The 72,089-nt window shown below is 37.2% G+C and overlaps 1 protein-coding gene across 1 annotated transcript; it reads left to right on the top strand.

Moving 5' to 3' along the window:
* Positions 1-25,713: 25,713 nt before the first annotated feature.
* Positions 25,714-53,058, top strand: Tnfrsf11b (TNF receptor superfamily member 11b). Its single transcript, XM_020187838.2, has 5 exons — positions 25,714-26,047; positions 43,051-43,420; positions 48,018-48,209; positions 49,905-50,129; positions 51,858-53,058. The coding sequence occupies exons 1-5, from the start codon at positions 26,018-26,020 to the stop codon at positions 52,244-52,246; spliced, it is 1,206 nt and encodes a 401-aa protein (XP_020043427.1). The 5' UTR covers positions 25,714-26,017; the 3' UTR covers positions 52,247-53,058.
* Positions 53,059-72,089: the final 19,031 nt, after the last annotated feature.

Below are 72,089 nucleotides of genomic sequence, written 5' to 3'. Positions count from 1 at the left end.
TAATAATCATTTAATAACAAGCATTGTTAGAAAATATATATAGGAAAAATACCACTGTTAATATAGCATGCGTTGGATAAGCATTCAACTAGTTATGTGACTCCTCAAGTGATAAATAAGACTAAGAGTGATCTTAAGAAAATACAAGAAAAAGGGCCTAAATATTGGAAAGTTTTGAGTTTGATATTTGAAATCTTTTCAAATTTGAGTTTAATTGCAGAAATCTCTAATTTGAGAAAATCCAGAAATTCTCTAACATTTGAGGAATTTTGATGTGATTACCATATTTTAACTTCTTTGGATAAAAATAATGTTTTGTGATCTCCCTTGAGATGCCTGAAATACAAAAGCAGAAGTTACAATTGTATTCAAGAATGCATTAGAATGAGAGAAGCAATGAACTCAATTCTATCTTTGGCTCTATGGTATCTACTTATACAAACGTGGAATGAGTCAACTCCTTCCAACTCTGTTTTGTAATTTGTAAACTCCAGGTGTGGACTACATTTTTATAATTTGCCTAGCTAGAGACTGAAATGTTTTTGGCACTAGAAGAATTTGTAGGACCATAGAGGGCTGCATACTATTCACATGAATTCTTACACAATTTCCTGTAGGTACTTAGGTAACTAATAGTGCAGGACTCTGAGATTGGCATAAGATTTGGTAGCATTAACAATTTGAAGGCTATGTTAAGAAAGGAATTTGTTTATGTTATCTATGAATATAATAATTGATTTCAAGCTATAGTCTAAGGAATGGTACTTTCTTCTTTATATATATATTGAGTTTGCATTTATTTAAAGCAAGAGACTACTCAATTACAGTAGTACTGTGGCATATTAAAATACAACTGTCAACCCAACCAAGTGAGTATACTCCCTAGGATAGGCTGGTACATAGATTTGGAATCTGGAGGTGTTTTTTATGTATTATTTATAAAATGCAAAGTACATGAGTGTAACTAAAATCAGTGTTGCTTTTTCTACATCAGAATTGCATTTCAATAACAATAAGTGAAGTGGGAAAATAAAACAAGATAAGGAATTATCATTAAATAAGTATTTAGTTAGATCCTTTATGGTAATCAATATATTTTAAAGAAGCAGAAGGCTTAGAAACAATTGTAAAGGCACTTACAATCATTGAAAGAAACTGAATTTATATTCTTGAAACAACAAAGGATAATTGATGAAAGATAAGTTCTCTTACAATGACAGAGTCTATTTAAAAAGAAAAATCAGTGTATGGATTGTAAGTTACTTGATCTTCCCTATTAGCTCATCGTCTGACAAAGACAGAAGTCCATGGAAGCTTGGTAAGCTCAAGGTTACAATAAGAAATTTATTATTTACAGAATTGAGTACTTTCTTCCCTTTCTATTCTTAAACATCAGTACTTGATTTCCTGGTCATCCTTCCTCCACCTGGGGATTGCAATGTTCCCTTTTCTCTCTCTTGGCATTCAGTCCTTTCTTCCTTACACATCGCACAATGTCAAAGGATCTTATTACTCTTTTAGGAAATCACTTATATCATCCATAATCAGAGGGAAAGTGTGTATAATAGTTAAGAAAAGAAAGGTATCTGTCATTCTATAGGCTTAACAGGGGTGTTTGAAAGAATACATTTGACTTGCTTCAAATCACTGAATTCATTATACTTGTAACAGTTACATAGGTCTTTTATTTGTAAAGAATATTTTTAATGAAATAAACAAATTTATAAAAATTATCCATGAAATGACATATCAGAGTTTATAACCTGAAGGAATTTTAAAATGGTGAGTAAGCCTGTACCTTACTAAAAGATCAAGATAAAATCTTGCTTAAGAATGAAAAATAAAAGTCATCTGATTACAAATACTTTTTTAATTGTACTTTGACTCCATTTTAATGTTTAAAATCTATCCTGATGTAGTGTTGAGATATTAATAAAAAGTAAATTGCTTTCATCCTGACCTTCTGTTTTATTGTTTCTGCTCAGCTTTTATTACAGAACCATTATTGCTATGGAAATGTTAACTTCCTGTTTGTATTTCTGGAACCCTGAAGGACATGGATGTTGACCAGTTTAGGCTTTATTAGGTAGCTATGGAAAGAAATTTTTCTGCAGTACTTTTGTTTTATGTAGCTTCAGTTCACTGGATGAAAATCTACCCATTAAAAAGTAAGCTTTGTGGTCATTTCCACAGAAATGCCTCTCTTTCCTCTCAGCAGCAAACTATAAATCTTAAATTCATTTAGATTAATTTTGAAGACCTGCAGTTACTGAACCTAAACAAGTGTGAACTTGAATCTAATAATTCTCTTTAGAATACCAAATAATAGGGATGGATAAAGCCAGATAATTTTAGATGCATTTCATTACAGCTGCCCCTCTGGGAGAAAAGATTACAGTATAGAGTTAGGTCCTTGGCTTTTCAGGTCTGTAATTTTGCTTTTATAAGTTTACCTACACCTTATAAACCAAATGTTGCTTTATTAGTTTCTAAGGTAGATGCTAAGAACAGTAAGAATGAACAATTCTAGTAACCAAAGCCTTCATGCCCAATAGCTCTCCACTCAAAGCTACAAGGTAATTATAAAACTGAATTAGTGTTAGAAAGCCACTTGGTAAGACTGCAATAAAGAGAACTGAATGTCCTTAAAGGAATCCTCATTTAAATTAAAGAAACTTAATTTCTGACTACTACTACTCTAGTAGAGTAGAATATTTTGGTCTACTCTTTTGGATGATAATAAGATAATTGTTAGAAGAAATCTGTACTCCCAATTTTTCTACTTATACAGTGTTTGCATTTGTCTTATTAAATTTTCCCTTTATTTACCAACTAGATCATGATACAATTCATGAAAAAAAATAGAAAATCTTGCTCCATGGAGCTTTTCCTTTAGTAGTGAAAACTGACAAATATTGTATATAACATTTTATGTGGTTAAAAATAAAAACAATACTAAGAATAAAAATATAGAGGGATAATGAAGCAGGGAGCAGTGAAGGAATTATTATTTTAGATAGCATGGCCCAGAAAGGCCTCTCTGAAAGTTGACATTGGAGCAAATCCTCAGTTAAATAAAAGGCAGGCCAAGGATGTATCTGAGAGAAGAGGGCTCTAAACAGAATGAATAGCAGTGTGAAGGTCCTGAAATGGCATTGCTGGGTAATTTGAGGTATGGAAATAAAAGGGCCAGAGTGAGTTTGGTGAAAGTGGTATAATATGAAATGGAGATCGTCCAAGATCATACTAGGGTATGTGGAGTCATTTGTAAATCAAATAGGAAACAACTAGAAGGTTTGGAACAGAGGTATGGCATGACCTATCTCTAGATTTAAAGGATTTCTCCAGCTACTACATAACAAACCATAGGAGGAGGTAGTAGACAGTTTTTCAAATGACACCCAGTGATTCCTGCCTCCTGGCATTAGTGCTCTTGTGTAATCCCTTTTACTTGTGTAGGATGCACAGGACCCGTGACTTGCTTTTAGTTAACAATATGCAGAAAAGGTGATGGGATATTGTTTCTGTGATTAGATTATATAAGATTGCAAGTTTTGTCTTGCTGGCATACTCATTCTGTTGTCTCCTTGACTTACTTTGATGAAGCAAGAAGCCATGCTGGAGAAGTCAAAATGGCAAATAATTAAGGGTGGTCTTTGGTCAACAGTCAACAAAGAATGAATCCCTTAGCCCAACCACTCTTGAGGAAATGAATCTTGTCCACAATAATTACATGGGCCTGGAAATAAGTCTTTTTTTCAGTCATACCCTGAGATGACATCTTAGCCCTGGATCTACCTCAATTGCAGTGTTATGGGAGACTTTGAAGCCAAGGACCACAAAAAGCTGTGCCAAGACTCCTGACCCATAAAGATAAGAGACAATAATTGTGCATTGTTTTAAGCTGCTAATATTGTGATAATTTACTATGCATCAACACATAATTAATACAGGCAAGAAGGGCAGAGCTAGGAGAACAATTAGGAAACTCAAGCTGCAACCCAGGTGAGAGGCATCAGTGACCTGTAGTCAGGATTGGTAATGACTATGCTGTAAAATAGACATTATAAATACAGAGCTCATAGATTTACTAATATATTGGAGGTAGACTATTAGAGAAAGGGTAGAGTCAAGGATGGTGCCAAAATTTTTAGCCAGAGTATCTGAAGTTACTATTTACTGACCCAGGGAAGGCAAGGAACGAATTAGGGATTTTGTTTTGCCTCTTTTTTAAAAAAATGTTATGCTAGGCACTGGTGACTTGTAATTCTAGCTACTCAGGTAGCAGAGAAAAGGAAGACCATGGATTAAAGCCAGCTGGGGCAAAATAGTTCATGACATCCTATCTCAAAAAAAACCCTTCACTAAAAAGAGCTGGTGGAGTGGCTCAAGGTTGTAGGCCTTGAGTTCAAACCTGAGTACCACACAGAAAAAATTTTTTATGAAGTAAGGGTAGAGGTTTGAAATATGTACTCTTTTTTTGATGTGCCAAATATTCAATGCCAATTAGGTATCATGCCGAGAGTTCAGGAGGAAAGTCCAGGTTGAATATAAAAATTTGGAAACCACATGACTTATTCTCATATCCTCCCTAGGAGACAATAAGAGCTGGCAAACTCATCCCCAGAGGGCAAAGGAAAACAAAATGCAGAAGTGGCTTTTTACTTAAATCCCTCAAGGTCAAGGATGAAGTAAAGTCACCAAGTTATAGAGAAGCCCTCAAATTCCATTGCTGGGGGTTTCTGGTTCCTTCTAGAGACCTGAACTGACAGAAATGAAGATAACAAATAAATGAATGCAGTATCAAAAATATTGTTATGACATAATTTATTCTATTCAAGGAAAACATGAGCAGCAATGGATACATTCAAGGTTTCAAATCATAGCCAGTATTATGTTATAAGAAGGGGTTAGATAGGAGGGAGACACGTGAATGGTGTTAACAGTGAACAAATTCATTGTTTGACTAATACCTGGACAAATGGGGATGAGCTGGGAGTGAGTCTAGGAGGCAGTAAGATAGGAATTAAATCTAAGGTGACAGACTGGAAGTGTGAGTTCAGATGATAGTACAAACAAAGTTACCAAAAGCTCTTGATATAGTTTCCTTTTAAGAATTTTTATTGTAACATAGGGGTGACACTCCAGTTTTATTTTACTGAAACTAGTACCAATAGCTTCCTTGGGAAGTGTTACTTTTCTCTGATTGAAGTCACCAGGAGATGAGATGAGGACAAATGCATAGGAAGTCATTTCAGAAAAACTTATTGTATGTGTTGTCTGTTTTGTGATTCGATATTGCGCACTCATTAACATGTTGACAAAGTGTCTAAAGTTTCCATGTCACCTAAAAGGAATGCTGTGTGGTCCTTCTGAAAACCTAGCTCTCCAATGCAGAAATGTTTTATGGGTACATTATTAACTCATTTAATTCTTTTTTTTTTTAATGGCAGTAAAGGGATTTGAGCTCAGGGCTTTGTACTTGCTAAGACAAGAATTCTACCAATCATTTAATTCTTATCAAACTAGTTCAACATTTAATAGGTAAAACTGAAGTACGAAATTATTAAGCAAACTTGGATCAAATCGTTATCAAATAGTAGAACTGAGATTTTTAACTCAGGTAACCTATCTCTACTGCTCTAAACACATATTACATTACCTCTGAAGTTCGGCTGAGCCCTTTCTTGAGATTCACTTTAATAAAAATTACTTATGATGTTTGCATAACCAGTTCATATTGATTCATGTATATAGATGGAAAACCAAATTAAAATTACTATCCAGAGTATCCTTGAAAGAGAAAACAATCATGAAAGGACACTTTGCTTTGAAGATGAGGAAAAAACCTTAACAGCAATTATCTGACTAGGGTGGATCTTCCTAGAATTATATAGAGTGCTCTGCTTTGTCAATCACAATGTCATCAGAAAAGTAGGCTAAGTGGTTTGTAGTAGTCTGACATCGTCACCACTCCCAGCCCCCTTCTCCTCCCTGCCTAATGAAGATATGGCATGGTTAATAGAACTACAGAAAAGAGAATCGGCGTGTTATGATTTTCAGTGAAGAAACTCAACCATCCAGACGTAACCCTGCAAAAAAGGGTGGAGCCCACACAGAGTAGTTTTTTGGAGGTAAGAGTGTGGTTTGGGATAAAGGAAGGAAAAATAGAAGGCACGCCCTTCTTTTCCTTTTAGGTTGCCTATCTAAGACTCTACCATGATGAAAGACTATCAAATGAGGAAACCACAATCCTAACACTAACCCAACTTGTTCCCTCCCCAGTGTAATTTCAACATGTCTGGTGATTTTAAGTCATGTGTTTCTAAGGGCAGTGAAACTAGGAAAACTAGTAGCCAGAGAAAGTGCTAACCTTGCTTGATCTTTGGCCAATATAAAGTCATACTCCAGGCAAATTTCAAAAATCAGGGATTGTAAAGTATGAAGGTAAGGGATTCTGAGTCTAATCTGTTGAGTAAAAGGTGTACCTATGATGAGTATTATCTTTGTGATATTTATCAGATTGCTTACTCTCTTGAGCCTCAATTTCTTTATCTAACAAATGAGCATTATTATAGGACAAAATTATGGGGAGTATATGAAAAAATGTGTGTGTGTGAAATGTCATTGTACCATGCAAAAAGCTATAATGCTTTTCTGTGATCTCCCAGAGGTACAAAAGCAAAAGCAACCACTTAATCACACCTGCTTTTGATGGAAAAAGCATGAAGATATGTTGAGTCCACTGTTCTCCAGACCCTACTAAGTGCTTATACATTATCTCATTTAATGTTTCAAATGTCACTTACAAAATAGATACTAATATTACCATTTGTAAGTAAGGGAAACAAAGCTTGGAGAGATAAACCATTCAAATTCACTCAAGATCACATATTTTGTAAGCTAAATGCCAGGATTCCCACTGAAGCAGTGTGACTCCCAACCAATATTTTTTTCCCACAACATCAATCCTGTTTAAACTTATACCAAGAATAAATACACAAAGACTGAATATTTGTTTTTGTAGTCCTCCTGGGCATGGAGAAGCAGTTCATCACCAACTCCATCAGAATCCTTTCTTTTCCTTCCCTATGAAGTGCTGAAAAGAAAATCTAGACACCCTAGAGGTCAGTGTTATGTAGCAGCCAGAGCTAAGCATTGCTGCACAGACCATGCTGGATTCAATATGAAAGGATGTTCTGCCTTGCTCTTCAAAGTCCGGCACCACCAGCACTCCTTCTCATGTGGAAGCCGGCACGACTTCAGATGGGACCTCTGCCTTCCCCCCTTAGTGTGGTGAGGAGCCACACCACAGAGCTCAGGCCCTTTACTAGAAGAGCTATCATCATGTTTCAGCAAATGGCATTTGTTTCCAGAAAGGGGCCAAGTAAACAGGCCTTTGCATTGGTTGTTGCTCAGCTTCTTCAGAAAGCTAGGCTAAGGCCACTGAATCTTGTTATTGTCAGAGTCCAGCAAGTTTAGTAAGAGCAAGATGCAGTGAATATTGAAGGGAGTATGGGACTCGAGCTGTCCAGCACCCACATTTAGAATTGTTGAATCAAACCCCACAGACCTATGTACCTCTAGGTGATGCCTCAGCTAATTTATCCTTTCTCTTTATTGGAAGACCTTCCTGCTCATTGAGCAGTGTGGTGGCTACTTCTCTAAGGTGCTATCTACCTGCTTGCACCCTTTCCGTAGCTATTGCTAACAGCTATCCAGAAAATACAATTTTATTACTTACTAATGATATATAATTTTCATGGAAATTATTATACAATTTATGTTCATAACGAAATTTTTTCCATAACATATTTTAGCAGCTCAACCATTAGAGGATTGCAAATTCAGTCTCTGGGTCACATTTCTTCTTTCCACGTGGACAGAGAAGAATTTCCCAAATACTGAGATAAGGATGTGGACTTAGTGTCAAGGATGACAAATTCAGTTGGTGGGAGTAGTACAATGTCCTTTCAATAAAAGAAAAGGTTGATCTAAAACACTCTCACAAATCTTTAAAATGATCAGAGGACACTGTCAATTGACTAGACAATTTGCTGGAGTGTGTATAATAGCTACAAAACCCCATTCTAACCAATTTGCATAAAGGAAGGAATTTTTTATAAGGACCTGGGTAGCTAAAATAAAAGAAAAATTAATTAACCAGCCTCTGGAAGAAATGAAACCAGTGCAGCCATAAGGGCTGTGTGTATTGCCAGCAGAATTTGTTAGCCTCAAACCTTTTTCTTCTGGGGCTTTGTCTATTCCGGATTTTAATTTTCAGTGTTCTGATAGAAGCACCAGAAAAATGTAGCATTGATCTTATGTTTATTGGAACCAGTATCTGGAAGATATTAGAAGTCTAATAAATCATTGAATAAGTAAACAAATGAATGACCAGAATTTCTGGGCTTTAGGATTTCATCAGAATGAAGAGAATGAATTTGATGATTTATGAAACTTATATTAATTAGTTGCCTATCATTGCGGTAACATATCACAAGTTACTGGCACACAAACACTAATTTATTATCATACAATTCTAGAGGTCACTAACTTGAAACTAATTTTATGGGGTTAAAATCCGAGTATTGGTTGAGGCTGGTCCTTCTGGAGACTCTAGTGGAGAATCTATCACTTGATCCTTCTAATTTCTAGAGGCTTTTGCCATTTTTTGGATTGTGGCCCCATCACTCCAATCTCTGCTTGTATTTTCACAATTCCTTCTATTGACTGATCTATTACCTACCTCATCTAAGGATCCCTGTGGTTAGATTTGACCCATTAGCTAATCCAGGAAAATCTTTCTAACTCAAGATCCTGAATTTAGTCAAGCCTCCAAAGTCCATTTAGCCATGTGTGTGAACATTTTCACAGGTCCCCAATATTAAAATGTAGACATCCTTGGAGAACCATTGTTGCATATGATTCCTGCAATTCTGAAACTCCAGGATGTTCACTTTATTGATGCTTTAGCTAGGAAGTATGGGAAGCACCTGGTCCTGTTTTCTAAGGAACTTGTAGTCTATCCTAAGCAAACTTGACAATCTATTATGTGGCAAATCAGAGTTGCTAAAAAAGAATTTATATGTTGGGTGACTCCTATCGGTTGGATGAGCCAAATGGTCTAGTGCCAATGGCATACATTTAGGAATAAGAACAAGGATTTTAGTTACAGAGATTTTGCTAATTGCAAAATGTCACCACAAGAAGACACCATCTAAAGAAGTTGCTCACTCACACAGATTTCACAATCCCTAAAAGTGACTCTGATGCAGGTCTATACTAGGAACCATCAGGGACCCTTAAGATCTGTAAAACATGGTGTCTCACTTGCAATTATAAATTTTAAAAACAAACAAACCTCTAAATCACAAAAGAAATATAAAGTGCTAAAACAGATACCAAATTTTATCTATGATGACTAATTGACTAATTGAAATACCTATATTGAAAACTTCATTTTAATAGCTGCCATTTTCTTGTCATACATTCTTGTTGCAATAATTGCATTCTTATTCTTCTTATTGGATAATCCAGCCCCAAATATTCCTACCATGCAAGAAATAAAACCACCCTTTATTACCCAAGTCAGTAGTTTCTAGATATCATTTTGTGGTACTGTAGGGTTTTACTAAGGTTCTTAAAGTTGACTCTGGGATTCTCAATGCTAACATAACAATTTAAATTAAAATATGTACCCAATATTTATTGTACCAAAGACCTAAAGTAAAATCCCATATGAATCTCAGGTTTTTAAGCATTCTGTCTACTAAACCAAGTGCATTTCTTTTCAATTATTTGTGGTTTTATATTTTAATTGTACTTTTTAACTTCCAGTCTGAGCCTCTGCAGCCAGAAATAATGGCAATTAGCATTATTTGAGCAATTGCTTTGTATCAGTCAGTACAAGAATTTAATCTTGTATGTAATACATAATTTAATCCCAAAATTACTGCATGCATTATTATTATACTCATTGTGAGGGTAGATAAACTGAGGCATGGAGAAGCTACTTAGTTTAATTCAGGTCATTCAGCAGAGCAGAGATTTGAATTTAGAAGTTGATTTCTTATCCAATATACTATGCCAAATGGAAGGGCTACCACACTGGCAAGGTGTCTTATTAGTAAGATGCAGAAGTTCCTACAGAGTCCTGGGTTTTGTTTTCATTTCTTTTCTCTCCTTTTCTTTTATTTTCTCTTTTGATGATAAATTTATGATTTCCAACTGGCCAATGGTTCCGAACCAGACTTGTGCATCATAACAGCTCAAATAAGTGTTTCCAGGTGTTTTTTTCTCAGGCCTACCTTAGAGATTTTGATTTGACAAACAAAGCCCAGCAGACACTTGTGTGTAGGTAAACAGTCCCCTTGTAACTTCAGGATAGACTCCTGGGGAAAAGTCTTATTAGACACTGAGAGACATGCAAAATTGTATCACTACCTTTAAAAACTTGGAGAAATTAAAGAATTCCAGCTAGTGCTAGGAAGTTAATCAATAAAGGCTTATAACAACTCCAAAAAGAATGTGAATCTAGTCCAGATGGAAAGAAACATGTACAGTGGAAATGTGGTACCTGACTTGATCCATCATGGCAGACACTATCACAGTAGAAATACTTAAAGAAGAGCCAACAACCTCAGCTTCTTCCCTTCATGACCCCTTTGCTATGTTATGACATGCTTTTGCATTAATGAAAAGAAAAGCAGGAGTGGAACTGAAGAATAAAACTCCAGATGAAGAAACCACTGAAAATACTTTGTGGTTGATGTTAAATAGGAGAAGTCATTAAAAGAAAAAGGAGCAATCTCATCCACAAAAGAACAATCTGAAATAACCCATATTCATCTCCAATGCTTTCCATTCTCTGGGCAAGCTCTCACAATTCTTCAAAAGGAATTGACAGGCTCAAAAAGAGATGGAGGAAATGTGACAAGTTCATACTGGTTTGGAAATCTTACATTAAGTCATACAAATAAACTAAAAGAATTCATCCCTTTCAACAAAATAACTCATTTTTCCTTCAGTCTGTATGTGATATTCATTTTTGCTATTGTTGTTACAGTAAAATAACAACTTTATGACTTTCTGTTTTGCTTGTAGCTGTGGGAAAGGCAAAGAAAGCTTGTTTTTGTATGTTAATGTTTGCTTGTGTATATAGCTGATTTTTTTTTAAATGAACTAATTTGATGTCCTCTTCTGACTCCTTGTTGTGAGTTTCCATGTATAATCTACAAACAACAGGCACTTTATTAGAATCTACTAGATTTTTCCCATATCCCAAGAGTCGTCCTACATTCTGCTGTTTTCATTAAAACCCCACACATAGTCTATTCAGTAAACTTCATTTCCTAAGATCTGGTCTTTTCCCATTTAACTCAATTTTTAGATTATATAACTGTTGACAAATTAGACATAGTTTTAAAAATACCAACACTGACTCTCCTGATGTTGAATTAGTATTTCAGTTAAACACCCACTGGAAATATCAACAGCCCCCATTCAAATGGCAAGATTTTTTAAAGAAAATTTATCTGGTCATGACCTATAAAGAATAGCAGATTTCACTATTTATTTTCCTGACTTGATACTGATTTTCTACTTCCATGATTTCCATTTTCATGATTCCACAATCAAACAATATCAATTGAATGCCTATAATGCAAAAAGCAAAGCTCTGTGCCAGATTCTGACATGATAGCTATGAATAACCTCTTTTCCTTCTTTTCTAGTTTTGAAAGACAGTATTGGAGGCTAACTCAACAATCATTCCACTTATCCCTTCCCCCTTTGCAAACACACTTCCTCCTTGTAAACAGAATCTTCTATGTAAGATGGAGACACAAAGTACCAAGTATCCACTTTCCTTCCTTGCATTTGGAACATGGGCTTGTGGCTCAGCCGGCCATCATCACTGGAACCTGAAGGGAAGTCTGCTGTGATTGGGGTGAGAAATGGGAAAAGAAGAGCAGGTTTCTGCTCTGTGGTAAAGAGAATTTTGAGAACATTTGCCCCTTTTGAATTTTTTTTTTTACAGAGCTGTGTAAAAATACTAAGCCAGGATATTTGGTGGCCATACTGCAACCATGATGGAAAAAGTTTATAAACGGGGAGAGCAAAAAAGTAGAAAGAGCCTCAGTCCTCAATGACATTTTGAGTTGTTAAAATCCCACTTGAGTATAGGCAGGAATTTCCCTGCTTTTGTCCTTTGTATTAAGTGGAATTATAATTGTTCCTATGGAATTCACCTTTCGTTGGATAGTTTGTATTTTTCAGTGTAAAACACACCATGTAATATACCTGCCTAATACTTCCCTTCCTTCAAAACTTAACAGAGATATCAATGCCCTGCAAAGACACGTCCAATAGGCTTTTTGACCCAACCCACATCACTGCCACCTCTACCCTTACTTAGGTAGAACAAAATAAAATTTACTTTCAATTCCCATGGGATCATGGCATAAAGAATTACTTTTTATTAATTCTAAAATTCAAGGCATCAGCATCTAGTTGCCATCTGTTGAAGGCAAGTTGATCCGAGTGTCCTTACTAAAGAGGGCTTAGTAAAGATGGGACTGACTTTGTTCAGACAATGATAGTAGTTGAAAATTCAGAAGAAGGGGAAATTCTATGCTGCATTATATTAAAGTAATCAAACTACCACTCCCCTTCTCAAGTTCATAAGCAATCTAAATGAATGGACTTTACTTTTCTGTTTTCCTTCACTTTAATTTTTACTGTGCCCTACAGAATATTTGACAGCTTCACACATAGTAGCTCTTCAATGAGTGTTTATTATAATTGTGCTTAAATATTAAATCTCAGTGACATCTTAGGGATTCTCTTAATATAATTTCCTAATAAATGGATGAAGATAATGAGAATTTATGCAACTTCCCCAAATTAGGAGCAAAGCTAGAATGACCACTCAGTTCTAGTGTCTCCTAATCCAGTGTTAATTCTGTTCTACCAGAAGGAATTAGTGCCTTTATAATCTAGATGATAGAAAAGATATCTGCAAAAATATAAGTGCAAATATTGTGAGAGAGTGTTCTGAACTAGAATGATCAAACTAGAATGATCAAAATTGGCTATTACATGTGTTAGGCAGCACAGCAGTCTGGATTTCTGGATCTAAGGCCTTCATCATCTGGTGTCAGCTTTGATGGCATTTCCTTAGGGAGATCTTCCCTGCAACCTAAATTTGGAAAATATTCCAGTCCCATTTATTCAGTACACAGCACTTCAATACCATCACTATTCTCAACTCCCCACATGCAATTACACATTTGTTTACATATTTATTTGTTTGTTTAATTTGCATTAAACAAGCCTCCACAAGGTCAAAGGCCATGGTTATTTTATTTCTCACACTATACCCAGTGTTTCCCATAGCTTCCATCACATAATAGGCACTCAATACTTGTTCTGTCATTAATTTGCTCAACAACATCCAAGAGATGGCAGATACAACAATGAAAAAGGCAGACAAAAGCTATGCCTTTTAAGAGACTATATTATGCTGGGGAAAGAGAAAATATGCAATATAACTTAAGTAAAACAGCATATGAGAAATTTCAGAATACAGATCATTCAAAGATCCACTGTTAGTTTTATGTATAAGTAATGAAAAGAGCATCACAAACTCTACCATACCAGTTTGGTACATCCTAATTCAGAGAGGTAAAAATACAAGTAAAAGGACATCTTTAAATTGATGAAACACATTATATTGCATGTTAAATGACAACAAGTGCTAAAATGAAATATAAAGATGGACAGAATGTGTCAAGAGATTTCCTTGAGTTAATGAAAGAATTAAGTTGGGATTCAGTATGGGAGAAAGTGAGGCTTATTAAAATAGACATGTTGATTAAGAACCAAACCTGTAGTCAAATGGTATGTAATGACTTTAATGACAAATATAGCCTAACTGCAGCTCTGCTAGTCCCTTGCTCTGTGGACTGGGACAGTTTTAAGTCTCAGTTTCCTAATTTTGAAAATGGGTAATATATACCAAAGTTTCTGAACAGAAAAGATATGCTATAAATGGCAGCTGCAATTACTCTTATCATTTTATTCAGTAAGTACTGAACTGGACTTTAGTTGATTTCCTGCTTGCTTATTGAAATGGTTAGATTCTCTTTTTGACTTGACAGACCTGGGATTCCTCCCACCTCCATGAAGCCCCATAGCATTCTGCATTTATCTACTTCATCTTCTGTTTCCACTTGTGACTAACCTGTGTCCCAACTAGATAATTAACAACTTGAGCATGTGAGCCTAGACTTATTCATATCCAATGCCTGGAAACTGGAAAGTTCTTATAATATTTATTGACTGAAAAAATCGATTTTGGTAAGCCAGTCACAGAAGAACAAATACTGTTGATTCCGTTTATATGAAATTTCTTTAAGAGTCAAACTCATAGAAGCAGAGAATACAGGAGTGTTTTCCAAGGGCTGAAGGGTGAGGAGTAGGAAATTTTTCAATTGGTTTAAAGTTTCAGTTATAGTAAATGAATAAGTTCTGAAGATCTACCATATAACATAGTACTTAGTAATTAACAACATTATCAGCTCAAATAAGTTCAAAATCTGTTAGGTGGGTAGAACACTTGCCAGGTATTCTTACTCCAAAAGCAATAAGAGGACACAAGAAACCTTGGGAGGAACTGGATATGCCTACAACCTTGACTATGGTGATGGTATCGTGGGTATGTGCATATGTCTGAATGCATCAAATCATAAACATTAGATATTTGCATTCTTTGTATATCAATTAAACCTCAATATAGATGCTAAAATCTAATTTGTAGGATTTGTTCCAAGTTAAGGGAACATCTTCATTATAACCTTTGTGACAAATCCATCCATTCTCAACCAAATTTCATTTGAGAGCTGAAAGGCCATAGCTTTAGAGGAGAGCATTATTGCTCCCTGGAATACACAGAAATATCCTATTGAATGACAGATCAGAACTCAACCTGGCTTTTCCCCATCACTGCCAAGTCAGTGACTCCTTTTGGTGGGATTTCAATGTGCTGCCTCAGCAGACTGTAGGCAGCTGTTAACCATACAAGGTTCTGAAGAGACTACAAATATTTCTCAACACTTCTTTATGGTTGCCAGAATTTACATCTTCCACTGCCCTGTCAGAGTGTGGGCTTTTAGAGACGCAAGACAACAGGGGATGATTGGTTTCCTAGCTTTATTTAGACGAGCATGCCTTGGAAAGCATGAGCTCAGCTGTAAGCCCGCTAGCTGACATGCCAACTTGCAAAGCACCTCTTCAAAATGATTTAGCCTCTCTTCTATCTTAAGAACTGAGTGAGACATTAAAAAATACCCCAAAGCAAAATTCTCACTGAAATCTTGAGGTCTCTCTAAGTAGAAATAACCTTCTCCTGGCTTCAAAGGTCAGAAGCCTATTAGAAAGAAATAATAGTTGCTCAAGGATAGTCTCAAATCCAGCCACCCAGGTGCCAAAGCCAACACCACTTTGACGCAGCTAAGAAGCTAGCCAGAGAAGGTAGGGTTCCATGTCAGAGTCCCCCTGTTCCTCTGGCCTGGGAGTGAAAAATAGAAGATAGGAGGAAAGAAGGCACACCAAGGAATCAACAAAGTGCAACATTTCTCATACCCAGGTCACTGTGGCACATTCCCTCAGTGCTGTTGATCACTTTTTGCACCATGCAGAGAAGGCCAGCTCCTAAAAGAGGTGAGCCATTTGTAGTTCTCCATCTTGGCAATCATCCACAGGTTCCAAACAAATCAGGCAGGAACAAAGAAGAATTCTAAAGACAGTCAAAAACACCCTTTAGCCTAAAAATCATTGAAAGCTTCCTTTCAAATGATGGATAATCTTTTGAAACAGCTATTAAACTATGATGGACTATGGAAGTTTTGAAAAAAACTGGAGTTCAAGCTCTTCTTCAATTGTGGATCCACTTATTTCCAACTGTGCCACTCAGACTGAGACTTTATTTCCCCATCTCTATAACAGACATAATCAATCTTATTTTGACCTATCCACCTGTTATCTTATTGGAAAGGTCAAATGATTAAGTGATCAAATGATCACTTAAAAGATCTATGCGGACATTAGATTTTGCCTTTTGCCTTAAATAATTAATTGATGGCATATATTTAAAGCTATGCTGACAATGTAAATTTATTTTATTAATAAAATCATAATTTCTTATTTAAACTTTACATATAGTTTGGAACTATATGGAACTATATAGTTTGGAACTTGGGAACAGTCTATTCCCAAGCAAGTAGCTTTGCAGAATGGAAGAATCCTTCATCCACAGGTCATCCCCATATCATTTGGTACCCTTCCTCCTAATCCTTTCCTGGAAAAGAACCTCTTTATCTTTCTGCTTTAAGAACAATGGGTATGGCACAAATAGTTAAAATGAGACATGTACTGACTCTCTTGTGAATTGCACAGCCTTGCTATCAGGACAAAAATAAAATAAAGTATGAAAAAGTACTTTAAAAAGAATAGTTTACAAATGGTGCCTTAAGCTTATGTCTGACTGTGCTCAAAGTCCCTTTGAGCCTCTATTGCTCAAAGAACAATAACACCTAGTGTTTGAAATCCTCCACATGTTCCCTCAGACCCTTATTTCTTTGCAACATTAGCACCAGTGACTGGGGATTCTCTCAACATGCACAATTTCTGTCTGCTGGAACCATATCCCTGCAGTACCTGTTCTACCACCATCATCAATGCACATTCCCCATGCCTGCTCAACTTTGGGTCTTCCATAACCTTCTTTCTCCTACATGGGATTCATTTCTTTCTCATATCTGCCTCTCAAAGTCCTGTTAATTATTTCAAGTTCTTGTCTTTCAAGAAGTCTTTGCAGATACCATCCCCATCCCATTTCATATGCATCTCCCTAAACTCATAGTCTTCATATCCTATTTCTGTCATTATGCCTTCTAACCCCCCACCCCTCATACCAATACATTTATGAAATTTTTGAAAAAAAGTATGTAACAGAATAAAGCAAGGAAGCATGGAAGACAGACAGACATCTACTAGGTCCCACAGTGACTCAGGGACTGAACACATTTGTAGGCACTTGGAGACACTTAGGTTCCAGCTGACCTGACTGGCAGGATTTCTGGGATATTTGAAAATCTGGTTTATACTAGTAGATAAGTAATAACTGCAGCATGGACATTCTTTAAAATTATAAAATCTCCATACATGATGACCTTGACTGCTGTGTCAACATAGCACAAGGTTTAGTCATTCTAAGGTAACTCAGCAATGAATTTGATTGCAGTTAGGAGCTAATGTTTGTGCAGTGTTTATTTGCCAGGCATTGTTTCAAATTCCTTGCATATATTTTCTCACTTAATACTCAGAACAAGCCTAAGAAGTAGATACTAATATTTGCTTCTCCATTTTCTGGATGGAGAAACTGTGGCTCAGAGAAATGAAAGGACTTAACTAGCAAAAAAAAATGAGCAAGGATCTCAAGCCAGCTTCAGAGCCTGAGTCCTAACCACTCTGCTGTATTTTTTTAGCCTATAAAGCTCTTAAATGATTTGATCCCATTTACTGCTCAACTGCCAGATCTCCATCCTATGCTCTCTAAGTCTTATCTTATGCTGGTTTTTTTAAAAGGCCATAAAAAATTCCCTCTTCCACACTTCCCACTATGCTTGCTGTTGGAACTTCTGCTTGCCTTCCTTTCATCTCTCCTACATCTAACAACCGCTAAATAAATCCAAGCTTCCTCCAAACGTAAACTGTGGTAAGTACCAGGTTGTTTGGAACTGAAGGAGCTCCTGAATCAGTTATACTGTGTGCTTCTCCCTCTAACAAATATCTCTTTGAGATTCTAAAATGACTCAGTCACACATCCCACACCTGCCAAGCAGAATCAGCTGCCCAGAGATCTGAGTTGTCCTGAGAGTACATAATTTCAAAGGGCGAGCCCATTTATAGACTTGGTTAGTATAATGATGCACTGGTGAGAAGAAAACAACCTCATTTATATAACATTGAAAATTCAGGGTCAGTATTCTGAACAGGAACTCTGGAAAGATAAATATTGAAATATGACAAATGATAAAAAACAATATTATTATTAACTAATATCTCTTTAAAACTGAATAGCAAAAAGTTTCATTGCATTCCAAATCAGTTCCCTCACTGGATCCACAGGTTATGAAACTGGAATTGAAGGAGAAATTGGTGTGAACCTACACACATTTTTCTGAACAGGTCTCTAGTTTTCATGAATTTGAAAGGCTCAGTCATGATAGTTTATCCCACCAAGACACCATTGTTGCAGTACACTGGCTGGGGTTAAAACAAGTAAGTAACTATTCGTAGACCCAGCCTTTGGCCACACTGTGCAAAATGCTTCCAACTGGTCTGACTTAGAAGTTCAAGTGTGCCTTTGTCTTTACTGGAATTCCTCAAAGCAGAAGCAATGTATCTTTTGAAGGAAGAAGTCCAAACACAGATAATGTTCTTCCTACCAGAAACCAAGAGGTGAACTTTATTGTTCTAAGGTTCCACTGCTTTCACATTCCTAATTGTCAGCTAATTCCATGTGGTGCCTACAGAAATGTGAACCTTCAAAGGCCACTTCATGTATTACACAAGGAACTGTAATGGCAGAAGTCAGACACTTTTTCTTTATGTATTGTTTATACTCCTCCAGAGCTATATCCCATCCTTTTTCTCATTCCCAGACTCTAGTCTGGGCTGTTCCCTCCCCACAAATTTCTATCTGCTCACTTGCTCTAGATTCCTTTTTAAAAAAATTTTAGACAGGTTGTCCCATAACTTATGATCATTCTGCCTCAGTCTTCCAATTACTGGAATTATAGGCAAGCACCACCATATCCAGTTGGATTCTTATTATGTCTGCAATTTACTTAGCATCCTTTAGCACAAGAACTGTGCTCTTTTGTAATCCTAGGCAGGTTGAACTACTCTACCAGATGACAGTTTACCTATCCTGAAGTGTCTACTTCCTAGAAAGAAAACTAGCATTTCATAAGAAGGTCCACATGCCAGCCACTCCGCTTTGTAACACCAAAAGCTAATACTGTTCAGTGAATTCTCATTGATGAAATTATGGATGCCCAAGGTGCAGAATACAGCCAGTTCTTTTTTTGTTTTTAGTATTGGTGCCCTGGGTTTGATTCCTGAACTGTCCTGTATTCTACCTCTGATTCTGGAAATGCTTGTTTATCTGATGGAGGCTTCATAACTTCATCTTGCTACTGGACTGTGTCACATTTAATTGAGCTTGATTTGTGGTGCAAACTATGTCCAGAACTCTCCCCATCAAATCAATGAAAGCTTGGACTTCATTAAATTATTAGTCGACTAGTTTATACTTGTTGACTAGTTCATATTGGGTGACTAGTTCACACTGGGTGACTGATTGCTAATAAGAAGTGTACCTTTGACAGATTTTTAGTCTAAGAAGAAAAGTCACCCTCCACCTACTTCTTACTTTTGGTCACTGAATATATTCCAAAGACCTAAGAGTTCTGCATAACAAAATCAACTTCTAGCTTCAGAAAACCCTCTGATTTATTAAACGCAGGAGAGCATTTCATAAATTAAACTGTCTAGTTGGTCTAATTTAGAGAAATTAGACTGAATTCAACTCTATTCACTAGCTGTTGACCTTGACATTGTATAGGTTAGTTAACACATGTGAGCTCCGTCCTCTTTTTAATAAAAGGTGAGTAGAAAAGGTGTCTATGTCAGGGAAGTTAATACATATGAAATACTAATGCATTTTTCAGAGTTCAAAATATTATTACATGGGGAAATAATAAGTATCAGTTGTCTAGAAAAATATGTAGATAGCAAAAGAATGTAAATGGTTTACATCTGCACCCAGCAAAAGGGCTTCTCTTTGGGCATGTGCTTTATTTGTTATTTTGTATTGTTTTGTTCTTTGTTTTCTTTTTGGTGCTGTGGATTGAACCTGGGGGATTGTACATGCTACCCCAAGCACTCTTTCGCTGAGTTACAACCACAGCCTTTTTGATATTTTTAATTGAAACATAAAAATTGTATATGTTTATGGGTACCATGCAATATTTGAATACATATATACAGTGTATAATGTTCAAGTCAGGGTAAACCTGTCTATCTACTGAAACATTTATCACTTCTTTGTGATGAAAGCATTTGAAGTCCTTTCTTCTAGCTGTCCTGAAATACATAGTGCATTATCTGTCTGTCTTACATGTGTCCTTCTGTTTATTTTGGATGCTAACTAAAAAGTAAGGCCCAAGGAAGTGTCCTTTATGAGCAGTGGTGGAAATTTACATAGCTCCTTAAGATATAAACTCTTTCACATACAATTTGATTCCCTTGAATGCTTATGAATGATGCATAGCTTTATTAATTGACTAGAATATCTATTTTCTAACTATGAAATTGAAAGGTGAAGAGCAACCTAACCAAAGACACCTGGATATAAAGTTGGAGCAAAGACTCATTCTTCTCACCCCTCAGGACCTAAAGGCTTAATAATTGTCCAGGTGATTATTTCCCAGTGTCCTGCTTCATCCTAGCCACATTTCCGTCTCCAAAAATGAGCCTTTAATATGTGTATCAAATCACTTCACTCATGTTTAAGACGCACCAATGGCTGTCTACTGTGTGGTGACTGAAGAGACAAATCTTTACCCTGTAGTTACAGATGCTGCACAGACTGACCTTGACCTGCTCTCTGACCACATATGGGTTAACTCTCTCTTATTCTCCTGGGCTCACTGGCATTGCTTATTTGGGCTGTCTCACTCACTCTTTCTTCTACCTCCATTGTGTGATCAAATGTTGCTTCTTCACAGAGCTCTTTCCTAAGAAATTTGGTGAAAGGAGTTCCCTCCCTTTTTTGAGATACTGCGGTTGGAACTCAGGGCCTCACATTTGCAAGGCAGGTGCTCTACCACTTGAGCCATGCCCCTAAAGCCCCTTTTTGCTTTACTTATTTTTTGGATAGGGGCTCACATTTTTGAGAGGGGTCCACCTTAAAATTCAATCCCCCTACCTATGTATCTCATGTAGCTGGGACCCCCAAAATGCCTGCCACCATGCCTAATTCATTGGTTGAGATAGGGGTCTCTCAGTTTTTTCCTGAGGCTGGCCTCCAGCATAATCCTCCCAATTTCTGCATCCTGAGTATAAAGTAGCACTTCTTACCCAATCACCATAATCTAACTTGTATGATGGATTTCACCTCAATAAAATTGTCCTGTCTCCACTTGAAGAGTTTGACTGGTTATTCTCCCTTCCTCTCCTGACTATAAGTGTCTAAAAGGTGAGGACTTTCTGTGTCCGTCTCAAGAGTACTTAGCACAGTGTCTGGCACATAGTATATACTAAGTAAATATTTCCTGAATAAATGAGTCATTTTTTTAGTGCTGAGATAATCTTTATTTCCTATTTTGTTAATACTGTCTATTCACTGAGCACTAACTTTGCTCCTCCCTTTAACTTAATAGTCACATAAAGATAATCCTTTACCCAATCTTTTTTGGGCAAACCCTTGATTCAGAAGCAATTCACTCTTGCAAGTGAGTTTCTCTGAAAACCATCATAACCTCTGTTTGTAATGGCTTGCTTTAGTTAAGGAGGGCATTTTCCCAGATAGAAGCACCTAATTGGTTATTAAGAGAATGGCTTTGAGCATACCCATCCATCACATCTTCATTAATTAGGTGCAAACAAATTGCATGGGGATTGGGGATGATGACAATTTTTGAATTAAATGAGAGATGACCAAATTCATCAAGGAGTTTTGAGGAGGAGCCCTGAGCAAGCATGCAGTGTTCTTTAACATGCTGTTGATCTAAACATTTATTTGCTCAGAAGCCTTCAGGTGAGTGTTTATTTTTTATATGCATCACTGTTTAATTAAGGAACCCATTTCTTGGGACTGCGTAGGCACTAGATGGGTATCTGAATTTCAAGAAACTCCAGTGGCTGGAGTGATTGGCAGGAAAGGCTACAAATTTTATGGGCAAATGATTATGGCTCTTCCTCTAACTGATTGGAACAACAGATTCACTGTTATGTTTTGCTGATTTTTTTGATCCTTATTTCCCAACCTCCATGTCCAGAGGTATCACAAATTTGGCTGTGACTTACAGTTTCTGAGAGATTCCTTCCATATACATTTAGATCTATGACCTTGAGAGGTTGGTAAAGTGAAGTTCGGAGAATTATACCCCACAGTAACTATGATGTTCATGTAACACTCTTCTGAACTGAATGCTGTGTCCCCCCAAAATTCAAATGTTGAAATCGCAGCCCTCAAGTGATAGTATTAGAAGGAAGAGCTTTGGGGAGCAGATCAGGTGATGAGAATGAAGCCCATATAAGAGAGATTAGTGACCTTATAAAAGAGATCCAGAGCTAGGTCTCTAATCTTCCTCTTGCCATGTGAGAATATGGGGACTAGTCAGCAGTATGCAACCCAAAACAGGGCTGTCTGTCATCAAACTCCCATGTAGGCACACTATCTCAGATGTCCAGCCTCCAGAACTGTGAGAAATAAATTTCTTCTGCTTATAAGCCATCCAGTCTGTGTTATTGTCTTACAGAAGCCTGAACTAAGTAAGAAATGTTTACTTTGTTTTTTTTGGGGGGGGAAAGTCTGGAACTGACTACACTGCCTCCTGGCAGCTTGCCTCTCTGGTCTCTCTCATTCTCTTGCTCTCCATGCACCAGCCACAACTGCCTTCTTCTTGCTCCGTGAAATCACAGTATGCCTCCTTCTTCCTGGAGACCTGCTAACCTGTCCGCCCTGCCCTAAGGCTCCCCCTTCTCCACTCCTTCACTATATTTTCACTACTAGTTAACACTCATTTTTCAGAGCTCAGGTTTAAAGTCATACAAGGTCAGAGGCTCCTTTTACAACTTATTTCTTTCCATGTAGCACACAGCTCTGTTTATATTTCTCGTTTTCTGGGATTATTTAATTAAAGCCAATTTCAAAGAAAGCATTATTTTAATAAATGAATAACTCCACTGAGTCACACCCATGCTGAGTAGAGAACCCCAAAGAGCAGCTACTGATCCACAGTCCAACATTTTCAAGTAGACTTGTAAGAGAGTTGTGACTTACCCCTTCAGAAAGTGCTTCAACTGGACAACCTTGCCTTTCTAGACATTACATTTTTTTTAAAAAAAGCTCACATACAATTTTGAATATACTTTATAATGCTTTTAAAATCAGAACACTAAATTGTGTTTGTTAATGGAGAAGCTGACAAGTGTTAATAAAATAAGATCAATGAACCATCTGCATAATATATTCTCTTCCTGTGTTCCTTCTTTGAAATCAGAATAAAGCTTCTTTTTGGTCATAGTGATGTAACAAGGAATATGTTCTTATTCTTCAAGTTAATATCCTTTCGTATGCATAACCTCAAAGTGAGTATTTTTAATTTTCAAGTGAGGAAGCTTAAGCTTAAGCACAAGATATTTTAGACATTTGATGGGTCTCCTCAAAGTCCTTGTCACCTCAGAGGATACCTTGTCTCCCAAATCACCTAAATCAATTTCTGTCTGAGTTTCAGCTATTCCCATTATGATGATGATTATAAATGACCCTCTGTATCAGGTATTGAGCTGCTGTGCTAAAGTGATGAAGTGCATTCCCCGTGGGAGCTCCCAGTATTTGGGTACCATTTCTCCAAGCATAGTTGCTGCTGGCAAGGGTTGGAGGGAGCTGGACAGTGTTGTGAAGGATAATCAGAAAAATGGGCAGGGAAAATTATTTCTATGCAGGACTTGGTTCAAATTTGTTTAGGGAAGAGAAGATAGAGGCTATCTGATGAGGTATCCCCTAGAAAGCTAGCATCACGCATATTAGGTGCCCAGAAACAAAGGTTAAATTTACAGGATTCTCTACTTAATGTCACCAAGAAGATAAATGTAGTCAGCCAGGTTACTTTTCAAACACAACCCCCACGCCTTTGAGTTCAGTCTGGAATCCCAAGGTCCATTCTAATCAAATTTTGAAATGAACTCTAGCCTCAGTGTTCAGGGGGTGATGTCACAGTAGTAGATCACTTGGGAATACCCCCAAGGGGTTGGCTAGATTGGTACAGGAACATAACAAATGAAATGACCAATAACTTATGGTCTCTGTCAGTTTTCTGCCAGTGAGTGATTAATGAATGGCCTACAGTCAGGGTCTGGGATACACAGTCAATACCCAGCCTATTTTGTAATTCTAGATAAATGGTGCCCTGATTTGTGTCAAGATTCGGCTAATTACCATCCCCCTTAAGCTGCCATCATCACTCCTAATGAATAATTATAGGAGCTAGAAGCTGGACTAGAAGATTCAGGGAATGAATACTACTAACACTTGGATTTACTTGAGTCTCAGGAGAAATCTAACTGTTAGTATCTTAGGTTGTAGATGTCAAAACTGAATTTCAGAATATGAGGGGCTATCGTGGAGTCATACAACTTTGTCCTCACTTGCTGACCAACACCAAAACATTGTCACTAGTTCACATAAGAAACCATCATGCTTGTATGTCTCAGACCTGGAGAGATGACCATGACCTCCTGTCTCCCAGAATTCAGAGGGTAAATCCATTTTTTTTCCAACCTGCATTAGTTCTTTCCAAAAAATTTTCTGTTTGGTGTATGGATTTACTTTGAACTTGCAGTGTAATGATGTCCTTTTGAAGGTTTAAATGATCTGATCCTGTTTGCAACAATCCCCCACCCCCAATCCCCAACTCCGACCCCCAACCCTGCCTTCCTCTCCCTGCAGGATTCATCCCCTTCCTCTTCCTGAACCTTGTGAAAGCAGAATTGGTCTTCTCAGGAGAGAGATCTCTAAACACTGGCTGCCCCGGATGGGGAAGAACATTGCACAGGGACTTTTTTAGTCATGAGTAAACGGTTTGTGTGACAACCTGAAAGCTGCCCTCAGGACCTTGGAATAGGAGTTCAGTTTGGAAGTGATCAGGTTCAACTTCCAGAGAAGCAGTGTGGGGACTGGTGGGGACAAGAACCTCTTATTCAAAGTCCCACACATGTTAACAGTTTGGGGCAGTGGAATGACCTAGAAGAAGCAACTCTGGAAGTTCAGTGGTTAGGGCGCTAAGGTACCAACAACCCTTTGAAGATAAAGAAAACAGTGGCTTGCAAGGCTTTTCCCGACTTCGCAGGAAAAGTTTTACTCTTCTGATTCTCTAGGGCTCTGACAATCAAGGCAACAGAAGTGCACAAACGAAAGGGCTTCAGAACCAACCAAAAACACGAGTTAGAAAAGTTCTTTCTTCCAAAAGGTCCCCAGTAACCCCTTAAGACTGATAACTCCAAACTTCCCGACAGATGCTTGGATACAATGTAATGTAGCATTCAGGAGAGGCCTTGTAATTGGAGCTCTCAGAACCCCACAGAGAAGGGGTCAGACTACAGGGCAAAGAGGAAACTCACAGCTTTCTTTCCCTGAGGGAGGACAGTGTCTGGGACACTCCTGCTGCGTCCGGATCTTGGCGCAGTAGGAGGCTCAGGGTGGAGGAGCCACTGGCACAGCGGCTCCCCAGCGTGCGCCCAGCCCTGTGGCTCAAATGCCAGGAGGCTGGCCGCTGGCGGGAAGAGGCTGGGAAACCTCAGAGTGGCCGCTGGGAGACAGCACCCGCCTTGTTCCGCAGCCCTGTGGCTTTTTTTTTTTTTTTTTTTCCCTAGTAGAGGCTAGACATCCCCGCCTCCCGCCCCACCTCTCTGGGGGGTTCTTTCCGCCCTGGCTCGGAAAGCGTTAACCTTGGAGCTTTGCGCACCCCCTGGCGCTCGCGCCCAAGGTTCCTAAAAAGGAAAGGTGCAAATTGGTCCAGGACAGAGTGATCAAAGCCCAGCGATACTTCCTGTTGCCGAGACATATAAAACGTCATGAAGGCTCTGGTTGCAGAGACGCACCTAGTGCTGGCCCAGCCGCTGCCGCCTGCTGCCCAGCGCCTGAGGTTTCCTGGGGACCACAATGAACAAGTGGCTGTGCTGTGCGCTCGTGGTAAGTCCCTGAGCCAGGGGGACGTCCGGGGAGGCCGCCTGGCCCTTGACCTCGGACCTCCCAGCGACTGATGGGGCAAAGCTCAACTCTCACTCTCTCTCTCTCTCTCTCTCGCTCGCTCGCTCGCTCTCGCTCTCTCTCTTGCTAGCTGTGGGGTTAGGAAACCTCTTTCCAGCTATGTCCTGCTTCCCCTGGAGTGTAGCTTCACTGTGCAAAGTTCCCTGCAGAGTTTATGGGAAACAGAGAGGGAGTGGAGATGTAGACCTTTTTGGTTCCAATGATCTTTATCCATTTTCTCTACTTTTTTCATTCGAAATTATTTATGCCCTTGTGTAATTCATAAATCTTTGCTTACTTCACTTGCACTTTATTGTTACTAACAGTGAAGTGACTGCTTAGAGCAAGCTGGAAGAAGTCATTTCAAAACTGTTAAGTAGAACCCTTGGATGCAAGAACTATGACGGGCTACGTCAATTACGCTCACTTACACGTGTTACGGGCAATTTTCTGGCATTAGAGAAAATCTCTCTCTTTCTCTCTCTCTCCCTCTCTCTCTCTCTCTCTCTCTCTCTCTCTCTCTCTCGCTGTCTCTCTCTCACATACGCACACACACGCACACACACACACCATACACTTAACCGAGTTCATATTTTAATAAAGTTTTATTATTAAAATAGATTCCTCCAGTTCTCAACTTCAATAATGTGGAAAATATTGATGTAATAATGTCAATTATGTTCAAGACTATTTTTAAATACTTGAAATTGAGCGCTAAGTAGAGATAAAAACCGTTTTTTAAATGCTGCTTGGAAAGTAAAGGAATCTTGTTATTTAGTGTTGCTTTCTTTCCCCTTTTTTTTTCCTTTTGGCTTAGATTTTTCTGTCATCGCACTAACATTTGTGTGTAATTATTCTATGATTAACAGTTATTTCCCTTATGTCAGTGAGGATGGAGTACATGAAGTTACGAATCAGACAGTCATGCCAGACTTGGAAAAATCCATATTTAAGCCACATTTGTGTTTTGGATGTGTTGGTGTAAATGTTTGTCTTTCAACACCCAACCCACAAAGTGTGACTGGGAAGCTAGGTGAACTTGCACTTAGTTCCTGAGATACACAACCATGAGCAGATAAATAAATAGCAGTCACCTAGGAAAGTTGGACATGTGTTAATTATGTGTGTATATATGTATATATGTAATTTTTAAATGTGAACCTTTTAAAATGTACACACATAGAGAATTGCACAAGTCATAAGTGCCTGATGAAGCCTATCAAATTGAGCACTTGTGAAGTGGCACACATACCAAGACATACATTATTAACACCTTAAAAGCTTTCTACACCCTAACCCTAACCCAACACTGCTGTGTCCACAACCAGAGTCATCAAGATTTTGAATTGAACACCACATATTGCTTTTGCTTGTATTTGAACTTCATATACAAGGCCTTATGTATTTTTTGCATTTGGCTCCTTTCACTGGAAGTTCCATTGTGAGATTCATCTCTGGTAGTGGATGTACAATACAATATAATAGAGTACAATACAGTAGGGTGTCTATTTTCAGGACTGTATAGTTTTCCATTTTAGGGATACACAACTAATTTAATTATTCCAAGTTTTGGCTTGTATAAATAATCCTTATTAATATGGGAACATGTTATTCTTCTTAATCTTTTATATTCTGTCAGAGATTTAATACTAATGAGCATACTATTGGTCATGTCTAAATTTCAGGAGTTCCACTAAAATATGTTCCCAATAATAAGCCTTCCTAAATCACAAATATGCAAATGTTTTATATGTAGTCTGCATAAGGAGATAGGTATGCACTAATTTTAGGTAGTGCAGAATTATCAAAAGGGAAGAGCTTGTGTTTTGAACATAGTAAATATTTTAAAAAGGAAGGATTTTGACTTCTGTTTCTTTAGTTTCTGAGTCTGACTTTATTTTGTGTATGATTGGAGATGGACATTTTGTAATTATAAATAAAAAAATCTGAATTCCTTTTTGTAAACACTGAGGTCCCAGGCATGACTCTAAGCACTAGAGACAAAGTGAAAAACAAGATGGACATCACGCCTGTCCCTAAGAACCTGCAGCCTAAAGAAGACCCGTATTGGACAAATATTGCACATGTCACTAGAGTTATGAAAGAGGAAGTCCTGGATGACTTGGGAATATAACTGCTCCAACCTTCCAGCCTCTTATGGAAGGTTGCAGTGCAGTGATTATCAGTTGGACCCAAACCCAAATGTCAGCACTACCACTTACCTGAGGAATGACAGTGGCTAAGCTACTTCTCTCTTGAGCTTTAGTTTTACCTTCTTACACTGTCTACAATAACATGCAGACAGCCCAGACACCATGTGAAGTTCCTGCTCCATGTTAACACTAGCTTCTAGCTTTACACTCACAGATAAATAAAGGATATTCTAGAGACCAGTGAATCATGGAAAAGAATACTGATGATACTCAGAGGAAAGAGAGATGACCACCTGCTATCACCTTGAAGGATGTTTCATTGTTGGAGATAAAATCAAGGCCTCCTAAACCCAAAAGTGGAAGAAGGCAAAATTGTGTGACAAACTAATTCTAGATTCTTCTTGTGAGATCAGAGTAAGTACTGATAGGCAAGCAGTGACAGAAGGGAGGGGACATCAGTGACAAAAGGGAGGGGGTCACCCATCTTTAGGATGAATACCAAAGCCGTGGGCTTTCCTAGAATGCTCACTAGTACACAGGATGAGACAGTGATAACACCAAGTCATTTCCTTCATGGCTGCCACTTGTATTACTTGATGATGTGCTTGAAACACTCTCGCTTAGGCCCCGGTTTTAACTGGTAGCTGAAACTTCCCATGATGCCTTGGCAGAACCATCCGGGAAACTTCCCAAAGCTAAGTTCTGAGTTAATGCTATGATACCAGGAGGTAGGATGGAGTGGTGTGAGGGTACAGTAAGCTCTTTCTTCTCAGGAAATCTGCCCAGTCTCTAATCTCTGTTGTCCTTTAGGATAATGCCCAAAGGGCTTCTGACTTTGTTTTTGTTTATTTTGGTTTCCTTCCCCTTCTCTCAGTGGTTGAGTTGGTGGATTTGCCTGGCTTTTCTTTTCTTTTGTTTTTCTTTTTTTTTAAAAAGAGAATGAGTACTCTGAAGTTTCTAGGAGATTTGACATATACTCAACCTCACACAGTCCATGGCAACCTTGCTGACCTCTGTCACCTAGCAACCTTCATCACAGTTCCTAATTTCAATCTGGTTTTTAAATTTTACTTCTTAGGCCAAAACCATAGCTGTCAAATACCACTGGGGGAGGAAGAAAGCGTTTTGTGCCAGATGTTTAGCCAATTAGTTCTAGAAGGAGTGTCCTGGCTATGTTTATAAAAGGGGCACTAAACATACACTGCAGTGTTCTTGCTCTGTTAGCCACAAACTGTCCTTCTGGTTTGTTCTCAGCAGCCCTCATCCCCCTGCCTGTGTGCTCCCTTTGTGTAAAAGCTTTCTACAAAAAAGCAGTTATTTCCTTCAGCATCTCATTAACCGATAGGATTTCCGTTAGCCTGAGATCTGGGAACTAAACTGAAGAGAAAGGATAAAGTATGCATTTTTCAAGGCTTTGTCTAAAGACATTTTGCTGCCCCTTATTTGCTTTGATGGAGCAGAGATGCCAAAATTACCAGTGTGTTGTATATTTTGCCCTGTAGAGCAATAGTTCTCAATTATATTGACTTCTTCCATGCACCTTTATAATAAATCCTCTGTAACAATCTCCTTGTCTCCTGAAATGAAATTCAGAGTACATATATTTTTCCTATACATATAGTTTTTATAAAATCAATATCCTGGCATAACTATACTGTAAAGGAATAATAAAAGGAAAGTAATTTATAATAAAACAAGCTTCACTATAAGACATAAAGAAGTCATGATATGCTGGCACTTTTATGTGGCATTGCTGCCACAGATGCACCACTGGGAATAAAGACAGAGCACATGTGTCACACCAGTTATCCAAAAGCTTGATCAGTGTTGACTTTGTTGATGTGATTTTCTGCAATAGTGAGTAAATCTTGTTAGAGCTCAAAATAGCATTCCAGCTATCAGATTTTCTATTGTTAAATTCATAACAATTATGCAAAAGCCACTTTGTCCACAAATAACAAGGAGTTCTTCTCGAGTCTCAGGTAATACGTAGTTCTTTCATATAGATTATGTATGTCAGTTGTCAACAAGACATTTGAATGGTTGTGAGACATGTGACTGTTCGTGATTATACAGGAGATGGAGAAGCAACAGTCATTGTGCCCTCAGAAATACTCCACAAAATCCCACAGGCATCCCTGTGACAAAGTATGAGCTCTTTGCAGGCACAGATTTTCATCTTACTCATTTACACAGCCCCAAGGTCTCCAGTCCTGACACAAAACGTATCTGGAGAGTGAAAGGAGCTATGAAGAGATTCTCTAGGGTATTGGGTAATTTAGCAGCCATTTCCAACAGAATTTACCTTTCCATCAATGATTTAACAGCCTAATATTGGCTTTGATCTCTTTCAAAATATTAATGTAACACGCTACCAATCTGGCCAATATTTTAAATATCTTTTCTACATTTCTACTATAAAGATTCATAGCAATAGCTTCATGAAAGCTCATTCTTAAGCAAGCAACAAAAATAAAACAGTTGGGCTGGTGGAGTGGCTCAAGTGGTAGAGTGCCTGCCCAGCAAGCATGAGGCTCTGAGTTCAAACCCCTTTTCCTCAAAAAAAACAAAAACTCTCATATATTGATGGTGGTACAATGTAAGCATGGATGGACTAGCGTTTGGGCTTTCTCATCTGGTTGAATTCTGTACTAGGTAGAGAACACACAAATGGTGTTAACTTTAGATATTAAGTATTCAGTTTGAGTTTGGCAAATTTAATATATTTGTAAGATATATTACTAGAGTTGTCAAGTAAGTGTTTAAATTCAAGAAATTTCAACCATAGAAGAAAACTGAACTGGAGATTTAAAAAAAAAAAAAAAACCTAGGTCCTCATTGTAAACATCCATAGAAAAGATGATTTCACATGACAAGAGAAGAAAGGATGAAGCCACCCCAGAACCCATTTCTGATATTGATAGTTCTGATAAACAAAATGCAAATATAAATAACAATAGCACCCAAGTTTAGAAAAGAAGACAAAACTTGAAATAAAATTTAGCAGCCCACAATAGCAGGAACTAGTGAGTCGGAAATCCTAGCAACATCTGTAAACTATCTGTGTAAAAAGAGTGAGGTATGACCAACTTGAAATAGATACAAGGACAGTATTTTTATGTGACATGTAATTAGTTTTGGAACTCACTACCACAGAATATTTTGGGGGTAACTAGCATAGAAAGTCTAAAAAAAGAATTCTTTTAGACAGTTGTAAGGGATAAGAATAGTGTTAAAGCACATTAGTTAAGAAGCTGTGTGGTACCCACTTTCTCTCATACTTACCTGGACTCTCTATGTTCCAATACTCTACAGACACACTAAAATGACTTCTCCAAGCTACAACTGACATAATTTCACAGATGCTCAGATAGATTTTTCTTTTTACTCCAATTTCTTATAAGCATCTGAATCAGTCATACCATGAATGGATAGAGGAGACAAGAGGAAATGAAGCCATTCCAAAGAAAGAAATGAGCTGTGAATGGCCTTAACTTACCACTTTCTTACTGTGATTTTTGTTAAAAAAAAAAAAATCGCTTCTCTAGAAGTAGTCTTACCTTGAAATTTTTATTTAATTTTCTTGAAGCATCTTCTTTTACATTCATATTTTTTATAAAAATGCATGGTTAGGGTATTCAGCATGATGTTTTGACATACATATACATTGTGTAATGATTACTACAAGCTAATTAACACACCCACCTGCTCACATAGTCACCTTTTCGTGTGTGTGTGTGTGTGTGTGTGTGTAGTTGAGAACACTTAAGCTCTACTCTCTAGGACATTTCAGATAAACAGTGCAGTGTTATTAACCATAATCACCAGACAGTATAGTAGCTCTCTAGAACTTGTTCATCCAGATTAAAACTTTGTATCCTTGGACTACCTTGCCCTTGATAATCCCCTTTCTACTCACCTGTCAAAATGAATCATCTTCTTGGCGAATTAAAGAATACCCTTAAGGTTTTCACTTCAGTTCAGTCTGTACCATGGCAACATTTTCTATAAGAGCCACTAAAGTAATCAAGTATAAAATGGAAAAATAGGTGATAAGATGAATTTAGATTTAAAACAAGATAGTGATGTACCTAAGCTTTATGACTGCTTTTGGTAAATTAAATTTTCTTCTGTGGTGTTTGATCCAAAAACCTTAATTCCTTTGTCATGCTTCTTGTTTAAATAGCTCTTTCTTTCTTATTTCTTGTTCTTACTATTTTTCTAATTCTTGTTTTTCTTTTCTTATTTTTGGCTTGTTTTTGTGCTTGGTCTTATGCTCAATCTTGTAGTTTCTTGTTAAAATACAAAAAATTATTACTTTCTTCTTCAAAAATTAATTTATTCTTAGAAAATACAGATATCAGAGCCCTATGCTTTGTATGTTCCCCCCACTATCAATTTGCATTAATATCACTAGAAATGACAGTGCAGTTTAGGAGTTAAGTTGCAGTGTGTTCTGACAATACTCTGTAATATCAAAGGCAGATGGGAAGCAGGGACCCTGGGTTTGCCCTAGTCTCTAAGGTTTAATCAGTGACTCCACTTTCCTAGGTCTTACTTATGCATCTCTAAATAGAGGTGTTGGACTATGTAATAGTGGAAGATTTACTGTAATTTTAATTTTTTATTACCTGAATTAAAAAAAATTGCACTATTTCCTACTACAAGCATGCAAATATACTTATCCATAAATGCATTATAGGAATGGTTTACAATAATGAATTTTGTTATGTTTGTCAACCTTTCTTTGCTCTTTTGGTTCCTGTACAGGAAATTCTGTTTAAGACAAGAAGGACATAAGAGGCAGCAACTTTTGAAATCTTCCCTACTTTTAGATAGTATGACATATACTTCAGGATCACAAATTCTTTTAAACCAAAAACTATTTTTTTATTCTGAAACAAGCCCTTCATAGTGTTAGCTGGTATGCACAGAAGTTGTTAATGTGGGTATTTTTTCATATTCCATTTAGTTAAAAGGCAAGTTTGAAACATTCCCCCAGGACTTACTGAAGAGGTATAATTATGGTCACTAGCAATCTCAGACTCATTGAGCAGAATTTTCTTTGAATTTGTATTCTCAAAGAAGTACTTGACAACTGCACACTGCTCTTTGGAATAAATGTCAAAGCTTCAGGCATAATAAGCATGATAATAGGTAGCCTGGAAAAACCATTAAAAACTAAACTTGAATAATACACCAGGCTGATAGACCTGTGCTCCCACAGTCTGGTTCTTATCTCTTCTTTTAATGTCCAATTAAAAAAAGGGAGAAAAAAATTCAGATAGCTGTGCTAGAATGAATGTGAACTACAAGGTAATGAATGGTGTAGTTGTAAGTATTGTTTGACAGTTGTCCTCAATTTTTCTCCCTCCCAGAAATTTAGGATTGTACTTCCCAGTTTCCTCCTTGTGAGAATGGGATGGGAGAGGATATGAGCAGTTGTGAGTTAAAATGATTTGTCACTTCCAAATTAGAGTACTTAATTGCTAATTTATGTCCCACAAATATTTGGGGGTTGTTTCTTTTTTCTCTTTTCTTCTTTCCAAAAAAATCAGCAATTTTCCATATATTGGAAAAACTTATAATGATTTATATAAAAGCTGTCAGCAAACTAATAAGAGATGGTAGCATAAGTAAAAAATAAACCTTTATTGTTGTTTTTAAGTCACCGAGATTTTGAAGTTGTTTATTTGCACAACAGAAAACCCAACCAGTCCTGATTCAGTAGCCAAACCCCACTGATATCTGATCTTTGAAAGGCAGCAACTGATCATTTCAAAACCACAAATGACCTAAATCTATGATTTTAGATTCAGACTCCTTCACCAAAGCTATTGTGAGAATTCATGAAGAAAGAGCTTTATTCTGCTGCTGAAAATTCAGAAATTAGGGAACTAATTGCAGTTTAGCTGGGCTGCAAAGTAGGAAAGTCAATAATACTTACCAGTAGACGAATTCAAACACCCTGTTATGTGATAGTGACCAAACAGAGATCATGGTTTTCCCTCACTGCTTCCAGCTAACCCTTCCTCTGTAAAGGTTCATTCCTCTTCATCTACAACTTCTTCTCAAGTCCAAAGAAGGAAACCACAAAACAGACATTAATGATTTTTAAAATGGGTATCATCTTTGGATGTCACACATAATATTCTACTTAATTTTCACAAAAATTTGACAGTACAGAGATGAGTGTCTCTACTTCACAAACAAGGAAATGGACATTCTGAGAATTTAAGTAATTTCCCCCAAGTTCACCCAGAAGAACAGTATTTTTTCTGCTTTTCATTGGAGAGTATGCTAATATCTAGGAACTGAGTCCAGCAAAAAATATTCAGGAAGCAGACCAAAGTCTCTCTGGGTACATTCAATCCAGAATTTACTTCTGGGGTAAGAATGACCAGGACAGGGTTCACAAGCACCAAATCCTTGAGAAAATTGTTTCTGATACATTTTTTCACACTTTTTTCACCCTCTTCAGCTTTTGGGTCCACCATATTTTTTTTTTTTTTTTGCAATTAAATCTCCCAGTCTTACTAAATATGAGTCTCAGCCCAAATTTCCTAGGTAACACAGCACAAAGAAAGAAGCCTGTTTTAGTACCTTATTAGAAAGTACAATCCTGGGCAAACAAGAGTGAGTATATGATAGGTATGGCAGGAAAGGAAGAAGGGCCAATTCAAGGTACACATGACTGCTTATTATAAAGTATCACGTATTGCCCAATCTCATAGGACCATCTACAGAAAATTTATGTGAATAATTGCATTGTAGGATTTGAAAAGAAAGGAGAATTTACTCATCAGGATGGATTGTGATGGAATAATAGATAGACAGATAGATATAGATGATGAGTAAGCAGATAAAAGATCATAATGAATTTTACATTGTATTATAGTTGATTATTTAGAAGTCTCTTTCATAAGACTGCAAATGCTACCATTCTTTAGACTCCAAGAGTAGAGTCAGTTGTTAAAGATCTACGTTCAGACAGAATTGAATTTGAATACCAGAGTAACTGTGTGTTAGTTCTATAACTTTTGACAAGTCATTCAATAAAATGTAGATAATCATATTTTCTTAGATGTAGTTGGAGGGGATAAATGGTAATGTGTGAAGAACGGGCTTAGTCTATATTAGCATACTAGCACAATATAGTCTAATGTTATTAATTAATTCTAATTAATTATTCTAATTAATATCATTAGACTATATTGTGCTATTATCACCATATCATCCAGGACTTCTAAAATGTTTTACATGCCATGGCACAAAGTAAATACTACAGGTTTAACTGGGATGCTGTTTGATGGCATTTTTATTTCTAGCATCTATATCATTTAGTGACTACCATGACTTTTGTTATCTAACTTTTTCTCACTAGTTTCCCCTAAGGGAATAGTGATCAGACTTCAATAGGTTTCATCAGGAAGGAAAGGACCCATAAGTTGTCACAAGCAGTATATTCTCTACAAAGAAAAGCATTGTAGAACTTAAATGGACTTTAAAAATTATGTTTAAAAGTATCAAATTAAAATGTATTTCTAATTCTAAATCCCAAGTGCCAGGGATTGTAGCTAGAAAACCCTGAAGTAGCAATGCTGCCTTGTGTGTGTCACAGGACCTGAATAGAGATAATTATAAAGAAAAAAATGCAACCAGCACCACCTTAGAGTCATTTGTCAGAACTGATTTTATGTTCAAATATGGTGATTAACAGAAGCCCAAGAGAAGAAATATCAGGAAGTAGGAGCCCAAATACATGAGATGTCTGTATATACTCCTTAAGTGGTAACCTATATTATGAATACTTTTTTCTAAAAGTTGTTTTGTTCTATTTCAAGTCTTTTTTGCCTTTATTTGTTAATCAAATGTTAATTATCTATAAAACTCTTCTGAAGCAATGAAAACATCATAAATCAATCTTGACAATTCCGATTAATTCCAAACCAGAACAAGATACTGCTAATAAATTTTACAGCCTTCAGACAACTACAGGAAATTCTGAAAGGAACAAAAATCACACTAAAAGTTAAATTTTACCTGTAGACAGTTCTTTAGCCTGGAGAAGCAACCTATCACAGAATTTGGCCCCATGATTCATCTACTAAATCATAATTGTTTGTGTTTCCTCTCCCACATTGCCTAGGAAAGCTGTTGGCAGAAAATCAGTCTTGTAAAGATGAACAGATTTAATTCATTTGTTCTTACCTCCTTACTTAGAAACATAGTCCTCAGCCAAACAACTGGCTACTGTGGAACTTGTTAAGCAGTGGTAGCCCCTCAGGTGGGGAATTGGCGGCAACAGACACACCTCTCAAATGAACTGCCTTTTTTCACACATTCCTCTTTAAAATAAAGCTAACTACAAATGGAACAGTTCATGCAAAAAGTATGCAAGATGAAAGAAGCTTTAAAAAATAACTTCCTTTAGGCAAATTCTGTCATCCCTATCATTTTACAGAAGAGAAAAATGTAGGCTTTGTGCTTGTCCTTGCAAATGTAGCCTTTACATCTTGGATACTTACCTACATCTGAATAATACCCAATGATCCAAATTACAGGTAGTAGAAATTCAGTATATCTACAAGATTAAATTAATCTAGGTATACTGAATTTTTTTCTATACATACAACCTCATGACAGCATTTAAGGAAAATGGAGACAAATACTTTCCCATCTGAGTCCTGCAAACAAAACCATGGATTCGTTTGACTAGGACGAAGAAAAGAACACCAGTTGGGAAAATACTGAAACTAATTTTATTAACAAGTCAGAATGATTTTTCTGGAGACAATTAAGAACAGGATAGATAATCAAATTGTGGCACACTTCAGGTGTATAATTTCCTATTGATCAAGAAACTCAAAATGTCTCCGGCAATGAGTCTGATTCAAAGTATCTCTGATTTCCTAGCTCCTGTACAATTAACATATGTAATAATGTCTCTTGATTTTTCTGAAGATTTCTTCCTTACTAAGTTTATTTGTGTTCCCCTACTAGTTTGAAATATAACAATTATAAGGGGATCGTTTTGTTTTAGAAATGAGTCAGTGATACGAGGTATCAAGCTTCTGATAGAGCTGAGTTTGGAATCTGGTAGGCATAATTTAAATGCAAGTTTCCCAGCTGATGTGCTCTTGTTAATTCACATTTGTTGAATTCCCAAGCTACACACTTTTCAAAACTTATTATTCATTCCTCACTTAGCGTCCTTCTTAAAACTCTCCATGATATCCCTACATTTATACTTTGTCTTTTTCACTCCATTTCACAAATGTTATAAGTCTCAAAGGTTAATGTTTTTGTACATTTTTGTTTTTATACAATATTCTTGGGTAATGCAATTCACTCTTTGTGCTGCTAGAGACATTTATGTGCTCAGAACACCAAACATTTTGTCTTTAGCTGTGTTTCTGTCCCCAGTTCTTTATATATACTTCCACTTGTTTGCTAAGCACTGTCACTTGACTTGTGTCTCATTGATTGAACATGTTCTCACTTAAATTCACTCTCTCCATAATTCTGCTCTTTGTTGTCAGTAATGAATAGCAACATCACATACCTAGCAGTTAGTATTCAAGAGCATGCTTTTCAACTGCTTCTTCTAGCACCCACCCCTTCCAATGCAATCAGCCAGTGTATGTCTATCCCTTTCTCTTCCTCTCAAATATCAGTTGCTCCTCATAGTTTCTGAGCTATTTCTCTTTTGAGCCTTTTATTGGTCTTTCTCTGTTCTTCTGTCTCCAATTATTTTACAGTGGATGGTTTATAAATATTTTACATCAGATTGTGGCTTTACGTTCCTGTTTCACAGGAACATTAACTTACTCAACTCCATAGCATAGCAATTGTTTCAATAAATGCTTGATGAATGAATGAACTACTTATTTAATGATTAGAAGGAAAGGGGAAAGGAACTGCACTATAAATCTGTAAAATCAAGTAAACTGACCCTCACAGGAACATAATTTATCTTTACTAATCTTTATAATTTATAACAAGAGATGTTTAGGAAACTTACCGTGGCATTTATCCACCATGATATATATCGTGATGAGACATACCATGACTATACCATGCTGATATATATATACACGCATGGCTAAGATAAAATAGAAAATGGCATGGCATACACACTGACCAGAAGTTTAGCTAACTCTGGATAGTCCTCAAATAGTTCTCTGTGGCAAAGATCATGACGAGGGATTACAAAAGGAACTCCCAAACCAAGTGGCTATTTCAGGCTTTGCGTGGGTTCCTTTTAATGAATCTTCCATAAATGGAAACCCACTAGGTCATTCATGGTTCTGCATACCAAAGAGCAATCCCAGGAGTATGGGACTGGCTGCATTGCATAATGGAAAAATAAACTTGCTGGAGGAAGTGTATTTTTCTTTTGTCTTTTAGGAAGAAGCATAAACCTGTAGAGCACTTTAGTCAAATCACTTGTCCTTCAAAAGGGAATAGAAGGCATGGATGAATCAGAAAAGTGGGAATTGTTAAAAATTTCTGCATACCATGTAGTTGCACAAATAAAGTGGAGCAAGAAGAATAAAGGAGTGTTTCCAAGATCATTGGCTAATTAAATTGTTAAGCAAAAGAATGGTACCATGGTAAAGCTAGAAAGATACAAGGCACAACAAAAAAACTAATTCCAGCCCACCAAGCATCTCCACACACTATCATCATCTGCTAACATTTGACAGATGAGAAAAGATGAATCGACTTGAAATAGAAAAATTTTTAATGCTGCACAACATTAAAAATGGAAGAAGGGAGAAGTTATAAAACGATTAGAGATCAACTTTAACTGTGCTTTCAAGAAAAGAGGTGTGGAAACATCAAGAAGAAATCCTGGACTGGTGGGAAGCATAGATCACAGGTGTTTTAGATTTCCTTCAAGAACAAGTGGGTAATAGATGGACAGGAATGGGGGAAGAACACAAGAAAACACAAAGAAAATCCCATTTGATTGTTCTTTAAAAGTCAGGCATAAAATCAAAAAGAGTAGCCTCTTCTATAAAGAACACTTTATGCTTCTGCAGACACACCTATATATGTGTTCTAGCCTCTGCAGATGTTCAGCAGTGGTTATTTGGAGACAGAATTACATATAAAATTATTTTCAAACTCTGAATAGGTTTTACATGTTATCAGCTGGCCAAGGAGCTGATAATATTTGTTACAATGATCTGTCCTATGGCATCTTTTTAAATTGCTTTTCCAGGAAATGGAAAAGAAAGTGAGAGAAAGGACTGAATGAAGAGCTCTATTAATCTCTGTCCAGTAACTGATTCCAGAAATTCTGTGTGGGAATTGGGGCTAACCAAAGATTGAGACCTAAACATACAATTTTGACCACACAGAGTTCTGTGGAAATTTTTCAGATAAAACACAGAGGCCCAGTTGAACTTGTTGAAAACAAGTCTATAGTTTTTCAAGGTTTTCTGATTTTTTTTAAAAGTATATGTGACAATTCCCTATGGTAGCCTTAAAGAAATTATCTTCACTAATTATTCTCTAATTCTTAATTTGACCTTATCTACTTATGTTTCTTTTTAGATTCCTTTTACCCCAAAATTCCATGTGTCTTAAAGAAACGTCAACTAATTTCCAAAGCATGGAAACCAAAAATATCATGTGAATTACCCAGAAAAATATAAAATGTATTGGCATTCTTGGTCATATAGGCTGAGTATCCTTTATCTGAAAAGCTTGGGATGAGAAGTAGTTCATGTTTCCAGAATATTTGCATATGCTCTACCATATATCCAAAATCACAATTCCCCAATATCCAAAATTTTTTAGCTTTGATATGATAGTCAGGAAGTTTTGAATTGGGGAGCATTTCTGATTTTGGATTTCCAGGTTAGGAAAGCTTAACCTCTATTGATGTTTCTGTGACTCTTGTTTTCCCACCCCATCCTCATCACTTTTAGGTAGGAAAGTCAACACTGCAGAAGAAATGGGCACACCTGACCCATATTGAAACAGGAGCAGGGCAATGATGGGAAGTTGGCGGAGGCAAGTCCTAGGACTGCCACCAAGCAGGCTGTGACTCCCTTAACAGTAGTACTTAAGATAAAAGTGTCCCTCTAAATCTCTAAGCCAGGCCTTTTGAAAGCAGACAGAACCCTCAAAAGTGGCTTTCCAGGAAATCTAAAATGAACAGCAACAGAAAAAAGTATTTCTCATTGCTTTCATAATGGTTTGCAAATTGTGTCAGGAAAACCTCATTGCACAGCACTGAGGATTTTAGAAATATTTGAACTGCATCCACATAGGAGCCTTCAAAGATATCTCCTAACATGTTCAAATGACCAGCTAGCAAGTCAGTCATTTCCTTGGGTTTTGTCTTCTTCAAATTAATAAAAAGCCCCAGGGAAATTAAAGAATCTGTTTTCTCCAGAAATTCTCAATTCAATAGGTATCTGGAAAGATGGATGAAGCAGTCCTGACTTTGTTCTGCTTTTTGTTGGTTATAAGTCTCTGACATCAAAGCACTCTTTGAAAATTGCTCTCTGCTAAAAGATCCATGGCCCTGGCTGAAATGTTTTGTTCTTTTCTTCTGGTTCATTAGCTCATATTAGCTCCAATCTGCATAGATATTTCCATGGTCCAGTAAGGAGGGAATGAAGTTACTTAGATTAAAATACATGAATGGTTATGCAAAAGGCCATTCTTTACCTTTTCTCACCTCTAACTAAAAAGGCAGTGGTGTTTCTTTAGCTTGGCATGCTTTTTGCTGGTCAGGGGCTTTCAGTGACATTTCCTGAGTTCCTCAAAGAAGAGAGTTTGGAAAAAATTACTGAGCTTGGTTTGCTACCTCCCCACAGCCCGAAAATAGTCAGTGTTGATCTTTGTACCCAAAACAAACAATAAAACCGAACAAGCCACTCCCTACACACAAACAACACTGTTTCTTCTGAGCATGTTTCCTGTAATTAGTGTGAAAAATTCCTTCACTGCTGCCTAGAAGACCTTTTAGGATCTAGAACAAGATACAGACCTATGTGGAGCTATCCTCCAAGGACCAGTCTTGGGGTCAGAATCTTTCTCCTGCTACACAGACCTCTTCCCACCATTATGGATAACAACCTCTGAAACCTTGCTCAGCCCCCTGAAATTTTTTCCAACTAACCTGAAGAGTGGTAGACATTTAAATTTCTGAACATGATTCACCTATGAGTCTTCAAAGAAAGTGTCAATCTTAAAATTCTAGGGATCTTTCCAGTGGAGTACAAGTTTATGGAGACCATGGTCATACCTGACTCATCAGCATATCTGACTCATCAGCATATCCATGGTGCCTGACTTCTAGTAGGCATTCAACATATATCTGCTACATGAATGAAAAAATAGTTGTTGATGTAATCAAGTACTTTCACACATCACCAACTCTTTATTTGCCATTAAGTCCTATAATAAGGAAAGTAAAGATGCCATCTAGTATTAAATTTGTGATCATCTCATATAGAAAGCGGGGGGGGGGGAGCAAAAAAACAGAGTGATGCTGGAGGGGAGAGCAATTATGATTAAAGCACATTATATACATATGTGAAAATAGAATAGTGAATACCTTTAAAATTCTAAAAATAAAAAGAGGGTGGAGGAAACGGGAAAGAGAGTAATAGAATCAGGCATGGTGGCTCAAGCCTGTAATCCTAGTTATTCTGGAGGCAGAAATTGGGAGGATCATGGTTTGAGGCTATACCAGGCAAAAAGTTTTCAAGACCCCATGGCAACCAATGACTTGGTGTAGCTATGCTGTGAAGCACAAATAAGAGGACTGCAGTCCAGGCTGACTTGGTCATGAAGAGAGACCCTCACTCAAAAATAACCAACACAAAAAGGACTACCAAAGTGGTTCAAGTGATAGAAGACCTGCCTAGCAAGCCTGAGGCTCTGAGTTCACTCCCCAGTACTGACAAAAAAAATAAATAAAGAGTAACAAAGGAAGTGAATGTGATCAAAGTTCATTACACATGTATGGAACACCACAATGAAACCCTTTTATGCAATTAATGTATGCTGATTCACTGATTCAAAAAAAAAATCACAATCTCCCGATCTTTCCCTCCATGTTACCCATCTCCTTTTCCTGGTGGTCACTTTTTAAAAATACTTATCTTCTAACAGATAATATATTTTCAATGTATGTATTCTTACTTCTCCAAGTGGACTGCAAATTTGAAGAGCAGAGTTGAGTTGCTTGACTATTTTATTCAGGACTGCATCCCAGGTGCTCAGAATAGAGCCTAGCATGCATATTAAGCACTCAATGACTATTTTTCAAATCAATAAATGAAAGAATAACTGTTAGTGTACTCACCACACACCAACAGTCTACATTTTAAACAAGAATTGTTGGTGATGTGGGTGTAGCAATTGTGCAAGCCACCATTTCATACACTCACTAGTCTAGAGTGAAACCTAGAAAGTTTCACTTTAACCAGGGAGTTAAAGTCTCTTCCAGGTCACATGTTTTGTTTTGTTTTGTTTTTATCAGTGTATGGAAGTGTTATAAATTCTATTTTAATGAGTTTTCACTCTAGTCATTTACAGACTTGACTTTATTTAATATTTGTCATTAACCCCATTCTTGGTCTTTTAGATTAATCCAGTAGAAGCAGAAATTATGGCTTCTGAATGTACTTTGTGGTACATTTCACTAGATATGTAGGGCTTTAGGCTTAAGTAGAAAGAGAGTTTTTCAGTCTAATGTCTACTTTGCACAGAAGAACAATCATAGCCATGTTAAATTCCCATTGTGTCCCTTTCTTCTTCTAGTTCCTGAACATCTCCATTAAATGGACCACCCAGGAAACTTTTCCTCCAAAGTACCTTCATTATGATCCTGAAACCTCTCGGCCACTCATGTGTGACAAATGTCCTCCTGGCACCTACCTAAAACAGCACTGCACAGCAAGGTGGGAGACCGTGTGCCTCCCTTGCCCTGACCTCTATTACACCAACAGCTGGCACACCAGTGACGAGTGTCTGTACTGCAGCCCAGTGTGCAAGGAGCTGCAGTATGTCAAGCAGGAGTGCAATCACACCCACAACCGCGTGTGTGAGTGTGAAGAAGGGCGCTACTTGGAGCTGGAATTCTGCTTGAAGCACAGGAGCTGTCCCCCGGGGTATGGAGTGGTCCAAGCTGGTAGGTATCTGCTTCCCATGTGCAGCAAAACCAATTAGGATAGTGCAAAACCAAGGAGTAATGAAAGATTCAGGGGGACACTTTTATTCTGATGACATTATAAGATAGCAAATTGCAAAGGTAATGGGACCTGTTAGGTATGTGCTGTGTGTCTGGAATGCTTCCAGCGGACCTTTCTCAGAGGAATACTTTGCCACTACAGGGTAATTTAGTGAGGAATCTCAAATGCAGAAAATTGCTCCCTAATGAGATGCATGATGGATTGCTCTTTTTTAAAGGAACATACTGTGAATTGCATCATTGATAGCTGATATATGCCTCCATGTTTCACTTCAGTGTGGACAGCTTCAGACTGCAGTGCTTTTTGACAAACATCAGAAATGTTAATTGATACCAAGAGAGTAATTATGCTGATATTAACGAGGCTCTGGAGTGCTAACAATGAACAGCTATAATTAATTATGTAAAAAATGAGAATGCATTTCATTATTAAAAATGAAGCTAGTTCCTCCTTTGGCATGGGAGTTGAGTGTCTAGGAGGAGAAAAGACTATAACAACTCCTCTAGCCAGCTTTTTCTTTATGTTAAGACAAAACAGATTGTCACGCCAAGAATCAATAAACAAATTCTTCTCTCTTTTTCCGTTCCCAGCAGCACAGGTTAGGGCCAGTGTGACTGAATCTTTTAAAGCTGCAACCCACATTCTTTTTCTACCACCTTCAAAAAGCTTTGGCGTAGAATATAGCTTGTTGTGGCTTAGGAACAGTAAGCATATTCACTGGGGGAAGGAATAATCAGTATAGATTCTGATTGCTAACTTGAAAGTAATGTTTCTCAACTTAAGCATGATTAACATTTTGGGCTGGATAATTACTTTTTGTGGGTAGCTGTCCTATGCACTGTGATGTGTTCAGTAGCATCCCTGGTCTCTAGCCGCTGAATGCTAAGAGTAGTCCTCCCCAACACTCCCTGTTGTGGCAACCAAAAATGTCTGTAGATATTGTTAAACATCCTCTGCTTAGCAAAATTTCCTCTGGCTGAGAACTACAGGCCTAGTAGATAATTATTTATAACAATTTTAACTTCCAAAAGTTATGATATATAAAATTACTATTATTAGATGACAAATACTTTAGGATTAAAGCTACAAAAAGGAAACGTACAAAAAAATGGAGGCCAGGCATGGTGGCAAACATCTGTAATCCCAGGACAGAGAAAGGAGGATCACTAGTACAAGTTGAGTCTGGGTTATACAACAACTTCCAGGACAATGTATGCTACGTGGTAAAAACCCTGTCTCAAAAAGACAAACAAAAAATTGAAATCTACTCAGTTTCCTAAGATGAGAATCTTAAAAAATTAATTGCATAAGGTGCAGATTGCAGGACAGACCTTTAACATGCTTTAGTAAAAGCATTTGAGGGGAATAATACTGCTTTTTATTGTGTGATATTTTGGGATTCATACGCTAAACTCACTTGGAGGAGGAAAAAGCCCACCCCACAAAACCAGATCCATATAATCAATGTAGTAAGTGATGTATGTATGGACTATGCAACTTGGAAACTAGAAAAAATTTTAAAATAGTGGAAAAGAGTAAATACATTTCCCTCAGAAACACGAGGACCTATTTGTAGAATGAAGCAAGCAGGCAATCCGATGACTTAGAACAAAGGCACACAGTTTATACTGTGCCACCACAGTGGTGTTCATTTACCTCTACTCCCTGAAAACCTACAAGGTGTTTCCTCATGGGAAATAAGAGAGTTCCAGTCCAAAGAGAAGGAAGGGATATGCAGTGTTAGATGACAAAAGTATTTAATAACCATCTCTCTTTTGTTGTTGCTATTTTGAAGTCAAATTTTCTCCTCTCCTTAATTTTTATTTGTTTGTTTTGCATTATATCTGAGAGTTAACCCTCTGCTTCTTATGAAATTACTTATGGCTAGCATGGTGAATTACAATTGCAAAGCCAAATTCATCTCATTATGGTAGTTTACATTTTTCCTGAGAGGTTATAATTTTTATATTTCCACTGACACTAATAAGGCAAAATCATTGCCTAGATAAGTAAATTTTTATTATATACAAAAAGTTCTATCAATTATAAAGTGGAAAGTACCATTCAGAAGATCATTAGACAAAACCACCAAACATACAACACTTCAGTTCTCTCATTCTTCAATTCCTTTTGTTAAAGAGCACTAAAGATTAACTTACCTAAAAGACTATCTCATACATATGACGTAGTTAAGATGCACAAGCTGCAGGATGTATCTGATGCATGAGACTCTTCTTTAGGTGGAACATGTGTTAGTTGGCAAAGGAACACTTGCGTCCACATGTTCAAGTTGTTTATTTTCAATAAACTAACATTGAATGAATGCCATGGAATTCCTGCCCAAATAGCTCTGCTTATGATATTATAGAATTTGATTTGGAGTTAAGGAGAGGGATAAAGTAGCAAAGTACATTTTTAAATATGTATTTGTGTACATTTATCTCATTGGGATCATACAGTTAAGTACATTGGTTTTTATATGATATCCTGAGCTTCGCCCCTTGATTATAAATTTTCCAAAGTGTAAATTCAATAGTTTTATGATATTACATAGTAGTGTTTCTTCCCCACAGTCTTCCATGTTCTCTTTGGGGTTTCATAGAGGTAAATGTTTTAAGGCCACTACAGAGCTTGGGTCAATTACAAATTTGGGGGAAGGCCATTGAGCTGACTGGCCCCATGGTCCCCTCATACCTTTTAAACAGCAGAACCACAGTTAATTAATTTTTATCCTGGGCTTCTTCTTAAAATTCTCTCTTTTTTTAGGGTCTTACTATATATCCAGGCAAGTACAAAGTACATTTTTTAAAAGAACAAAAAGAATCTAGGTGCCAGTGGCTCATGCTTGTAATCATAGCTATTTGGTTCCAGGCCAGCCCAGGCAAAGAGTTTATGAGACCCCCAACTCAATGGCTAAGGTGGGCATGATAGAGCACACCTGCTATCCCAGCAATGGCTGGAAGCATATTTAGGAGGATCATGGTCCAGGCTTGTCTGGGCAAAAATCAAGACCCTACATCCAAAATAACCAGAGCAAAAGGGCTGGAGGCGTGGCTAAAGCACTAGAGTGCCTGCCTAGCAAGTGAGAAGCCCAGAGCTCAAACCCCAGTGCCACCACAAAACAACTAACAAACAAACAGAAAATAACCTCTTTGCTTTGTAGGGTGGGTCTGAAAACAATCTCACTGCAGTGCTGGAAATAGCATTTAACACATTCAGGATGTGGTTTTTTTCCTTCTCCTTTTTTCTGCCAGCCCTTTATCATTTTTACAAGTCAATGACTTACTAATTTTTATAGAGGGAAGAGATAGGACATGAAACTAGAACCAATTGTTTTTCCTTCCTTCCTTCCTTTATTCCTTCCTTTTTTCCTTCCCTCCCTCCCTCCCTCCTTCCTTCCTTCCTTCCTTTATTCCTTCCTTTTTTCCTTCCTTCCCTCCCTCCCTCCTTCCTTCTTTCCTTCCTCTCTCTTTCCTTCCTTTCCTCTCTCCCTCTTTCTGTCTCTTTCTTTCCTCTTAACTTTTAGAAAAAAATACAATGAAATAGGAGGCTGCAATTGCTAATAAGTGAAATTTAATAACTTCCTGTAGCTTTCATTTTTTTTTTCTATTTGTTATCTTACATAAGGAAGAATTGGCCTGTATAGTCTACATTTGAATACTGTGGTCTAAATCTGTTCAACTAGCTTACACTAGATGGAGATATTTTCATATGCAAATACATTATAATGTATGATCTATCCATACCTAATAGAGTTAGGGGTTTAAAGATATTCATTTTCAAGAGGATCTTTAGTTATTTCCTATCAGTGATGAATTTATCAAATACCTTACCTCAATGAAACCAAATGTCCTTAGGATTACCCTTCCTATAGTCTTAACAACTGCTCTTTACCCAAGAGTTAAAGTAAATAGTGTATCATCTTCCACTTACTTAACTTCAGGCTTATGCTTTTGAGTCAGTGGCCAACTTTACTGTCACCATCAAATGTTTATTATAATGTTGTAAATTTTTACTTCTCAAGGTTAGCGTGCTAGGAGTTACTTCACAATTAGAATTCAGGAAAGAAAGAACTTCAGTAGGAACTGATTGGAATTTAACGATGCAACATTCAATGGGTGCTGATTTTGAAGAATAATATTATAGCAGACACATAGCAGTTATCTTGATGGTTTTCTAGGAATAATTGTGTGAAGTATAGGGATGACAAGCCTGACTGCCTCTTCAGCAGAGGCAGGACTAATGAACACCCTACACTTCCTCCTTTCTTCTCTCATTTCAGAAGCATTTTGTAGGTAACAGCAAAACAAACTTACATTTGTATTACAAAGAAGGGAGACTGCCTAAGGGGGCTGACTGTAGAAGTTTTGTTCTCTCTGTCTAATGAACTGAAAAATGAAAATGCCTAAAGTTTTGTACAGCATAATAGTAGCAGTAAAAACCAAGTGAAAAGTCTTTCCAAAAACTGTGTTAAGAGGGTATCTGCTGTGAAAGTATTTGAAAAGAAGGTGCTAAAGTGCTTGGTATTTTCTATAGGAACCCCAGAGCGAAATACAGTTTGCAAAAGATGTCCAGATGGATTCTTCTCGAATGAGACGTCATCGAAAGCTCCCTGTAGGAAACACACAAACTGCAGTGTCTTTGGTCTCTTGCTGACTAAGAAAGGAAATGCGACCCATGACAATATATGTTCTGGAAACAGTGAATTCCCTAAAAAATGTGGAATAGGTAATTATATTCCAAACTATCTGCCTTCCTACCATTTTATCGTACCATCTTTCTCTGAGTGCTACACAACAGCCTTTGGCCCTGTTCTTAGTCATACTCATGTTTTTCCCTTTTTGAAATTTAACCAGCTTAACAGTTGTTGAAGCTACAACTCAATCTCTCAGACTGCCTGTGTCTTCTCACAATTAATACCCTGAGCCCTGATTTTCTCCTCTTCATTTCACACTCAAACCAAGTCTTAACCTGTGGTGATGTCAATTTTGTTCCTTGAATCCAGATTAGCAGAGTTCAGAATGTAGAATTTAAGTGATGAATTTTTTTAACTTTCAAGAATGCTTGTATTATTAGGTTAAGTATAAACTGACAACAAAGAAATAAAATGGCGTAAATTGACTGCAAATTAGAAATGTATACTTGGCTTTGTTACCAATGACATTAATGGATTGATTGCACAGGAGTTCCAAGTTTCTCTGGTTGTCTTAAACTCTGGTAAGGGTCCCCAGCACCCAGCTCAAATCACCTCAGCCCATCCCATGTTGGGTGATGACATTAATCAGTTTGGAATGTGCTGATACCCTGGCCCTCTATCACTAATCTCAGAATTTCACTGGAGAGCACTTCATGCCAAGGGTGTTCTGCCTTTGTGCAATTAATTAAACAATGGCACAAACCAGCTCTACTCTCCCAAAACATCTTTCTGTACTACACAGAAGTGTATGAAGCACAGGAATGTGGGTTGTTATGTTTACTGCTCCAACTCAGTTCCAACATGTTTTCACTGTCATTGAATTCTTAGACAAGTTATTTAGCCTTTCTGCTTTCTTATCTAAAAAAGAAAATGAGGGAAAATGCAATAAAAACATTGAGTTCTAACTTTAAACATTCTCTCATTTATTTAATTCATCTTACATTATATTTTTGTCATTAATTGAGAGTATATTATATACCAAGATATTTGCTTTAATATTTATAAAAACTACTGTGAAGTTTACTTAGAGTCTGTACAGGTGGTGAATGGCAGAGCCAGGATTCAAACCCAGATCTGATGAATCTAAAGACAAATTCCTAATCCGTAGGATATCATTACCTACCCAGGCACTTGGGCCATTACAACTCTTCACTGAATGATGTTTTTAGGTTTGATTATTTTTCCACCTCATGCACTCTATGTGTGTGTGTGTGTTGCTAGAGATAAACCTAGGTCATTGCACATGCCAGGCAAGAATTCTACTACTGAACTACACCCCAAATCCTTAATCTGTTTCCATAATTAAACTGTTTACATATGTGCATAAAATAATGTAATATACCAGATTACTCTTTTAATAGGCATGGATTTTTTTGACATTGACCTTTAGTACCCTGTGGCCACTAAATAAATTTTAATAGTGTTAACATTTATATTATAGAATTTTTAGCTATAATTCACATATAGCCATACAGCAGTCTTATTAAGCATTTATTAAACTTCCCCTTCAAAAAAAAAAAAGATTCAAAAACAAGCATAGAATGCATATAAGCCTGTGGTCTCTCCCACTGACAGCATCCAATAGAAGGTTGTTTTATTCAAAGTTTTCTATTTCAGCATATTGTATCATGGAAAACCTAGCTGTGCTCATTTTATGTTTTTGTTGCAAAGACTTTCAGAAGTCCAATTGTTAAGTAAGTCTTCTTGGTTTTCTCACCTTCCTTTAGATGTCACCCTGTGTGAGGAAGCATTCTTCAGGTTTGCTGTTCCTACAAAGTTTACACCTGATTGGCTCAGTGTCCTGGTAGACAATTTACCTGGAACCAAAGTAAATGCAGAGAGCATAGAGAGGATAAAACGGCGATATAGCTCACAGGAACAAACTTTCCAGCTGCTGAAGTTATGGAAGCACCAAAACAAAGACCAAGACATGGTCAAGAAGATTATTCAAGGTATACTCATCTGAAATGAGTCAATCAAGAATCAAAGGCACCCATTTGTCATAAAACAGGAGTAAGACTATGTGCCTGGGCAGTTGTGGGAATTCTTCCCTTTTGGAATCATTTTTGGTTGAACAATTTTTCTCAAAATGATAATGTAAAGGCTATTCTTATACTCAATTCTGTCCCAGTTTCTCTTAAAAGTGTTTTGAATACTCTGAAAGAAGAGAGATTCACTTAAAATACAAGCCTAGACTTTAGGAAATCTGCTTCCAGACCTCTTAAATCTTTTCTTACCCTCCCATCTGGTCTACGTAGGTCTTTAACCACTTTGGATTTTGCCTCACATTTCCACCAAGAGGCTAGGCTGTATGCATTTTGCAATTATCTCCAGAAAGGCACTAAATGTCTTACAACAATCCTGTCATTAATCCTTACCACATAGCCTGTATTAAAATTATCATTATAATAGCATGTATGGTGAGGATTAACAAGCACTTAAAAGCTTTTGAGGTTCTTGAGAGAAAAGAGCTCATTGAGTCCATATACTATCATGTCTTAGAATTTTCTAAAGCATCTCCTTTACAAATGGTGTGTTGGGGAGAGAGAGAGAGAGAGAGAGGGAAAGACAGAGAGTGAGGATAACTATACGTGATAGGAGGAAACCCAAACAGAAGAATCAGCTTCATTTGATATGAACTGTAAGTTTTAGGATGTACAGTGGAAAAGAGTTCAAACTTCAGTCACTATCAGGATGGGTGTCGATATGCCAGAAAAATGAAGTAGGGTTTTCCCAATGCATATAGCATCAATGAGAAACACATTCTCTTCTTCACTAGTATTTAAATGACTGGGTTTCCTCAAACATCTGAAACTGGAGCAATGGGTTTTAAGACACTAACATCGTTTGACAGTGGAATGCTTCACTTAGGCAGAGAGCAAACTTTTCTTGAGTTCTTGGCAAAACAAAAGTATTCTTTGAACCTATAATTAGCCCTGAAGCAAAAAAAAAAAAAAAAAAGAGAATAGAGAATCACAAACTGTTAGAATTGGAAGGGTCCAAAATTTCTGCATTATAAATGAGGACATTGCAGCTCAGAAAGATGAACTGTCTGCCTTCAGGCTCACAGATACTAAATGACTCATGTCGTTAATGAAAGCGTGAATTCCTCCCGCTTATGCTTATGCTGAGGCTCATTGGTGAAATATCCTCTAGGCTGTGTGTGTTCTCCAGTTTCTTTGACTCCTTATTTTTAGGTTTTCAGATATCTGCCTCACAGTGGTACTCCTCTAGTGTTATGTGTATTTATTAAAGGCTAGTTTGTGACTCTTTTCAAATAGTGTCCATGTCAGATATCCATGAATGAAATTCATATTACAAAGTAGCTAACTTGAACACTTTATTTCTGCTTAAATATTTGATTTTAAGATCTCAAAAGTTTTCTTAGAAAATCAACAGTGATGAGTATAATTTTCTACTGTTACATTTTAAAATTAGGGGTCTCTCACAAAACTTTGATTAGATGCTTAGAATATAGGGCATCTTATCCAACTATAACACAAAATAATATTTATCTTACTTCTCAGAAATAACTAGTGTCACTTAAACCAACTTAGAAAAAGAAAGGAAAACCTTATCTTTAAACTGACATGAAATTCTAGGAGAACCTTTTGCCTCAGGCTGGTTGTAGGATGACTATAAATGATGTGAGCATCTCTTTGGGCTTTTTCTTCACGCAGATATTGACCTATGTGAAAACAGTGTGCAGCGGCACATCGGCCACGCAAACCTCACCTTTGAGCAGCTTCGCGGCTTGATGGAAAGCTTACCAGGGAAGAAAATTGGTGTAGAAGACATTGAAAGAACAAGGAAGACATGCAAATCCAACCAGCAACTCCTGAAGCTTCTCAGCTTGTGGAGAATAAAAAATGGTGACCAAGACACCCTGAAAGGCCTGATGCACGCGCTCAAGCATTTGAAAACATACCACTTTCCCAAAACTGTCACTCACAGTTTGAGGAAAACCATCAGGTTCCTTCACAGCTTCACAATGTACAGATTATATCAGAAGCTATTTTTAGAAATGATAGGGAATCAGGTCCAAACAGTAAAAATAAGCTGCTTATAACTAGAAATGGTCATTGAGCTGTTTCCTCACAATGGTCCAGATCTGATGGATGAATAGACTGTTTCTCAGGCATTTGAGGGGGTACAAGGATTTCTTTCTCATCACCAATGGCAAAGAAACTATGATGTGGAGAAAGAACTAATATCACCCCCAAAGTTCAATAAATCCCAAATAGTTTATCCAACTGCCAGATCAGGTCCAGTGTCTACTGACTATATTTTCTTTATTACTGCTTGCAGTAATTCAAATGGAAATAACAATAAAAGTAAAATCTAGACTCCATTGTACCTTTCTAAATATGGGAATGTCTAACTTAAATAGCTTGGCGGTTTCAGCTGCGCTAGTGGTTTTTATTAGAAAGCCACATTTTTTTTCTGTAAAAGTTGCTAATATATCTGTAACACTATTACAGTATTGCTATTTATATTAATTCAGATATAAGATTTGTACATATTATCATCCTAGAAAGAAATGGTATAAGATTTAATTTTAGATGGAAAAATACATTCTGTTTATTATTATGACAAATTAAAGAGATGAAATATATTTTTAACGGAAAGTTTATAGGATTTTCTAATAGGTATTGCCATTTTTCCTGTGTGAAGTGTTTTTATAACATAATTTTATCTGTATAAGCTGTAATATCATTTTATAAAAATGCATTATTTAGTCAATTGTTTAATGTTGGAAAGTGTATGAAATATAAATTATCTGAATATTAGATGCTCTGAGAAATTGAATGTACCTTATTTAAAAGATTTTATGGTCTTACTATATAAAAAACATTATTAAAGTTTTCAAATTATTTTTCATTGCTTTTCCTATTGTTTTTTATTTGAATGGACAACAGGAACACCTAAGAGTGGTTAAAAAATGCAAATTCCTGTACCAATCTGATAAAAAAAAAACATGGGAATAAGAACAGAAACTTGCATTTTTACCATCTCCAAAGTAATTCTTATTACACAAAAATTAGAGAATTTCTAGTCAGGTTTGTATACAGTTGGAGCAAGTCAATTACAACTGCCACCACTAACAGAGTGACCAAACTAAATTCTTTTGACTGCAAATAATAGAAAACCACTTAGTTTAAAGAAAAGAAGAAATTAATTGGAAAAAATGTGTATTGATTGTGTTGAATCATGGCCTCCAAATAGACATTTTTGTATCACAAAACCTGTGAATGTTACTTTATTCAGAAAAAAGGGTCTTTGTAATTGTAGTTAAGGATTTTGAGATGAAATTATCTTGAATTATATAAATGGGTCTTAATTCCAGTGACAAGTATCTTTATACGAGACACACAAAGTAGGCAGATGGAGGACAAGATGATAAGAAGACAGAGGCAGATATAGAAAGGATGCAGCCATAGGAAACCAAGAGAAGCAAGGGACAGGCAGTTTTCAGGTTCACGCCAGAGTTTCTGTAGTGAGTATCGCCATGCTAATATCTTGATTTTGGATATCTACCCTCCCTCTAAAACTATGAGGGAACAAGCTTTTGTTGTATTTAATCTTCCAGTTTGGGTCATTTGCTACAGTAGCCACAGAAACTAATCCAGGTGCTTCTAACTTCAGAAAGGATAGAAGCAAGACAACCCTAAGTCCTTTTGGGTTCCTACCCTTTCTCCTAAACTTAGATTTCTGTGTCTTTAAGTTACAGTTTTAAATTCCTAGGAAAAAGACTCTGATTTTCTTAGGTTGGGATTGATATAAAGAATGACAAGTGAGAGGCTATCCTTGTTAACAGGTGTCAATTCCCAAGAAGGGACTTACTTTGTGAAAAGATTCTATTACATCCTGTTCTTCCTTGTGTGTAATGTTCTTCCCTCATTTTACCATGACTTACAAAGTAAGTAATGCTACAAAGTAACATGGACACAAGCAAACCAACACCATTTTTGTGAAATCAACATTAGAGCCACTTTCAAAAATGGCAAACAAATCCAGGTAAATATCATCTAGACTCAATAAGTCTGGCAAATTAAAAAGCAAGGGCAAAGTCAAGAGGCTCACACTTGGCAAATGGTATCCAATGTTGTCATACTTGATGTGGCACTGAAGGTTTAGGCAGGAGGACAGGGGTTGACTAATATATGCATGTTCCCTTTGAAAGCTCTGGTTCATCCACCAAAGTTCTTCTTGTCAAAAATGAAATGGCTACACCTGTCAGCTAAGCTTAAGAAAAGTTGGAAAGTTAGTGGTCTCAGGACTAAACTATTCAGGTTCTTGTATGATTGACCATCCCTGCTGCTCTTTTGGGTTGGTTTATCTCAAGCGTCTCTTCCCATGGATATAAAATATGTAAAAGTCACGGCAGTCATTTTTTTTTCTCTCTTTTTAATGTCTAGTTTTGAAATATTTTCCTCTTCCCCATTCCTAGGGTCAGATATTTTTCCTTTTATTAAAATTGTATTTCAAAACCAAGATCTGGGTACTAGTTTGTACATTGCTAGTAAGATATCACTGCTTCTAGGCCTTCTCAATGGACAGAGCCAGTAAACATATGCATGAATACTAATCCGCGTAGGCATACATGAACACTGATGTATATAAATATATGTGTATATATACACACTGTATATGTAAATACATGTTCTTTAACATACATACCCCACTGAGTTCATTCTAGTCTTCATCCTCTTTCCCCCTGATTATTTGTAACTTTTCTCTGAAGATAAGAAACATAGTTTACATTATCTATAATTTATATAGTTGACTAATCATAGACACATGTAAAGTATTTCAGACTTGCAAATGCGTACCTTTGTGAGAAAAAAACTTTAGCCAACTGGAATACAGTGTTATTTTGTATGCCCTTTTTTATTGGCTTTATCATGTCCATTCAAAATGCTGGTTTCCAAAGTCATTTTTTCTCACCCCCTTCAGGAAGTTACATCATATTATTGAAATAAAGTTACCCTTTCCTATTACAGTCTAAATTCTATCCTGGTATCACTCTATACCCTGGATGAATTTTTTAAATTTGGGTATAATTTCACTCTGAGTTGCAAACCGAAGGATTGACAAGAGCATAAACTCACATTTCCACCAATCTATTACCACACACAACTGTTCCATCCCTCTAACAGTGTGTGCATATGGTTCTTTTTTATTAGCATATATTAATTATACAGGAGAATTCCATTGTCATATTTACATATGTGCTTACAATGTATCTTAATAGATTCACCCTCCCCTCCATCATTCACCTCTTCCCCCTTCTTAGAACAATTTCAACAGATTTCACTGTTCAGTTTTCATACACATATACAAAGTATATTTGCCCTCCTTCACCATTTCCCTTACCCTTCCCCCATCCCCTGCTACCTCCTCAGGACAGGGCATGTTTTGTCTTCCTGTCCTTCATTTTTTAAGTGTCTATAGATTGATTGTTCAAGAGTCTTTGCCTTGGTATTTCACACATGAATATATTGTACTTTATTCAGGTTAGGCACCTCTATTATTTACTCTTTCTCTATCACCCTGCTCCCCTATTATTCAATAGCTTGTAATGCATTTCATTATTGTCATTCCTTTCCTGTCTACCAGCTTCTGTCAAACAATGAACTGATTTCCATCCCTGTCATTTTGCCTTCTTCAAAATATCATATGAACCAAATCACATAATCTTTCATCTTTTTGTGATTTTTTTCATTCAGCAAAACACATTTAAGATTCTGTCCATATTGTTGAATAAACCAATAGCTTTCACCTTTATATTTTCCAGGAATGTTTCGTCAAAAGGAAACACCACAGTTCTATCTTCTCACCTGTTGGAGTATACTATAATTGTTTTCTATTTTGAGTGATTATGAATAAAACTGCTATAAATATTTTTATAGAGATTTTTGCTTATACAGAATTTTTCAGTCTGCTTAGGTAAATGCCAATGTGTGGAATTTTTGGTTATTCTGTTAGTATATGTTCAGCTTTTTAAGAAACTGCCAAATTCTTTTCGAATTTGACTGTACCATTTTGCACACCCTATAACAATGAACCGAAGTACTTATCATTTTACATGTTCACTGTTACCTCAGATTGCCAGTTTTATTTTATTATTTTATTTTAGAGATACCTGCATTGTGCAGTGACATCTCACTGTGCTTTTAATTTGCATTTGACTAATGACTAATTGCGTTAGTCTGTTAGGGCTGCAGCAATAAAATTCCAGACTGGAGTGGTTAGAAATCCAAGATCGAAGTGCTGTCAGTATTGGTATCTGATGAGGCCTCCCTTGCTGGCTCACAGATGGCTGTCTTCTTATTGTCCTCCAAGGGGTCTTTTCTCTGTGTGAATGCAGAGAGAGAGAAAAAAGTCCTATAGGATTAGCCCACCCTCCCTCCTGTCCCCCGCCCTTTTGACTTCTCTTAGCCTAATAGCTCCTTGAAGGCCTCATCTTCAAATACATCGGAAGTTAACATAGGGATTGGGGAGAGCATAACTGAGTACCTAGTTTTAATGATGTAAGGATCTTTTCATATGATTTTTTAACATCTGTTTATCCTTTGTAGTGCAGATTCTTTCCAGATCTTTTGCCCATTTTTTAAATTATATTGTTTGTTTTCTAATTGTTGAGTTTAAGAACATGTCACATGTTCTAGGTACATGCTATTACAAAAATAGTTGTTCAATCTGTGCTTACCTTTTTATATTCTTACTTTTTATTTCACAAAGCAAAAGTTTTAGATGTGAATACAGTTTTTACATAACTACATATTTTTAATGAATTGTGCTTCTGGCATAATGTCTACATACTCATCACCAAATCCAAATTCACACAGATTTTCTTCAGTTTTTCTTTCACAGTTTCATATTTCAAATTTAGGTTTACCATCTACTTTAATTTTTGTACAATGCGCATTGAAGGCTTTTTTTCTTTTCTCATATGGACATTCATTTGTTCCAGTATGATTTGTGAAAAAACTAGCATTTCTCCATTGAATTACATTTGTGTCTTTATCAAAAGTCAGTTGTGTGCTTATGTTTATGGGCTTTCTAGTCTATTCCATTAGTTGAGTCTAGACTTTCACCAGTGCCATGCTGTGTAAATTAGTGCCACATCATAGTAAGTCTTGAAATTATTCCTGATGACTATTCTGTTGCTTGGTAATTGTTTTCTTGTATTTTAGTAGGTTTCATAGTATGTTTTGGTTAAAAGCCATCCAGGTTATGAAGTTCAGTAAAAATGAATGTAGATGGTTCTTAAACCTGACAATGGGCATTCCTTTCTTTACTTCTGCTAGAACTTTAATGAAGGGCTTTTATTAATCCAATTAGGAAGTAGAGTATTCTGTTATTTTATGACTTGCTGTTGCTAGGGTTATGCTCAGTACATCACATTGTTTTGGGGTAGTGGGGTGTTTCAGAGTAATGTCTGTTTGAATTTTAAGTCTTTCCTTTGAGTTCTGCCTCAAAGAGGTTTTCTTCACATTCTTATTCTTTGCCTATCCCTTTCTCTGTATTATTTTGCTGCTAGTTGTTATTTGAAGCTTCTTAGTCTCACATTGTGGGGCAGAACATCCAGATAATCTCTGATGTTCTGATTAAGGTCCTGTCTTAGGTATGCGTGTGACCTTTTCAAGTTTTACAATGGACTTAGCACCAAATCTTGCATCTCTTTTTCTCTTCCTCCGATTCCCTTCCCTTGGTGGCAATGAGTGGTCACTAATATCCTAAAGCCAACAGGTTTGCCCTTTCTCTAATGGATTACCAACTTCTCTTTCTCTGAGTGGGCTTGTTGTCCTCCCCACAGTTACTGCTTCTCCTCTCTCCAGTGTTTTACAGTTCTCTGAGTACTAGTCTTTGAGTACTTCGTGGAGTTCAGAAGAAAGAAGGGGGGAGACAAGAGTAAGCAGACTGCCCCAATAATTGTAGCTTCCAGAGGTTCCTACAGTGCCACTATCCTGTACTCAGCCTTCATCAATTTTTCAGCTAGCTGAATTGCTCTTATGGATACCTAGTTGCATATGTCCCAGGCAAGCATGTAATTGTATCCTCTCTCCCTGGAGTCACTGTCTCTTCTTAGATTTTGGGCCAGTTACTTGCTTTGTGATCTCAGGTTTCCAATGCGGTTTTTGAAAGGTCATGAATTTGAACTTAGGGTTTTGTTGTTGTTATTGTCATTTTAGTCCTAAATTTGGAACATTACTAATTCTAGCTCTCTACACACTCCAGATCTGTGTGTACTATGGTAGAAGTCAAAATGTATCAGTATTGTTGTTTAAACACTTGATGTACAATAGTGGATTGAAGTGAAAATTATCCTCATGAGTCTAGATTCACTATAATCTCTGGTTCATCTAGAAACATATCCAAGTTGTGAATTATTTCTGAAGTTAATTTTTACAGATTAAAATGTTATGATCAAGAAAAAATTTTGAAAGTCCTTATGGTCAATATGTCAACAAAGACATTTTATGAAGTCTTTTTTTAAATAATTATTATAGTACTGGAAAAGTCCTAAAGGTGAAAATGTACATAACATGTTGAGGAAACATTTGTTAGACCTATGTAGGTTGTCTAAAAAATTAATGAGTAACATAAAATAAACTTATAGAAGTTGATTACTAAGACACTATACATTGTAATAGATAAAACTAATTGCTTTTTCTGCCTAGAGATGCTTAGTTTTGTCTGCTAAATATCTCTTTCATTTTGGGAACTGTTCTCCCCAAGTCTGATGTCAACTCAACTATATGGTTTCACCTGCACCAGATAAACCCCAAACATTTTCCAGCCCTAATCTAAGACAGTCAAAGACTTTTCTTAGGATCTGAACACTTGGAATTAATTAAAGACAATTATTTTATACACAAAAACATTGGTAAAAACGGAAATCTAAGGCTTCCAGATGCCACAGAGAAAGGGCTCTAGCAGATGATCTAGGGAGAAGTAACTGGCACGGAACCCTGATGTTGTTCAAGCACTTGTTTATGGTCACAGTTTTTCTTCCTGGTAGTTAATTTTCTGAATCATGGAATTTCCCTTCTCACCCAAGCCAGTTTCTGTCATTCCTAAACAAGAGTCATGACTAATATGTGAAATAAACAAGAGGGCCTTGAATGCCAGACAGAAAGGTTTGGGTCTGAGGAACTGAGTGTCCTGATTTGTGAGGTGCTGACTACCTGAGAATCTTTAATTTTATATTTACTTATAGAGGTAATGGGAGTCAGCGAGATCTTAGGAATGATATTTATTATTTACAAAGCAGAGTCTTGGAAAGATTATTCTGGCGCAAGAGTGCTGAATGGATTGGAGCAGAAATAAGCTAGAGACAATTAAACCAAATAAGATTAAATAAACAAGTCAGACTGGAAGTGGGAACCCAGTGGGGAAAGGGGAGGGAGCTCAGGTTAAAGAACAACTGATCTTTCTGGAAGAGTCTTAGAAGAAGGAACATAATCACTGGGCATTTGGTTATGACTAATGGGTTGAGACTTCTTTTTCCAAGTATTTAATACAAAATAAATCTTCCATTTCCTTGGGTTTCCTGAGACTTTTCCCAGGGAAATCCACCTCATTTTTTCGGACACAAAATTTAAGTCATATTTCCACAAAAATTCTTCTAACTAAAACAAAGACATCTCCCAATTTGACATTTGTATTGCAATTTTGGTTTTGAATGACTCACTGACTTTAGACAAGTGGAAGTAAACAGGGCAGATGATGTATAAAAACCTGCATCATTCTCATGGGATCAAGTTTCTCTCTTTCTTCCTTCCTTCCTTCCTTTCTTTCACTCATTCTTCCTTCCTTCCTTTCTTCCATTCTTTCTTTCTTTTGGTGGTACTAGGATTTAAACTTGGAGTCTTGTGCTTGCTAGTGTTCTACCACTTGAGCCATACCCCCAGCCCTGAATCATAGGTTCCAAGAGATAACTTAGAACCTACTCTGTCCATCTATATCTAAACCATCCTGGAGAGTGGTGACTTGGGATTTAATCATTTATTAAATATCTTATTACTATAATGATCTTCCCACACACATATATACACACTCACACATAGAAACAGCAGAAACCAATTCCAGAACTTCACAGTTCTCATTGTGAAACTAGGACTGGGCTAAAATGGTTTCCTCCCTAGCAAAAATTCATACTCTGTTGGAACTTTAGAGTAGGTGATAGAGTGGGCTTTCTAGATTGTTACAGCCCTGTGTTTTTATCTGATGATAATAATCTTACCTGATCACAACAGTCACTTGGATGTTTACTTAAAATGCACATTCCCAGCATTGTCAAAGCTGACTCTGATCACATGGATCAAAGGATGAAGTATCTGAATTCTTATTGGAAATTTAAGAAAAAAAATTGTCCTCCTTTATCTTTAAGGATCTAAATAAAGATATGAGAAATTAAACTTCACAGCTAGTGGAAGAATCAGAGCCCTTATTCACACTAAGACTCCTGTTTAGTTTGGGCTTCTGTTAATGAAGATGGGAACAACTCGTCTTCCCTATTTGGGCTCATGTGTCTATCATTACACATCATAGTCAGTTTAACTGTCTTCCTTGAGGCTAATGGCAAGGGTAATAATCACTATCACTTATTAAACACTTTCCTCTTTCTAGGCTCTCGGCCTATTTAAGTTTCCAAAAAGGAAAGTTTTAAAAAGCCAAAACCCTGATTTGCTATTGCTCTTACACTGACCTTGGTACTCAGACTAAATTCCATTTATTGAGAACTTGCAAGAGGCACAACCCTATACTTGAGACCATTGTAGGCATCATTTCATTAAATCCCAATGCTCCAATTATCTTATTCTTCTTGACCGCCACTACTCATTTATTTTATCATCATCATTTTATTAAATCCTAACAGCATTAGCAGCCAACTTCCTGTGATATCCTCCACCCTTTTATTGAGATCTCTACTACTATCTATTGCTTAGACAGAGCACAAAGTGTGCCTCATCCCATAACCCCAACTATTCCAGGTATTGAATCTCTTACCAATGATAAATTCAGGTTTTACCTTTGGATTTAAGCCTGAAATGGGATGAGAGTAACAATCAGGAGAAAAAAAGTCACAATTCTGAGAAATAGAAATTCACTAGCTGGGAATACAGAAGTAATGGTTTCATATGGAAAATTCAATCTGTTCTTTGTGGAGTTTGGATCAAATTTTCCCCTCCACCCAACAGAATATGTCACCTTGGATGGTAACAAGATATACTTTGCCATAAGGAAAGAAAGCAGTATTTGCTTGCTAAGAGGAGATGGCAAGAGAAGCCAAATTTGCCTTGAACTCCAGAATAAATTTCTATAAAACCTGAACTCTGATGTTGGGACTGGGTATGAAACAAACTTAAAACCAGAACACTGCACTTTGAGTATAGCTCATACTATAATATTTATACTATAAATAAACTGCTGACCAAGCCACATTTTAAAAAATAGGGAACGTCATAATACAGTTTGGTCTGAGAATAAAGAAAAAATAAGAAGGTAAAAGGAAAATGGATTTGGAATGAGGCAACAGATTTTAAATCCTGGCTCTTGTTCTGAATAGTGTATCTATATGTGAGCCAACTGATTCCTTTGCAGCTGATCCTCCATATCTGAATTAGAATAAAACTTCAGAAGCTTAATTAGACATTCTCTGTAAGTTTCTACTATAGTATTTATGTAGTAAAATATATTTATAAAATATATTCTTTCTCAAGAGATGAATTCACACAGGAGAAGGTGGCCTTCATCTCTTGTGACCATTTTGATGGCAGTGATTAAGGAGGATTCCTCTAGATAACTATGCCAGCTATATGGATCAGAGCTCTAACCACATCACCACAAAATGGAAGATAGGCAAGTCAAAGAAGGATGGTTGAGGATACAGGGAGATATCCACAAGTATGGCTTTCTTTCTGGGCTCCAGACTTGTTTAATATACCTGGAAAATCATATAAGCATGTGGTATGGCTGCTGCCATGATGCTAGCCAGAACTCCTGAGTGCACCTACAGCTCTGAGAGTCTATGACAAATGTGGTACCCAGCAATCTCAGGCATCATAGATGGTGCATAAGTGGTCCCACTTCCCCATGCACAGTACAGAGTGTGTTTTGTTTTTTTATTTCCAGTATGGCAAGACCTTTCCTGAGACCAAAATCTCTAACAGCAATTGACACTGGATTGAATGAGTCAGCATATTCTCCCAAAGACAGACAGCTCATTGAGGTCTTGTTGAAGCCACATCAATCACTCTGACTTCCTTCTGATAAATCCAGATAAAAGAAAATTCTCTCTCAGAAAGAGCCATTCCAACTGAAAATAATTCTGAAGGACAGCAGAAGGTAATATTCGTTGAGCCTCTCTCATGTGCCAAGACCTTTCCTTTCTATGCTCATCTTCTGAACAGCTTTACAAATTAGGCATTAATATTCCCACTTTAAGATAAAGGATTATCACCCAAACAAAATAAGTTGCATCCACACTATTTCATAGGAAGTGAGTAATAGAGTGAGGATTTGAACTCAATCTGTTTTTAAAACCCCTGATACTTCATTCCATCAGATTGGCCCAATATCATAGAGAGAAGTCAATCAAGAATCAAGAAGTGAACATTTGAAAACTGAATTTAATAATTCTTTGTGTTTTCTTTTATATGAGTGTTGAGAAGAAACTGATTTCAGAAAACGCTGTTTTATCCACAAATAAATTCTTTCCTTTATCACACCACCCTACCCCATACCACCTCTCCAACTTGTTCTCTTTCCTAGCACTCCTAATTCTGTTAAGGGTACCACCAATCACCTTTATCCCATGAGACCTGAAACATGGAGCTGTCTTTGACTTTACCTCTGCCCTTTGAAAGTAGGATAATTTCCATTAGATTGATTTTCTTCTTAAAGTTTCTTGGATTTTCTCCTTTTCACCCTTACTGTCACTGCCATGTGGAGTCTGCCTCAAGGAGCCCGTTATTCCAACTTCCTGACTTATCTTCCTGCCTCCAGCTCTACCTACTTCAATATTTCTTGCACACAACTATCTAATCAATCTTCTTTAAACATTCCTGTAATTAGCAATGATTTTTCCTCTAAGCAGTTTGCATGAAAGTCCTTTTTCTCTACAACTTAAGGTCCCCCATGACATTACACTTCTTTGTCTTATATTCAAGAGAAATCATAAGAATCACTACAGTTCCAAAGAGTCTTAGCAAGGAGGAAAAGCACACAGCATGGTAGAGTTATTGCATAGAGCAGATATGTAAAATGTCTAGTACACAGATGACCCGTCGTACACCCTGGTTTCTTATTATTAAACTCTGACACAATTGCCTCTTTTATTATAACCACATTTCTTGACCTGACTGGCAAAGAACCTCATGCACTTCTCCAAATTCTTATATATTGTGCTCCAGCAGAAAATCTATTCTGCAACTAACTGGTATTTTTCATTCTTACCATACATTTCTCTAAATTCTTTTTATAAAGACACTGTATTAATTTCCTGCTGAAACAAATTATCATAAACAGTGACTTAAACCTTACAAATCAATTTTCTTACAGTTCTGGAGATAAGAACCCTAAAATGGTTCTCACTGGGTTATAATCAAGAGGTTAGCAAGACTATGTTCACTGAGGACGCTCTGAAGACTAATCTGTTTCCTGACCACCTACATTCCATGAATTTATTCTCCATTTTGAAAACCTGCAGTATTGGGCCAAGTCCTTCTCATGTTGCCATCTCTCTGATTCACCATTTTTTGCCTTCTTCCTCCACTGTTAAAGGCCCATGTGATTTTAGTGGGTTCACCTGGTAAATCCAAGCTAGTTCTCCATTAACTGATTAACAGTCTCATTTCATCTGCTTTGTCACTTCCCTGTTGTCATGTGAAGTAATGTATTCAAAGGTACCAGTGACTAGTATGTGGACATCTTTGGTAGGGGAAGGGTATGATTCTGCTTATTACAGGCCAAGTTCATCTGACATGTTACCTATGATGCTTTCCTGGATGATGATCACCTGCATTATCCTCTTTCCTCTAATTCAGTAGTTTTCCAACTTAGCTATATATTTGAGACACCAGGAGCACTGGTTTTTTTTAGCTGCCTGGGTCCTAATTTTGTGACATATCAATTAAATTGGTCCAGGCTATCAGTTGTACAAAGGATTTTTTCAAAGCTCCCTCTCAAAGATTCTATTATGCAGCCAAGATTGAGAACTACTCTAGTAAATGTAATTTTGTCTGTCATTATAAAAAGGAGATACATTACGATGATTGAAAGGGAAATTCTGCACTCTAACTGCCTGTGTTCAAATAGTCCAGCTTCACTTCTGACTAGTGGTTGAGTCTTATGCTGGTTAAGTAAGCACTTGATGTTTCTGTTTCTCCATTTGTTGAGAATAGCTGAGAGGATGAAATGAGATAATCTATGATGAACATTGTTTATCACAGAATATGGCTTAGAGCATGCTCCCAGCCAATATTATCTCCAAAAGTATTTCTTAGTCATTCAACCTATCTTCAAAAGGCACCTAGCAGATTTGCTTAGGCATGATCAACTGTTTTCTTTCTGTGGTTGGCAAAAACACTTGCTATTTGATGGACAGAAAACAGGCAGTGTAGCTAAGCCACAGGATTGTAGCTGTTTGTGCCAGAAATCTAATTTTATTTTATTTTTAGGGTAGTTTTGTCCTATCTTTGCTTCTCAAGTATCTTAAACCTAAATACATATCATAATTACTTTAAAACTTTTTTAAAACATCAGGTCTTAGACCCACCTTCCACAAAAACAATGACTCTCTTGAGGCCTAGGCACCAGTCTCTTTTAAGCTTTCTAGGTAATTGTTTGAAATGACAACAAAACTCATTTCTGGACAAAATGGCTATAATTGTTTGTGTCTGAGCATTTCCAATGATTTATGCCTGGTAATACCATGACAGGTATATGGATGGAGAGAAAGAAAAGTAAAAGGAAAGAAAGGAAGGGAAGGGATACCAAAGGAGAAAACAGAAGCAAAAAAGTAAGGGGAAAAAAGATGGTGAAACATGGTTAAAAGACATCTCTTGACCACTTACTGGCACTCATGTGACTCGCTAACTGTTCTCCTCCATCCTAACCAGATGTTTAAGGAGAAATGGCTATCCTGGAACAGAATCTCATTAAAGAAATTGTATTCTATGTCTTTCTCAGAGTATGTACTCGAAATATATTTCTGCAGATCTGATACTAGTAAAAACAAATGCTTGTTATGTGACTACTGAAGTAGATGGTATTGGAAGAGGTGAAGGAGAAGAAGAAAAAAGAGGAAAAGCAAGAGGGGGGAAGGAGAAGAGGAAGAAGGAGGAGGAGGAGAAAGTCATGGAGAAGAGGAGGAGGAGGAGGAAGAAAGAAGAAGAAGAAGAAGAAGAAGAAGAAGAAGAAGAAGAAGAAGAAGAAGAAGAAGAAGAAGAAGAAGAAGAAGAAGAAAAGTTCAGAGGTATTCCTTAAACATGTCAAGAGAGGAAAATCCTTACTGTCCCTGCATTGCACACAGGACACAATGGGCACTGATAGAAACATGAGTCAGAGAGTCAGTTACATAAGAAAGTTGCCCAATCTCCTTCCATTCAGTGGTGGAAAGAGGCTCTAAGTAACCTAAAGGTGACTCCTGGGCATTTAAAAATCAGCTGTAACCAGCATTAAGCAGATGGCCCCAACACAAAGAACTTTCCTATCTACTGCAAAGGAATTCTTAAAGGTTGCATTTCCATTTCTTTTTAATTCACAAAAATCCTTTCCCACAATCTTACCTGATTGCTTTTCAGGAAAACATATATAAATATGTTTTATAAATATAAATATGTAGGCCAAATATTTTCACCTTTCTTGAGATGAAGAAGTTAAGTTTCAGGTGGTAGTGACTAAATGATGGAGATAAAAGCTTCTGATCTTCTCTACCTTCCTGGATGTGCCATTCCTTGAGAAAGTATAAGTAATTATGGCATAGATTATTACAAAATAAATTGTATATGTTAAAAGTTAGATATTAGCTACTGATTATTAAATAGCTAAATGGTAGAACAATATAAGATTCTTGACATACATTAACCATTTAATCCTAACAATTTCCCTACAACATAACTAATGATTTCAAGACTATTCTAAGTTCATGGAAGAGGAAACCAAGTGGCCAGACCAGTGATCCAGAGCTGGTGAATGTCAGAGCCATGATTCAGACCCAGAACTCTGACTCCAGAGTCTATGCTTTTCCACTGCTCCATGCCATCTCTTCCAAGCCTGTAATTAAGCAAAATAATATGCTCTTCATAAATGAAAAGATCTCATGCACTAAAGTGACGAGAAAACTTGCACTTGATGGGCGTCCAAATATGCAGCAGATCCTTTTTCTGGAAACCGCATTTGGCACGAAGGGACTAAAGTCCAGACAGTTTCAATGACAGAACTCAAGGCCTCCTGGATGTTCGCCTTAAGTCTGAAATAGCTCTGAGCCCTCCCATCTTGGAGTCACTCCTGCCTCCCCTCTTAGCCAAGCTCACTGCCCACATGACTTGCAAGTGGGTGAGGCAACAGTGCTCGTGGGGCTTGAAACAAGGTACAATGTGATCTTCTTCTTCTCCCAGTGACTATTTCCACTGCCCTCACTCTCTCCAGAGCTTATTCTCAGCATTGTAGGACTTCGTGTTTGTTTTGCTTTCATCCTTAAAAAAGACCCTTAACAGTTTATGACTTTTATGAAATTATCCACCCTCACTTAGAGCATCAATCCAAAGGGGTTATTGAAAAAGAATGACACTCTGAAACTTGGTACTTGGGACTAGGTTTTGGGTGTAATCTGGTTGTACATAAAAACATTTTCCATGGCCTATCTTCCCACCTTCATACCCACCTCCCTTGTTTTAATCAAAGAACAACTCCCCTCAAGTCACAGGTCAGTCAACATCATCCCCCAGGTCACATCTCACTGAATGAAGCTGCTTTACCTGGGAGTCTTAGGAGTTCTGTAGTTGTAGTTTCTATTCATGTTGTCATCTTTCCTAAATCTTCCTTGGCCCCAGTTCTTGTTTTTCTTGAGATCTTGCCCTTTACATTCTGTCAAAGGAAGCAAGAAAAAGTAGCAGAAAAAATGACACTAGAATTAAGTCTAAAGAACTAACTCAGAATTTATTTCCCTCTCCTTCATTTTGTTGTCAAAATGACTATGGATGAGTCCATTGACTCTGTGAATCTCTTTTTCTCATATATGAAGTGGAGAGCCCAGTTATACTTGCTTATCTCACAGACTTATAGTAAAGATCAGAGTACTTGAATGCAAACTTCATAAAATGTAATATAAATATTAGTTCATTCACTTTCTATTCCTGTGACCAAAGTTTTAGACTCTGGACTATTAATATGATAAAGCATCCTTTCTCACAGAGCACCATTTTAATGGAGGAGGTGGATTATGACATGTTATAAGGCTAATGGAAGCTGAGAGAACAGAATATGTCTAGGATCTAGTGATATGAGGTACCAGAGAAAAATACACAGAGAAAGCAAGATTTGAACTGGGCTACAAAGGTTGAATGGTCATTTTCACAGAAAAGAACAGAAGAAAAAGAAGGACCAGCAAAGGTAAAGAGCATCTCATGAATTTTGTCACCTAAGTGCCAGAAAGCAACAAGTAACTTTAAGAAGGAAGTGAAATAGTAAACATGTTCTAGAAGCTTCACTAGAGACAGTGCAGCAAGGAAAGGATGAGATAAATTAGTTATTGTTGTAAATGATTACTCTGTCATGGAAGACTGAAGAGAGATTGCATAAGGATTGATGGGAGTTGAGCTGTCCTCTGCAAAAAAGGAAGAGCAAATCCCGGAGCAAGAATGGAAGAAAGGGACATTGCCCTTCATCCAGGGTAAGGCTGGGTAAGTTTCTCTTTCAAGGGAGTGAAGAGTCTGCTCTCAACACACCCACCAGGAACTGATGCCATAAAAGAAAATGGACCCCAGATAATAGTCCTTATCTCTGAGTCTAGACTCCCAGTAGTCTATATAAGTTCAAGGGTACTCTTCTAACTTGTGCAAAGAAGTGTTTTGCAAAGAAACTCCTATAGTGATGCAAAAGGCCCCCAAAAGGGACCCCATAAACATACACTTGGGATTATCCTGTCTGAGAGTAACCATATTAAGTAAAAATTGTACTTCTCCCTGTTTTTAACCTCCTTTTCTGATTTCTGAGCCACCAGCCATGTCATGTTACACCTTATTTTCTGGCCTGAACCATACTGTGGTGAGATAATAATAAAACCTGCCCATGGTAATAAAAACAGTGAATAATGTTTAGCATGTAGTCAACATTTTCTAAGTGCTAGGAGCTTAAATGGGACACCTTATTTTCTCAAAAATCTTGAGATAACAGCACTGTAGTGATCCTCATTTTACAGGTAAGAAATACAAGGTATAGAGTGGTTAATACCTTGCCCAAATCACCTAGCTCATGTGCAACATTCTGCTTCCAGAGATAATTCTCTATGCTACAACCCTGGATTGTCTCCCAATAGAACCTTTCAAGGAGATGGAAGCTTTGGTCCAAGGAATGGATGGCCACACACATTTAGGGAGTAGATATAAAAGTTACTGGCAGTGTTGTGCAGAGATGTATGAGAATGGAGTAGGCATTGTGGGTCCTTTGTTGAATGGTGGATGGAATGTAAGCAACTACCACATTAATATCAAGGATGACTGGAAACATGGAAACTGAAGCTTCTCTGAGATATCAAGGAACTTCAAAATGAAGACCAAGTTCAGCAGCATCGAGTCAGCAGATTTGAGCCTAACCCACGTGGCTTTCTTTATAATCTGTAAGTCAGTGAGACCCAATGTACATCCAAATTGCCATCACATGGCATGAGCATATAAAAGTGAACAGAGGAAGATCAAAAAACCAAGAAATTCTAAAGTGGCCCATAATTAAATTTCAAATTTGCAAATTCCCAAGAAAAGACTTCATTCTACATAGGCCCAAGCAAATTACATGCTGTTTTTAGAGCCCTCTGACTTCATCTACTGTTCCATTATCTACTCCACTGTTACTGATAGATTTCCTGGTGGAACTCAGTGCTTGGCAGCTCAAGGAAGAAACTGGTCACAGTGTCAGAATTCCTTGGAGGCAAATAATATGAATGTCTGCACATGGGGCACCAAAGACATGTCGTTGCTTTCAAGTAAGTCCCGAAGGAGCTGTATGGAGTCTTGTCTCTCACAGTGAAGCCTCTCCATTTCTAAAATCCCTGTAGAAAATTCCACAATTCATAAACTACCCCAGAACTTTTCCAAATAAGGCAACCAAGTTTGAAGATCCCTAGCACTTCAAACTGGAAATCCAAGTCAGCATCAGAAGCAGCAACACTGGGAAGTCTGTTAGAGCTGCAGAATCACAGGATCAAAGCAAGATGTAATAAGTTAGCATATTAATTTTAATAAGATTTCCTGGTTATTCCTGTTAACATTAACAAGCAAGTTATTGTCTCCCAGCTACAACATAAGATGTGGTGTCTATATGTTATGGTTTAAATATGGTTTTCCCCTCCCAAACTCCTGTTGAAATTTAATCCTCACTATGAAATATTAAGAAATGAGATCAGGTATGATGGTTAAAGGGCTCTGACCTCATGAATAGATTAATTCATTTGATTAATGGGTTAATGAGTTCTCTCTGCTATAAAAGCCAGCTTGGCTAGGTTCCTCATGCACTCCCATCTTTTGCCATGTGAGCCCTGTGCCACCCTGTGACTCTGCCAACAAGACTCACCAGGTGCAGCCCTTTCTTCTTGGACCAGAATTGTGAGCAGAAATAAACCTCTTTTCTTTATAACTTACTAGTTGGTGGCTTTGCATTATCAGTGTCTGAAAATGGACTAGAAACATGCTATTACATCAACCCAAATACAGGTTTGTATCTCTTAGTTAATACATTCATTTGCTATGCTTTATTGTTCTTGTTGCTGTGTTGTTTTCAGACAGGATCTTGAGGTATAGCCCAGGCTGGACTCAAACTTGCATTCTCCTTCCTCAGCCTACTGGCTGTTGAATATGTAGACATGTACCACCAGGCTTGACTCCATTAGCTATTGACCTTTCAGCACGTATTCCTCATTCTGCTAAGAACTGTTAGGGAAAAACAAACAAGAATCAAGACGTGATCACGGTTGAGAAGAAGCTTATAACCACATATACATATGCCAAGGATAAACTTTTGAAGAAATACAGCAGAAACCTAATTCCATGCCAAAAATAGCCAGGGCTCTCCAGTTGAAACCAGATGAAGTCCAGACTCCAGCAAAGCTAAGACATCTTTGAGTAGTATGGACCCTACCTTGCTCCCCAGCCTTATCCATGGCCACATCTCTCCCCTGAGCCTTACCCCAAACATGCTGACCCCAAATGTCCTTGAATGTGCAGAATTTGCCTTTATTCCCATGCCTTGCCCTTGCAAAGTGACTAAACCTCTTTCTGTACTTCCCTCTTTTAATGAAAACTGCATTTCATTATCAGGAAACTTTACTTGGGCTTTAAATTCAAGAAAATTGTTGCCCTTCTTGTGTGTCCCTGCTGCAAATTCTGTTTGGGAATGTCTCCTAGGTATAAAGGTACCCAATAAATGTCTTGTTACATGAAATAAAAATAGGAGATGAAACAGTCATAAATCAATGATAGTATTGGGAAACATTCTAGTTTCTACCTAAGACAAACCTGAGAGCCCTGCCCCAGAATGTAAGTGCCCTAAACCTTTTCACTTGGTCTCTCTTACGACAGATGTGTGATTTGGTAGGATAATAGGAGAGATCCCTTCAGGAAGACCTCTTCATTCTTTCTTTGCCCATTGTTCTCAAGACATCATATTTATATTTTCACATTATCCCTTACCTTTCATGAGTGAACATACCTGTGTTCCAACTAGTCGGTGTCCCAGCTAGATTCTCCAAAAGCAACACCGTTTTTTTCAGAACTGTGATCTTGGACCCTTTCCAGTGCCTGCCACATAATAGCTGTTCAACACACATCTCGTGACTGACCCACCTCATTCAAATCTACTGTCTGAATAAGTAAAGGAATAAATGAGAGGATTTGGTAGGTGAAAGGAAGGAAAAGAAAAACATTTCTTCTGTAGTGAGGTTTGGAAATGACACTCACGGATAGAAAGAACAGAAGAGCTTGGTACGTGCACAACAAAAGATAACAGTTTGTGAAGGTAGCTGCTTCTTTGTGGAGAAAGTTGGATGCCTTTGAGTTTAGTTCTTATAAAACTTCTAACAGTGGATCTCTATATTGTGAAGAAGATATTGTGAGGGATCAAGGTGGAGAATTCTTACCTCTAACCTTGCCTCAAAATTCCTATGTTACTAATTCTCAACGAAAGAGAAAACATGAAAGGGAGAGTTATTGAGTGTCTATTATGTGCCTGGTGCTTTGCATATGCTATTTCCCCAGTCCCAACTATGGTTTTTTTTTTTTGTGCTATTATTGCCACTTTGCAAGTGATGGACTTTACAATAAAACACATTAAATGGTCCTTACTACATGTGCTTTTCCCTGCATGCATTGTTGCTTCCCTTCACTTAAGCTATCTGGGCCTCGATTTCTGTACTTGAAAATGAATGGATTGTGTTAGATTATTTCTTAGGCACTTTTAGTTCTAAAATCAATGGATTTATCTTTGGATTGGGGTTTCTCAACTAAAAGGCAACTTCCTTTGAAGCCTGTCTATTCCTTAGTGCAATGCTAGGCACCATTCAATAATTGCTTGCTGAATTTAAGAACTGAGTTTAATTGCCTAGACAGCTCAGGGAGATAAAAACAGTATAACAGTTTGCTCTAGTTAAAAAAGATTTGCTCACATTTCTTGAACAAACCTTGCATATT

This window comes from Castor canadensis, chromosome 3, assembly GCF_047511655.1.
Source record: "Castor canadensis chromosome 3, mCasCan1.hap1v2, whole genome shotgun sequence".
In the NCBI taxonomy this organism is placed as follows: Eukaryota; Metazoa; Chordata; class Mammalia; order Rodentia; family Castoridae; genus Castor; species Castor canadensis.
Note: the sequence above shows the minus strand (reverse complement) of the source record. Positions and strands in the feature narration are given on the sequence as shown.

What these genes read in the sequence shown, in the direction of transcription:
- Tnfrsf11b (XM_020187838.2), top strand. Translation starts at nt 26,018, where the DNA reads ATGAACAAGTGGCTGTGCTGTGCGCTCGTG. An exon ending in GGCTGTGCTGTGCGCTCGTG is followed by an intron (nt 26,048 to 43,050) that starts GTAAGTCCCTGA and finishes TTCTTCTTCTAG; the next exon opens with TTCCTGAACATCTCCATTAA. An exon ending in GGTCAAGAAGATTATTCAAG is followed by an intron (nt 50,130 to 51,857) that starts GTATACTCATCT and finishes TTCTTCACGCAG; the next exon opens with ATATTGACCTATGTGAAAAC.